The sequence below is a fragment of the Neolamprologus multifasciatus genome, chromosome 14, assembly GCF_963576455.1.
Source record: "Neolamprologus multifasciatus chromosome 14, fNeoMul1.2, whole genome shotgun sequence".
Taxonomy (NCBI): Eukaryota; Metazoa; Chordata; class Actinopteri; order Cichliformes; family Cichlidae; genus Neolamprologus; species Neolamprologus multifasciatus.
In genome coordinates this window covers 23,808,680-23,869,627 of record NC_140452.1, presented here as the reverse complement: position 1 = coordinate 23,869,627, position 60,948 = coordinate 23,808,680, and the positions used below count along the sequence as shown (strand labels likewise).

At 41.8% G+C, this 60,948-nt stretch overlaps 5 protein-coding genes and 1 long non-coding RNA gene across 11 annotated transcripts in view; 1 reads left to right on the top strand and 5 right to left on the bottom strand.

The window, feature by feature from the left end:
• Positions 1–2,108: 2,108 nt before the first annotated feature.
• LOC146504094 (zinc finger protein 862-like) lies at positions 2,109–8,185 on the bottom strand. Its single transcript, XM_085130383.1, has one exon. The coding sequence runs from the start codon at positions 3,419–3,421 to the stop codon at positions 2,240–2,242; it is 1,182 nt and encodes a 393-aa protein (XP_084986509.1). The 5' UTR covers positions 3,422–8,185; the 3' UTR covers positions 2,109–2,239.
• A 3,099-nt stretch (positions 8,186–11,284) lies between these two features.
• LOC146504093 (uncharacterized) lies at positions 11,285–16,204 on the top strand. Of its 4 annotated transcripts, XM_085130974.1 has the most exons (13): positions 11,294–11,664; positions 11,979–12,016; positions 12,316–12,400; positions 12,500–12,590; positions 12,726–12,814; positions 12,901–13,028; positions 13,123–13,174; positions 14,009–14,106; positions 14,208–14,344; positions 14,428–14,493; positions 14,681–14,727; positions 14,896–15,044; positions 15,761–16,204. In XM_085130974.1, exons 2-13 carry the CDS (start codon positions 11,992–11,994, stop codon positions 16,063–16,065), a joined length of 1,272 nt encoding a protein of 423 aa, XP_084987100.1. In that variant the 5' UTR covers positions 11,294–11,664; positions 11,979–11,991; the 3' UTR covers positions 16,066–16,204. The 4 variants fall into 4 exon arrangements, 3 of the variants coding, with proteins under 3 accessions (XP_084987100.1, XP_084987099.1, XP_084987101.1); XM_085130973.1 differs by having other exon boundaries at positions 11,294–12,016; XM_085130975.1 differs by having other exon boundaries at positions 11,296–12,016; positions 12,484–12,590.
• A 92-nt stretch (positions 16,205–16,296) lies between these two features.
• Positions 16,297–22,891, bottom strand: LOC146504092 (cyclin-dependent kinase 2 homolog). 3 transcript variants are annotated; one of them, XM_085130970.1, is made up of 14 exons: positions 21,024–22,891; positions 20,777–20,828; positions 20,390–20,452; positions 20,158–20,193; positions 19,953–20,062; positions 19,542–19,842; positions 19,423–19,458; positions 19,267–19,314; positions 19,089–19,132; positions 18,709–18,973; positions 18,323–18,515; positions 18,074–18,206; positions 17,298–17,405; positions 16,297–16,735 (listed from the first exon to the last, which is right to left on the bottom strand). In XM_085130970.1, exons 1-14 carry the CDS (start codon positions 21,024–21,026, stop codon positions 16,298–16,300), a joined length of 1,830 nt encoding a protein of 609 aa, XP_084987096.1. In that variant the 5' UTR covers positions 21,027–22,891; the 3' UTR covers position 16,297. The 3 variants fall into 3 exon arrangements, with proteins under 3 accessions (XP_084987096.1, XP_084987097.1, XP_084987098.1); XM_085130971.1 differs by lacking the exon at positions 21,024–22,891 and having other exon boundaries at positions 20,777–21,017; XM_085130972.1 differs by lacking the exons at positions 18,709–18,973; positions 19,089–19,132; positions 19,267–19,314; ... (4 more) ...; positions 20,390–20,452; positions 20,777–20,828.
• A 5,914-nt stretch (positions 22,892–28,805) lies between these two features.
• On the bottom strand, positions 28,806–45,089 carry LOC146504091 (sodium- and chloride-dependent GABA transporter 2-like). The gene is made up of 14 exons (XM_085130565.1): positions 43,015–45,089; positions 41,882–42,016; positions 37,870–38,010; positions 37,682–37,769; positions 37,384–37,516; positions 36,055–36,189; positions 35,880–35,983; positions 35,638–35,762; positions 34,061–34,173; positions 33,847–33,984; positions 33,590–33,692; positions 33,237–33,337; positions 32,990–33,160; positions 28,806–32,823 (listed from the first exon to the last, which is right to left on the bottom strand). Exons 1-14 carry the CDS (start codon positions 43,172–43,174, stop codon positions 32,731–32,733), a joined length of 1,740 nt encoding a protein of 579 aa, XP_084986691.1. The 5' UTR covers positions 43,175–45,089; the 3' UTR covers positions 28,806–32,730.
• Positions 45,090–50,326: 5,237 nt separating this feature from the next.
• LOC146504090 (uncharacterized) lies at positions 50,327–53,554 on the bottom strand. The gene has a single exon (XM_085130564.1). The coding sequence runs from the start codon at positions 52,373–52,375 to the stop codon at positions 50,327–50,329; it is 2,049 nt and encodes a 682-aa protein (XP_084986690.1). The 5' UTR covers positions 52,376–53,554.
• A 68-nt stretch (positions 53,555–53,622) lies between these two features.
• The window catches only part of LOC146504088 (uncharacterized), a 70,664-nt gene continuing 63,338 nt past the window's right edge, over positions 53,623–60,948 (bottom strand). Inside the window, exon 2 of the long non-coding RNA XR_014868777.1 lies at positions 53,623–55,472. This is a non-coding gene — a long non-coding RNA (uncharacterized LOC146504088). The remainder of the gene's footprint in view (positions 55,473–60,948) is intronic.

Here is a 60,948-nt window from a genome sequence, read left to right as displayed (position 1 = left end):
TTGTGTCGGATTTTATTTTCAGTCTGTGTTTGTCTCTCTAGTCTTGTTTTGGTCTCAAACTTCACCAGTCTACACTTCTGTACTTTCCCACTGTCTGGGTAGTAGACCATATAAGCTGGACTGTTCTTGTCATATCCAACAAAAATTCCTTTCTCACACATTGAGTCTAGTTTTCTCTTGTTCTGCCTGTAGGCATAACACACTGACCCAAATGTCTGCATCCTGGAAAGGTTTGGCCTTCTTCCTGTCAGCATTAAATATGGTGTCTGTTCTGTGCGTCGGTTAAAACATCTGTTCCTCACTACAGCTGCTGTTTGCACTGCGTAAGTCCACAACTCTTTAGGTAACTCTTTCTCTATTAGCATACACCTGGCCATATCAAAAAGAGTTTACATTGTACACATCTAATGTGAGCAACATTAGATGTGTACAATGTGGTCACGACTGCATCGCATCCATCGAAGTTACATGGTTTATAAAAAGAGCCAAATTACAGCATTTACATTTCTGTTAGAATACCTTTAATTAAGAGCTTTAGCCCATTTACAGAGAAGATTAGAAAAAAATTTTTTCAATGACCTGTGCACTATGTCAACGCTATTGGAAGTATGAATATTTAACTTTAACTATGGCAAAACATGAACTGCCAACCAAATCAAGCCTATTATAAACTCCAATTTTGAAACTTAATATTTTTTATTATAAAGCTCTGACTTGTGTTATGATGAGTATGAGCCAGTCTGTGAAGCTCCTGGTCCTCCGGTCCTACTGCGGTCTGGGAGACAGTCCTACTGTCCTGTAACTCTTTGTCTGCAAAATACAGTATATAATGACACAATTATTTGCATTTCTAATACTCATAAACTGGTGACAGTATTTAATGATCAATATCCATAAATGAAAACTCAATAAATGACACCAGATGAGTAGTAAACTTATTAAGAGCTTAAATTTCACCTTATTTTTCCCATCTGTCCTTCTCACGTCTCCAGTGGTTGTACACTAGTGATGGGATTTCCGGCTCTTTTTAGAGATCCGGCTCTTTCGGCTCGGCTCACTAAAAAGAGCTGGCTCTTTCGGCTCCGAACCGGCTCTTCAGGTTGTTTTGTTGCTTTAATTATTTAATCATTAACAATAATATAAAATTATGCAGAAAAGGAATTACTAATGTAAAAAAAAGTGGTTTTATTTATATATGTTTATATATGGCCCCTAGAGACAAAGCACGTACAAACTCTAAAGCATATACAAACTCCAAAACACATTTCTAGTGTTAACTGAACTTCCAAAACAGAGCTACCCAGATCACTTAAATTACACAATTGAAAGCATGTGCGTATTGTTTGTGTATTTATAGACAAGCACTCATATTTATTCAAATAATTTAAAAAAAAATTAATTTACCTGTTATTACCACACACCAAATCCGGTTGTTGATACTTCCTGGCTTGTGTAGCCACTAGGTAACAAACGCTCAACACTGCGCCCTAGCATCCTGGAGCACTTCTGTTGTCTTTTCTACGTGCTTCTTAGTTTTTACGTGTTTTGGAGTTTGTACGTGCTTCTGAGTTTTTACGTGTTTTGGAGTTTGTACGTGCTTCTGAGTTTTTACGTGTTTTGGAGTTTGTACATGCTTCGGGGTTTGTAAGTGCGTCTGAGTTTTTACGCGTTTTGGAGTTTTTATGTGTTTTGGAGTTTGTACATGTTTTGGAGTTTGTACTCCTTTGTCTCTAAGGGCCACCATAAATATACTTTATTTATTCACTCCACATAAAATGTAATAAATAAATCATATAATACAAAGAACAACTATTTACATTTAAACTTTTAACTATTTAAATTTTCAGCTTTTTCCTTTTAAACAAATTTAACGTGAAACAACACAAAAAAACACTGCAAACCACAACACAATTAAATATAAATTAAAATATTAAAACAAAAAGAAGATGCACATTCTCTGTCATATGGGCCTGTATGATTTCTGAATCCTTTATCATCTGCAACTAAAAATAGTGGATGATTACTATACCTTTCTAATATGACGTTGTTGTCCCTCGCTCTCTTTCTCTCTGGCTCTGTTCCTGTGCTACTGCAAGTGTAACTAACGCCCCTCCCCCCTCTGCCCAGCGCAAAGTACAGGCCGCGCATGCGGAGTTTAGCGAAAAAAGGGCGAGAGAGAGGGTGAGAGAAAGAAAAAAAAAAACCTCACGGCTCCCAATAAGGAGCCGGCTCGCGTCGTTCACTTCAAAGAGTCGGCTCTAAGAGCCATTTCGTTCGCGAACGACCCATCACTATTGTACACGTCGTCCAGGTTGACGGCCTCGTCTGCTTGCAGCTTTGACTTTATGCGCATCAGCTGGTCCAAGTGGTCCATCTCAAGACGATTTCTGGATGCTGTTTTGATACAATTCATTAAACTAAAGCCTCTTTCGCAATCTGCACTGGATGCTTGAAATGTAGCACAAATATCCACAAGCTGTGAGATGTGTTTTAGCTCTTCACATTTTAGCGTTGCAGCCACCATATCTGAGAATGTGCTGATTGACCCATGTTTAAGTTTGTGCCTCATTATGTACTTGAAATCAGAATATTCACTGTTTATGACCTCCACTGAATGTGGAGGGTGGAGAATGGCCTCGTACTTCTTTGCCAGTGTGGCAATGTCTCCTGCTCCATACTCAAAGCTGATGTCTGAGTTCAATGCTTCAATGTCAAATGCAGACCACTCCTTTAATTCATCCTCTGGAAAACAAGCATCCAAGTGATCACAAAGCTTACGAATAACACGAGTAATCTCACTGGTATTCCTGCCATCAGCAGATGAGGCCCTCATCGCCTCTTTGACACAGTCACTCCACTTAACATCCTTTTCCTCTGTCAAGTATTGGGAACGCAACTTCTCAATCTTTGCTCTTGCCAAGCAGTGCCCTTCCATCACAGTCAGGTTGCATCTTTGAAAAGAAAGACACAGGTGTGCCAGCTCACCCAAAACATCTCCCAGAGCGGTGAGAGTAACCTTGAAGTTTGAATCGGTTAGCTTTTTGTAACAGTAATTTGCCACTGGATCTCTGTTTTCACTGGATTCTCTCTTGCAGTATTCTTCCAGCTCAGTGTAGTTCCTCAGAACAGCATTCACAGCGTGGTGACGCGACAGCCATCGCACTTCACTCAGAGGCCTGAATGACAGTGCATCCTCATCAAGAACCTTTGCTAGGCCTTCCAATTTTCCCCTCTTTACAGTGGATCTAGAGAAAGTGGAGTAAACTGTTCTAAGAAGAGTTTCCACATCTCGCATCAAAGGTACATCTTTCCATGCAACATCAATGCCCAAGTCCTCTCTATGGGCTACACAGTGTTGTTCAGTTAAGTGTGGTATTTTCCGCTTTAATAAAGCTGCAACTCCGTTGTGCTTTCCTAGCATTACTGAGGCACCATCACCACCAGGTCAGCATCAACATTCTCTGCATGTCTAGTTCATGCTTGGTGTAAAACTGAGTTATTGCCTGCACAATATCCTGAGCCGTGCATGCGGTCAGCTGGATGATGCCACCAAACACAGTTTTATGGTTGACGTTATTTTCCTCCCTGTATTTAATATACAGGACTAGCATTTTGTGCACTGTTATGTCTGTGCTCTCATCTATGATCAGGGTGTGCCAAAGTGCATTTTTAACTTCACACATTGTCTCATTCTGCACTACTTCCAGCTTTCTGGTATACTCACATACTTTGCCATGTGATCGTGAATTTGTTGAACCGACAGCATAGAAGAATTAATTTTGATGGCTAGTAGAATATTGTCGATGAGAACTTTAATTTCTTCTGGGTTGGATTTCTTTATGAGTGACAGCTCGTTCCTCTTCTCTCGGTCTTTGGTGCTCTCTCCCAATAATGTACCGATCCCCATTCCCATCGTACATCTTCTCACAATTCCAACTGCTTTCAAATGACTTTTCTGTTGAATGTGGCGCTTGAGGTACTCCAGCTTCCATTCTGTCCACACTTTTCCCTCCGAAAACTCGCTTGCGATTTTAGCTCGAAAAAAAAATATCTCTCCCAGTTTCACTGTTTTTTCTTCCGTTTGCACATGTTCTGACAGCCATTCCATCTTAAAAGAGTCACATTTCTTTTCTACTTTGGCTTGATGAGAGGATGTGCCACTGCCCGTTCGTTTTGCCATTACAAAGGTTCAACATAAGCAGCACTCCACATCGGCTACACACCTTTGTTAGCTAAAACATTAGCGGTACTTAAGGACGCTGTCATAGCCTGTCAACGACGTTGATTAGCTGCGTATATACGAATGTGAATCGCATCATTGGCTGGACTATGGGATAAGGTGGCATCGTTCTAATCCCATACGGGAGCAGCCAGTCACTCACTGACTAACGCTGCAAAACAGAATTGTTAAAGTATTCATTTTAATTTCAATTCAGGTTAGATTTTTTTTTCTGTGCGCAACACAGATTTTCTGTGCGCAGAGACCGTGCCAGCAGTGCGCAATTGCGCACGTGCGCAGCTTAGAGGGAACATTGGTGGTGAGTATGGTGCTGAGGTCTCATGTCTGATTCCATTTTTGCTAAGGAGTGCCTGATACTCATTTCCCATAAACTCTGTTCCATTGTCAGACCTGATACATTTAACTTGCCCATATGGGGCCGTATCAGCCAAAAACCTCTGTGTTGCTTTTGCTGTGTCACTCTTATTTTTCAGAAAATACACAAACACTGCACTGGAATAGTCATCAGTGAATGATAGTGCAAATCTATATCCATCTCTGGACTCTGGGTCTACTAGACCAGCTAGATCTGTGTGTACCAGCTCTAAGGCGGTTTTGGCTCGTGCATCAGGGTCCTTGTTTCTAGTTTGAACAAACTTTCCCTGTGTGCACACTTCACAATGTAAGACAGATTTATCTGTTTTTCCTTTGATTGCCATACCATCAACAACACCCTGTAATTTCTGAATGTCATCATAATTACAGTGACCAAGAATTTCATGCCATGTTTGCATGTCATAGCAACCCTTACACTGGTCTTTACCTTCAGTGTTTACTGTTTGCAGGTAGTACAGTCTGTTGTACTCATATATTGGGAACCTTGTACCGTCTTTGTGTCGCAGGGTGTCTTTTCCTTGCTTGAAGATCACAGTTGCTCCATTGAGGTAGCTGCTTTCACAGAGAAGATGTCTTGTGTATACGATGGGATGTACAGTGCCTGTTTCAAGGTTGTTTTGTGGCACTGCCCCCTGCTGTCCATCAAGCAAAACTCTGCCTCCCCTCTTTGCTCTGCAACTCCAGTGCACTTGGTCCGTCAGCCAACTCTACGTATTGTGACTTGGGCTGGAAACTGTCGTCGAATCTTCTGAACTTTGTTCTATAACAATATGCGAAGTTGCCCCTGTGTCCACCATCAGACCCTTTTTGTTGATGCCATGCTCTGACTGGAACGCTGTATCCTCGCTGCTTACCCGGAATGCGTAGTCTTTACTACCCGACTCCTCTGAAACTTTCCGTGTGTTGTCCTGCTGCCGTTTCCGTCTGCAGGTGGAGTCCCGATGGGTGGTGCTTTTACACTCACTACACCACTGCTTGCGCTGACACGTCCTGGCTTTGTGTCCCTTTAGTCCGCATCTGAAACACACTATGTCTGCGTCCCACGGTCATGCGATTTTTCAAATGTGGGATTGTTGCTCGGTCGTGCACGTGCTTTCATAATGTTGTCATCTGACGCTGCGGTGCACATTTTCTCTGTGTCTTCATAGCTTCGCAGTTTAGTTTGAAATTCAGCAAAAGTCACTTCAACTTCACTTTGTGTGACATGGATAGCAAACGGTTTGAATGATTCTGGCAGTCCCTTCAAAACCATTGCTACCAATAGCCCATCACTCAATGTTTCTCCAGCATTCCTCAGGGCTGTGATTGTTGTCTCTGCTCGTATCACATACTCAGTCACACTCTCACTGCTGGACTTTTGGAGCGAAGTGAGTTCTGTATACAGGCTAATTATACGAGGCTTCCCTTTACCTGCATAATAGTTTCTTAGAATCCCCAGCGGCTTCCGTCCATCATCCGCTGCTTCTCGCATAACAAGAGAGAGACTTTTGTCATCCAGAAACTGGATCAGCTCCGCGTACGCCTCTGCATTCTTTGCTCTGTCTTCTTCTCCCTCCGCGTCGGTAGGCTGCTTCAAAATAATGTCTCTTAAACCTTGCAAACGAAGGTGGCCCAAAAATTTAGTCTCCCATAGTTCGTAATTCTTTTTGTCTCCATCAAAAACTAGCCGAGCCCAACGGCTATTTGACTCAGCGGCTCGTTGGCTCATGACGCTAGCATGGTATGCTAATCCTCACCGAGTGCGCAGTACATTGCGGCGTTTCTCTCGGTGGCAAAAACACATGGACTCTTATGGAAAACTTCTTAGCTCCCTGGGCCCATAACCTGTTGGCAGAGGTATGAAAATGCACAGGAAATCTGACGTGCATGGCAAACTTCACCGACGATACTTAGGGAGGAATAAACAGACATCAGCCTTCGGCCATTTTGATGAACGCATACGCCCCCTAGAGCGCGCCAACATATACCTTCACAAAACCTTAAGTACTTCTGAAATTTTTTTGTGTTTTTCTGGAAAGGCAGCTAATTTTGTGTTGCTTTTCAAGTGCCTTCATTATTTCAAATATTAATAAATAAAGACAGTATTTTGGCTGGTGTAGACTCACAACTTAGGAATGAACAAAATGCATACGGCATACATAAGTTTAATTTTTTTTTTTTTTTTTATTCAAAACCGACGTCGGGATTTGGGTTATGAGTGCGTCTGTGTTGAATGTAGAAGCCACGTCCTAAGTTCACTCTGACGCCTCTGTCTTTCTAAATGGAGGGACAGCAACTGCGTGTGACAGGGGATTTCTAAAAATCACCCCGCAGTTCTTCAGCTAAGACACCTGAGTTAGAAAACACAAACACTGCAGTTGTCTTTACTCGCGAGGGCAGTCATGGACGCAAGACCTGCGTCTCATCACTGTCTGCGTGCTTTATTTATACTTTTCTGTGTGTCTGTGTGTGTGTATAAATAAAACAGAGTTATTCTAAGAACTCTGAGCTGAGGTTCCCCTTTTTCTATATCTGTATGTTCTTACAGAAAGAGGAAGCTGTTAGTTGTTTATCACACAAGACTTCATGGCAAAAGTCACGTAGACATTTGCTTAGTGAGAAATAAAAGAATACATTTCATGTAGCTGATCACATATACACAATTTTCCTTTGACAGCATGTGTATATGTAAGCATGTAAAAACTGGAGATAGTAAGAATAACAGCATCAGTATTTTGTCTATCCACCATTGTACAAATTCATCTCATGTAAGCAATAACGTGGCGCACAGCGTGACGTCAAAAATGGCGCACACATTTGACTTTGGGTGAAAAATAAATGTTTTCCCTTGACCACACCTAAGCGCAAAATGGAGGTTTTGAAAATCTCCACACTGGCAGGAGTTTTTAAAAGTCTCAGTTTTAAGTGATCCAAAATGGTGTTTACGTGTGGACGAAAGGTGCAAAGGCATAGAAAAAGTTGCCATTTCAAAAAAAAAAAAAAAAATACCAGTGAACATGTGACTGCGGTCAAGTGAGCCCTCACATGAGAAGTCATAGTCAAGCTAGCCCCACCCCCAGCTGCACCTGCAATCTTGTTGCGTTTTCTTTGCATATTACTCCATTCTCAGCTCCTGTTGTGGGGGTTGATATTCAGCATCCCCCACGGGATTGTCAATGTCTGACAAATCTTCTGCCTCTGAGTTGTCTCCATCAATTAACCCCAGTAACCCCATTGCTCTTGTGAGAGAATAATGCTCTTGAAAATACATCATGAGAAAAATCAAATACAAAACTATAGAGATTTATTTATAAAACATGCTATATCTGCTTGTAGTTATCTGCAGTAGTAAACTATTGTTTTCTACCTAAATCATCCAAAAATACAATTTCATTATCACATTTTGTTTGCATATGTTGCTAATCTTAACCCACTTTTATACATATCTGAACAAGAATCAGCCATGAAATGTGAATGAATTTTTTACCTGGTCGAAGTTCGGCTCGGGAGTTGCCATGTGAACTTCTGGGTGTGTTGTCAGCCATCTTGAATCAAATGTGTAATGAGAAATACCCTTCTGCCACCACCAGGTGGCAGAAGGGTATTCCACCAGGTGGCAGTATAATGTCCTTGTAAGTGGATATCAGGCCCTTGTAGAGCAAAGTTTTGTGCTGTGTTCTAGACAACCCAAAATGTGATGTCTGTTTATCTATGTATGCATATACCAGGTCCTACGAGGTTAAACCTATTTACTGCATATTCTAGCATATAATTTTTTTTTCATTTTAAAATGTTTACACTCACTTTTAAATAGATGCAAGTAAAACACAGCAAAAATAAATGAAATCAGATTCAGTAGCGCAAAGTTCTGTCACTCTTAAATCTATTTTCACTTGTTTAGTAGGAGTAAGGCCATCTGAGTTTTGCCCGGTGCCACAGCGGTCATGTCAGTGTCTCTGTGAATTTCACATTACCATGCCGGCTTGCTTGGTGCTTGCTCAGATTTGAAGTTTAATGTTTTGCTGTAAAAAGTTTTCTTACCATGCAGAGTGTACAGCGTTACATAAATGTTTTCTTTACTTTTTACGGAATCAAACTTAAAGTAATGTCAGTAGTTCCAAGCTTTAAATGCTCCATGGTCACACTTTCTCCCGCACTCCATATTATCCATACTATCTGCTGTCCGCCTTCTCTTTCCTGGTGAACAGGGAATGACATACCTTCACAGAGCTTCTTAATTGACAGAGGCCATTTGACATTTTACGATATTTTCTCAAAATCGAGTTTTCTTGAAATAATTTTGACTTCCAACAGGATCTTAGTGGCCACTTGGTTATGGCGTTCCATGTATACCCTGAATGCTAGCATCTTGCACCCTGCTGTTATGTGCTGGATTGTCTCAGTGGCATCTTTACACAACCTGCACCAGGAGTCTTGCCTGGTGTAATAGACCTCAGCCTCTATGGATCTTGTTCTCAGAGCTTGTTTCTGTGCTGCCATGATTAGTGTCTCGGTGCTGTCTTTCAGCCCAGTTTTGTCCAGGACTGGTCGAATTTCTGGATATCAGCCACCTCTATCTACCGGTGGTACATACTGTGCAGGGGCCTGTCCTTCCATGATGGTTCCTTCTCTCTTCTTCCTCTTTTTTGAGTTTCTGCTACCTGAGGTATTCATAGAGCACGCTGTCAGTTGGGGCCATCTTCGTAATGTATTTGTGAATGTTCATTGTCTCATCCTGGACTGTGGTGCTGACACTCACCAGTCCCCGGCCTGCTTCCTTCTGCTTAGCATACAGCCTCGGGGTGCTGGACTTGGGGTGAAACCCTCCATGCATGGTAAGTAGCTTCCTTGTCTCGATGTCAGTGGCGTCTGTTGGGTCAGACCCCGCTGATCCCAGAACTTATTCCCGTGAAAGAAAAACAAGGCAACAGCGATCAATCTTTTCACTTGCAAGGGAGGCCTTGTCGGTATCTCAGCTCATCACAAATAACCTCGATGACGGCCCCCTCTCGCTCCCTTTTATTGACAACGTTCACACAATAAACAATAGTACCTTCTCCACGTGACCCCCCTTGGTTACAAAGACAAGGCACTGTGTGTGTGTGTTATGTGAGAATGTGTGTGTGTGTGTGTGTGTGTGTGTTATGCTGCTGATCAAAGGGTCATATAACATAAAAGCAGGAGGAACATCCTTGGTCATAAAGAGGGTAGTCTCCCCCACACCCTAGATAACACAGTGAAGCCATACAAAGGGGAGGAAGTTTACCAACATCAAACAGACCTTCACAAGGATGTTCCTGTGATTAAAACACTACTGCCCCCCATCCAGATTCTCGAGAATCTGGGGAGGGGAGGACAGAAAAAATTCCTTAAAACAATGTACAAATGGTAAACATAAAAATGACAAACATTTAACAATTCACTCAAACAGCATCTATCTCCTCCTTTGGCCAACTTATTATCCAAGAAGGGTACCTGATCACATGCAGAGCGTAGGTGTTGATAGCCCGGATCTTGCTCTTACCATTCAGCTGACTCCTCAGGACTTGCCTGACCCTCTCCAGGTACTTGGTGGTGACAGCTTTCCCAGTGGCCTCTTCATGGTTCCCATTTCCCTTTCCTGTGTTCATATATATATATATGAAGACAGGATATATATATATATATATATATATATATATATATATATACATATACATATACATATATATATATATATATATATATATATATATACATATATATATATATATATATATATATATACATATACATATACATATATATATATATATATATATATATATATATATATATATATATATATATATATATATATATTGAATTGTATATTGTATATTTTGTGAATTGTATATTGTAAAATGTTTTAATGTAATATAATATAATTTTATTGTACATTTGTGTTCACCTGTTCTACACTGTACCTGTGTACATTAAGAGGAGCAAAGTAAACATCAGTAAAGATGAACACTCGTGTCTCTCGTGTAGCTGGCTCTATTGAGTGATTTGTCACTCTGTGTCTGTTATTGCTCAAGACGAGGCTCTCCAAGGCTGTCCTATAAGGTTAGGGGACTGGAACAAAGTAAGACTGCCTCCAATGTGTGGCTTTCTCTTGTAAGCCTTTCTGTTGTTTTGTATATATTTCTCTTTTTTGTTATTATTCCTTTTGTCGTAGTATTTGTATTTTATTCCTGCACAGTTTGTGTAGAGCGCCCATAATTCCATTGTGCGTGTACAATGACAATAAAGATCTATTCTATTCTATTGTATTTGCACTGCAAATCATAGAACACTGAGAGTGGACTCGTGCAGCAGAGCAGGATGGTGTACATTTTAGGACATCGTCAGGTCTCAGGAAAAAAGTTGTCAAGTATCAGTCTCACACGAAAAAAATGTCAGGTCTCAGACTCACATGAAAAAACGTCAGGTCTCAGAGTCACACGAAAAAACGTCAGGTCTCAGAGTCACACGAAAAAATGTCAGGTCTCAGAGTCACACGAAAAAATGTCAGGTATCAGAGTCACACGAAAAAATGTCAGGTATCAGAGTCACACGAAAAAATGTCAGGTATCAGAGTCACACGAAAAAAACGTCAGGTATCAGAGTCACACGAAAAAATGTCAGGTATCAGAGTCACACGAAAAAATGTCAGGTATCAGAGTCACACGAAAAAACGTCAGGTCTCAGAGTCACACGAAAAAACGTCAGGTCTCAGAGTCACACGAAAAAACGTCAGGTCTCAGAGTCACACGAAAAAAATGTCAGGTCTCAGAGTCACACGAAAAAATGTCAGGTCTCAGAGTCACATGAAAAAATGTCAGGTCTCAGACTCACATGAAAAAATGTCAGGTATCAGAGTCACACGAAAAAATGTCAGGTCTCAGAACACGAGCGATCAGACAGAGAGAAAATCTTCCTGCAGGTGGCGCTGTTGTCACGTCCTACCCGAATTGCTTTCCAAATACGTCATCAACGTGTGACAGTGGGAGAGCGTAAGGTCATTGACCTCACCGGAGTTTTACCGCGGTTCAGGCTCCTAATGACACATGGTAAGTTTAACTTTTTCTCACTTTTGTTCATATTTTTGCCACAGCTGTGTTATATTAAGTTGCGGTTATGTTGTGAAAGTTACATCTCAAAGAAGGAAATCTATTCTTGTCTGGCCAATTGTTCTAGCTAGCGACAGTGGTGTGAAACGTGATTTAAATTTAAACTGTTCAGTAATTGTTTTGTATACGTTTCAGCAAATGGACAAGCTGAAAGCTTACGAGCAGCCTGCATCCTTTCTCTCGCTGTTTTCTATATTGCTACTGTTGAGATATTTTGTGATCCCGATATGTGTTTTTTCTGTTGTTGTTTTTAGACTTTGCTGCAATATGTCATCCGGTGATGATGAAAGGAGTATCCGACTCTGTCTGGTTCTTATGACTGTACCAAAAATACTTTTTTTTTTTTTTTTTTTAAAATAGAGCATTAAAAATAAATGACGAAAGTACAACTTATTAACTACTGTTCACCTCTTTCATATCAAAGAAGTGTATTTTTTGCTACACATATTTTATTTGTGGGCACTGAATAGACTGTGCTTTTAGTACAATTGCCACCTAAAAAGATTTAGTAATTTACTGGTTAATTACTTATGTTCAGTGTAAGAGGTGAGTGATTAATTAGACTGTTGTTGTTACACTTAACCTTTCAAGATACGATGATAATAACATTGTTCAACAAAGGCTTAAAACAAAGGGAAATCAGCTGTGTACTCAATTCATATGGGCATAAAATAAGGTAAGTCTGCATTTCAACAGTTTCCATGACAACTCACTAAAATTACAAACCATGCAGTTTTCCTTTAATATAACGTAAGTCAGTGTTGTCTTTTAACAGTGAGAGGCATCTGAGACGAGTTTTAAAACTTCTAGGGTTGAAGCGAAGATGCCCCCAACGACCTTTTACTGAAATCCACAAAGCAGTGGAGGTAAGCGTTAAAACATCAGTGCAAAAAATACATATTTTCCTGAAGTCTGTGTTATCAGCTATTGTAGAAACAATAAATGTTATTTTCTGTAGTTATTTAAAAAAACATTCAATTAATTGTTTGTTTGTTTTTTAGAGTGAGATGAAACAGTGGTCTCCTGAACAAGGAATCAGGGCAATGGTAAAGCGGGTAAGGGATGTCAGAGGAGTGCGGCCTTGTTACAGGTTGGTTTCCATAGTGTGTATTTAATATAATTAAGTATTCTCTTGTTTTACTGTTGAGCTCAGAGTAAAATCTATTGTTACTGTAGAGACGATGTTGCTAATATAATGAGGGATATGGATGCAAACGGTCTTCAGAGGAGATCTCCTGGAAAGAAGAAAATTCCCCGTCGGAATTACATCAGCCGTGGTCCAAATGACACCTGGCACATTGATGGTATTTATTTTATCTTTTCAATTAACCTTCCTGTCATGTTTTGATGGTACTTCTGTCGAAACAAATTGTAATTTTTATTTGTTGTTTCATATAGGCAATGATAAACTGAAGTTCTTTGGAATGTGGATACATTTGGGGATTGATGGGTAGGTCTGAATGTGGCATTCGCTACTTAATTTATTATATTCAGTGATGGTACAAAGTTGCTTCAAGATAAGGATGTGAGGTAAACTGAGGTGTTATCTCTCCTGAGTAGTCTAGGGCAGGGATGGGCAACTCCAGGCCACGAGGGCCGGTGTCCTGCAGGTTTTAGATGTGTCCTTGATCCACAGCTGATTCAAATGGCTAAATTACCCTCACAACATGTTTTGTAGTTCTCAAGATGCCTGGTAATGAACTAATCATTGTATTCAAGTGTGTTTACCCAGGGTGATATCTAAAACATGCAGGACACTGGCCCTCGAGGTCTGGAGTTGGCCAAGCCTGGTCTAAGGGACCAAGATAAAGTATGAATAGTGAAGGAGGATTCAAGATGGCAGTTTTTAAAAGGTTTATTTCCTGCTAGTCTTAAAGTTCCATTTCAGACTGGCAGTTAATTTCAGGGAGGGCCAAGACCAACACAACAAACAAAACATCCCTGATATAAAGTAAACATAATTTAACTCGAAAGAAAATAAAATGCACAGTTTACGATAACCTACCTAACCAACATATAAACAGGAGAATACAAGGGATTACAAAACAAAAGGCAGCTCTCGCGTCAGTCTGAACACAGTCAAGAGTCACATTCAATTCCAAAGGCATGTAAGCCTACACAACTATGGCAGTCAAAATGGCCGGAGGAACCAGAAACAACGCCTAGACAGAATACAATGGAAAACCACCATACTCTTGGGGAATGTAACAAAAACCAAACATAGTGCCAAAACATGATTAAATCATATGTACTAGTGGCCACTTTTCTGTTTCTTTCTTTTCAGATTTTCCAGGAAGGTTCAATGGCTAAAGGTGGGCACATCCAACCGCAAACAAAACTTTGTGGCCAGATACTTCTTTGAGGCTGTTCAAGAACAGGGTGGTATGCAATATACTAAAAAAAGGGGGGTTAAAAAAGATTGCATTTTGGTAATAAATTAATTTTTTCATCATTCACTAATTATCTTCAGTTTGTGTCTTTAGGCTGTCCTCAAATGATTCGGGGGGACAGAGGAAAGGAGAACCTTGTTGTGGGTCAAATGCAGATGGCATTTCACATGCGAGATCTTGGGAATCAGGCATGGAGGTGCTTCAGAATGGGGACATCAGTGCACAACCAGGTATGTCTTTAAGCTGGTAAATGACTATTTCTAAAGTAACAACCTGACAACAAAACTGATAATGTCATGTTTCTGTTGTTTAGAGAGCTGAATGTTTCAACAGTATTTTAAAGCGGACATGGATTAAGAAATGGCTGACAACATTTGAGGTAAAGCAAATCTTTCACCTGTAAAACCTATTAACAAAGACTAGCCATCAAAATTTCGCTAAACATACGATGGATTAGTTTATCTGAAAACACAAGGCCAGAATCTGTGTTTATGTACATCTGTACCTTTTCACTGATGAAATGCTCACCTTCACAACTTATGTCTTTTTCAAAACCACATGCTTAGGCCATGATGGAGTCTGGGATCCTTGAACTGGACAATCCTGTGCACATGTAAGTCAATTTTTTAGACATGAAAAATGATCAAGCAGCAGTATGAAAGTATGTGGTCTAGAAATGCCTTTGTTTTTTGAGTACTGATTAAAGTTTAGCTTTTACTTATTCTACCTCAAAGAAGCAGATGAACATATATAATCATATTTTAATTCTCCTTTTTCATAGCAACTGCTTGCAGTACTCACACTTGCCACTGCTTCAAAGAGACTTAAAAACGGAGCAAACAGTTTGGAACACCCATGACATCCGCAAGCAACGCAATGCACCAGGTCCATTTGGGAAACCCGACCTTCTGTTTACCTCACCACCTCCTGGTATGTCATTTGAAAGCCTGTGGGTCCTTTTTTTTTTTTTTTTTTTTAAACTTTCATTAGTTTACTTTTACTTTGATATAGCACTCTTCACGGGATAAAAACCACAAAGTGCCTTCACAATAATATAAAACAGATAAACATAAAACAGCACAATCGAACATACAGAATAAATACAATCAAGGAAACATAATGATGGAGGCAGAGCATTCCATGACCTGGGAGCCACCGCTCTGCAAGATCTATTGCCTCTGGTCTTCTGGTGGAACTACTAACAGCCATTGATTAGATGATCACAGGCTGGGAGAGGGAGCGTGGGGTTCTATAAGATCAGAAATTAAGGCAGGAGCTTCACAATTTGGAGCTTAGAAAGTCATTACTAAAATTTTAAAATGAATTTTCTAAAATATACTGGAAGCCAGTGTAATGAGCAAAAAACTGTTATAATGTGCTTTCTTTTCTGTCTTCCTAAGAAGCCTACTTGTAGTACAATAAGAGATTTCTGAATTTCTACTGTCAATACAAAAATGGCTTCATATTGGCACCTTTAACTAAAAATTAATCTAAATGTTTGAGTGATATTTCCATCTTTAAGTTTCTGCAATAACATCTGTAAACACTGACTGCTTATTATACAGGTTCTAGAACAGCTTTGTGATTATTCATTTATTTTTAACATTCAAAGTGAACATCTTTTCAATATTGTCTTTCATTCGCAGGATATGGCAATGTGCTGCACATAGTTGACCCAGACCTTTTAGACTACGCCAAGCAATTAATCTGTGAGAGGGAAGAGCCTTCACTGGTAGCAAACCAGGAATTCAGAGACATGTGCCAGAACATTTTACAAAACAGCCAGTTTCCCTGCACACCTGATGGTTGCCTTGCTGCATACCTCATGCTAGTCCAAGAGCTCACAACTGCAATGAACAGAAATTCAGTTCCTACACCTTCTACGTTTGCAGAGGCAAATGACATATACATCTTTCTGAAGAGAGAGAGAGGATGGAAGGTGTACCAGTAAACATTTCCAATGACCAATAAAATCATACAACATTGTTTGTTAACATTTTATTTTTCCTTGTTTAAAATCAACAGGTAATTTGAAAACTGTCTGACCAACAAAATGTACAATAAAATTGACAAGGTGCCATCTTTCATAATGATTCAGTGTTTCATTTACCACAACTTTTGTTAACAATAATGTAGAACATAATTAACATTGAAAGACTTTTGAACTGCAGACTGTAGCAACATTACCACTTGTAGCCATATCGGTTCGTAAGATCAAGGCCTGACTTGAGAAACTTAACAACATCAGATGCGGAAGGCCTTGAGTCTAGGTCATAGCTCACCAAACCACCAGGAAAACTGTTTTTGTCACTGAGATGTGATAGGGCATGTGGTGGGGTTTTGGTGGCCATTAGTGCAGCCAGTTCTCGTTGTTTTTTAATAATCCACGGAGCGGACCCCGTCAGGATCTCCAGATATGTGGCTCCGAGGGACCACATGTCTGTCTGGAACGAGGCCTCTTCAAACATCAGTATGCATTCTGGGGCCATGTAAAGATATGTGCCGCCAGCTGGACCAATAGCTTGGGCAGTGAACTTACTCCCTTGACGAAGCATCACAGTGTCTCTTATGTTTGCCATGCCCCAGTCTGTCAGGACTGCCTTCTTAGAGGGGTGGTGAACCTATAAGGTATACATTTGAGAATTTACCAGGTTGTCTAAAATCTCACTAATGTTATCAAAACTGTCATTCCAAAGACCACAGCTCATAATTGAAAAAGAAAAAAAAAAAAAAACCTCAAAGCTTTTAGCACCCAGATCACCCAATCACTGCAGATTTATTCTGAGATTGTTTATTATACACAACATTAAAATTAACAGATTGGTTAATGATCAAACACGGATTTATAGTCCTGTGCATTTTTTATCCCCATTCCAATTAAGAAAGTGGTACAGACTAATAAAATAATAGAAACTTTCAGTTTGTAAAGCCTAAACTTATTACAACATGTTTGGGAATTTTGTAGGTGTGCAACAACCAACATATTAAAGAAAAAATGTAAGGCTTCTTACTTTAAAAAAAAAAAATCCTTTATCCTTTATATGAATATGCCAGAACAGTTTCTCATTGTTCAAATGTAGTGTTTAATAGACTGAAGAGAATAAAGTAAAAGAAATAATATAGTATTTTTATTTTGATCTTCAAAAACAAAGTAAAGAAAAAGAAAAATACAGTATGGCTTACCATGACATTTGCTGGCTTTATATCCTGGTGAATGATTCTCTGTGCATGGATGTACTCTACTGCCATGGATAAGTCCAGTGATATGAAACCAGCATCATCCCCTTCAAGCTATCAAGACAATATATAATATTAATAAAACAATGGGTAGCCAGGTGTGACAATCTAACATGTCTACCACTGGAAATGTATTACTTCAAATAGGATTAGTATTCAAATGCAATTGCAATTGCAATTATAATAAATTACAATGGGACCTAAGACCAACAAAGTCAATGTTTGGAAGTGACCATCAAAAAGCCCTGATTGCAGTCCTCTTGCGAAACTGTAAGCAGAGGTGAATGGTGTGTGTGAGCAAGGTGGCCAACAAATCTGACTCAGTTACACCAGTCCTGTCTAGAGGACTGGACCAAAATTCCTGAAAAATATTGTAAGAATATTGTAGAAGAAAAACCTAAAATGTCTGAACTCATCCAAGTAAAAAAAGCAATTCTACCAAAACAGTAAGGAAGCTTATTATTAAAAAGTTAAGATTATTCTTTTACTAAGTTCATACTTTTCTGGCATTTGGCAATTAAAGATCATTTTGGTAATTCCAAATGGTTGAAAACATGAGAGAGAAAAAAGTAATCAGTCTTTTTATATGCTGTACACAAAGATGGTTTCAAGTACATATTTAAACAAATGCCAGCAATAAAAAGTTCATTTTTAATATGAGGGTATTAAGATTATTCACATCTACCTAAATGTATTAAACATAAAATTATGAGTATTGATACCTTCACCAAGCAGCTGTCTGTGTGAAGCACTTGCTGCAGGGTTGCGCCATGAATGTATTCAGCTGCCAACAAAAAGCAGGACTCAGTGCGGGCAACTGCCATGAGTCTGACGATGTTGGGGTGAGACAGTCTCCTAATAAAACAGAAACATGTCCGAATAAAAAAACAAAATAGAGGCATATTATGTTACAACTTGAGGAACAATCGATTTTGACAATGAAACAAACAAAAGTGTGTCAAAGTTCTTACAGTGAAACATTTATCTCATGATGAATGTCGCTGTCCTCCATCCCTTGTTGGCCATACATGATCCTTTTAACAGCTGCTGGAGTACCATGAAAAGAACCTCTATATACCTTGCCAAATGTTCCTTCTCCCAGTAGATTGTCCTCACTGTATGTAATTAAATCCTCTTCCACATATGGAACACGTGGAAGATACACTTGGGGATAAAAAACACAAAGTAACATACATTAACATACAGCTACTGCTAATCATTCTTTGATTAACTGCTGGATCAGTAATATCTAGGTTTACTCCAGGAACTTGAGTACCAAATAGTGAAGAATGAAAACCTTTATTTACAATTTTGTCTGATGATGTGATGTTAGCCCTAAATGGGAAAGAATGCTTACATGATGGCGATTTTGGAGTTGTGTTGAAAGACTCTGCAAAATCTATCAAAAGCCCACTATTTCCAGCACCTTCAGATAGCTCTTCAGCTCTTTCCATAGCTTCTTTTGCCTCAATAACTGCATGTGGTAACATGTCTTGGCTCACTGCTCCACCTGGACCTAGAGATGACCCTACATTTTCCTCCTTCCTTTGCTTGGACTGGCTTTTCTTTCTGACTCTCCCTGTTTCAAATTCAGCTGAGCTGGATGTTTCTGGATGGAAATCCTATGAACACATTCAGCCAAGATATACTTTTTGCAGGGTGCACTGTGAAAACATCCACATTTATGACAATGATAAGAAATTATTTGGTCTGTTCAAAAAGAAGATATGGTTTTACCTGTTCTGCAACATTTTGTCCTATGAGGGTTTCAGGAAGTTCATCTGCAGAATGCATATTACATACTGTAACTGTGCAATGACCAAGCATAGTAAACAAGTGTGTAAAGGTTGGAAATGTAATGCAAACAAAATAAGAAGTCAATTTTAATGATTTAGTTAGATGTCCAGGCATTCACCTAAACTGCAACTTTCATCACCACCCACTTTAGTTACAGGGTCTTCATCTGTAAAATAACACATTGATTGCAATATATCTGAATGCCCAACATAGTCAGTGTACCATGTTCAATCATAACATCAAAATATTCAATTTGGTTTGGGCAGGCACACACCTGAGATGGAACTTTGATCATCCAAACACACGATCTCTGTACAAAAAGTAAAATTATTTTATACCATACAAATTCGAGTGCTAGACAGTAGTTAGTAGCAATATTGATCACTTTATTACCCAGTTGTCTTCGCCCGATGTATAGGCTTCTTTTCCACAGATGTGTAATATCAGAAACAGTTCTGTATTCTTTGTGGAAATCCTCCTTACTCCACCTGGTCCCGTCAGAATGGCAAAGAGTGAACTCACTCCCCTCAGTACGCTCTGGCCAGAAGCGTTCTTTGCCAATGGTAATTAAATCATCATAGGTTTCATGGCCTTGCAGGATGATTCGAGGTGGAACTTCGTCCATTATTAACTTCTGGTACCGTCCACACTTTCTAAGAGTTCTTGGCTTCCACTCCATGGGAGCCATTCTGACCTAGCATCAAGGGAAAAAAAGCAAAGTTTATGAAAAAATATGCCTTTTTAGAAAGTTATTTTTTAATATATTGCTGATAGTCATACACATAGCTTCACTTTTTAACTAACCTTCAATAATGATTTGCCATGGTCCAAACGTTTATCATTCAATGGAAACTGCCTTTTCTTTACTTGAGGCTGTAGTAGTTTCTTGGCTTTACCAAAGGCCTCTGCTGCACCTGTAATGGATAAAGTTGAAAGTTAATCATACTGATCCACAGAAAGTTATATATTACAACTGATCTAAAAGCAAAAATAATTGGGGTTGTCTTACTGAGAAATTCATTGCCACTTGTTGAAGGAGTGTCATCTGCAATATAAATAGGGCAGTGATGTGAAACGTGGTTTACAGAATTCTACTACAATCACAGACTACTGCACACTCATCTGCTTTCAAAATGTATTGCATCTATAAATAAAGTGGTTAGTCAATCATAACCTGCTAAGCATATCATATTAAATAAAGGAGATTATTTTACATGTTGTTCAAAAGTATCAACACCTACCTGATTTTTCTGCTGTCAGGAGCCTTTTTACGTTGTTATCAAAGCCTTTTTGGGTAATCTCACCTTCAAATAAAATTTTAAAAGGCTAAGGAGTTATAGCTAGACTGTAGGAGCCAGATCCTACATGACTATCTAACTTTTAAATTGCAATAAAGTCTTTTAATTTTGTGAAAAATCCATCTTTTGTCAGTTTTTTAAATAGGGCACTCCGACAATATCATAAAGTAATAACTATATACGTCTTTTAACATGTATATTAATTAAGAGAAGTAAATAGGAATACCAAACAATGTTAAACCATTAAAGCACAAAATTGTCAGGGTTCTTGGCAGTTAAAAAAAGGAAATTGCAAGCATTACAAAAACATTTAATAAAGCGTTTGATTACCATTTTCAAGGTCTTTTTTCAGCTGCTCGTAAGCTTTCAGCTTGTCCATTTGCTGAAACGTATACAAAACAATTACTGAACAGTTTAAATTTAAATCACGTTTCACACCACTGTCGCTAGCTAGAACAATTGGCCAGACAAGAATAGATTTCCTTCTTTGAGATGTAACTTTCACAACATAACCGCAACTTAATATAACACAGCTGTGGCAAAAATATGAACAAAAGTGAGAAAAGGTTAAACTTACCATGTGTCATTAGGAGCCTGAACCGCGGTAAAACTCCGGTGAGGTCAATGACCTTACGCTCTCCCACTGTCACACGTTGATGACGTATTTGGAAAGCAATTCGGGTAGGACGTGACAACAGCGCCACCTGCAGGAAGATTTTCTCTCTGTCTGATCGCTCGTGTTCTGAGACCTGACATTTTTTCGTGTGACTCTGATACCTGACATTTTTTTCGTGTGACTCTGAGACCTGACATTTTTTCGTGTGACTCTGAGACCTGACATTTTTTTCGTGTGACTCTGAGACCTGACGTTTTTTCGTGTGACTCTGAGACCTGACATTTTTTCGTGTGACTCTGATACCTGACATTTTTTCGTGTGACTCTGATACCTGACATTTTTTCGTGTGACTCTGATACCTGACGTTTTTTCGTGTGACTCTGAGACCTGACATTTTTTCGTGTGACTCTGATACCTGACATTTTTTCGTGTGACTCTGATACCTGACATTTTTTCGTGTGACTCTGAGACCTGACATTTTTTTCGTGTGACTCTGAGACCTGACGTTTTTTTCGTGTGACTCTGAGACCTGACGTTTTTTCGTGTGACTCTGATACCTGACATTTTTTCGTGTGACTCTGATACCTGACATTTTTTCGTGTGACTCTGAGACCTGACATTTTTTCGTGTGACTCTGAGACCTGACATTTTTTTCGTGTGACTCTGAGACCTGACGTTTTTTCGTGTGACTCTGAGACCTGACGTTTTTTCATGTGAGTCTGAGACCTGACATTTTTTTCGTGTGAGACTGATACTTGACAACTTTTTTCCTGAGACCTGACGATGTCCTAAAATGTACACCGTAGATGTGTCTGAATGCTGTAAATAGAAAATGATCAGACACAAAAAAACAAAAAGTAAGAGAAATGTAGGCATAAAAAGCAAAATATCCTGCGGTTTCTTTTCTTGCTCACCCGAGGGCCACAGTCAATAAAGCCACTGCATAATTTGAGTCAGGAGAGACAAGATCCGTTAGTGTAAGCATAACCGCTGCCCCTGGCTGTGTTGTGGAAGAAATGTAGAGCTACACTTAGTCATGGAAAGACCCTTGTTCTGTTACAGGGAACCTAAAATGAAATGTAAAATGTACAAATATACACGTGTCCTCATGGAAAATTAAGCCACCGCCAATCAGGGCTTGGACAATTTGTATCTTTACATTGCAGCTCTGAGTGAAGATATAAGGATCCTGTAGGTTTGCTTTAAAAATCAATAGTGGCAGTAAAATTGTGGTTCATCACAGCAATAAATCCCCAGTTCACTTGTGAGGAAACAGATCATGTCTCAACTGTTCATGAAACCACAAGTTTGAGCCATTCCTCTTCACCATTAGGTGAGGTAGTTGTTATTTGACACTATTGCCATTCTTTACGTTTTATGTGCAGCCCTTGCAAAATACTAGTCACACTTTCTAGAGCTGCAAAGGTAACTTCAACAATGTTTAATCTAAGTTTACCATAATGTTACTTCTCTGCCATTGAGAAAAATGTTGTAAAGGTTCAAAAATCTGTCCTTACAAAAAAATGCTAAATAATAATGATTGTATTTCTGACAAACAAGTAATCACAATTATGGCTTCTTTAATTTTTTGGACATAATCAAGCAGTCGTAATACTTAGCACTTCATAAACTGTGATGTTGGAATTATTATTCTCTTTAAGATGCAACCAGTGAGTTATCAAAAAACATTCTGTTCCCTGCTGATCTCAGTGTTGTTTTGTATATATGTGTGTGAATGAGTGAGTAACATAACACCTTGGAGTAAAGCTAATAATTAAGTTATTTATTTATGAAATTTTAAGTCGACTTGCTGGGAATTAAATGTAACTCCCTGTTAGGGATGGGTATTGATAAGATTTTCACGATTCCGATTCCATTTTCGATTCTGTTTAACGATTCGATTCTTTATCGATTCTCTTATCGATTCTCTTATCGATTCTCTTATCAATTCTTTTTTTAAAAAAAGGAGAACATTAAGTTCGATTAGCTTAGAACTTTGTTTTATATCTTCTCTTTGAACAAGATAGAAATTTAGGAGTAACATGGCCTTACAAACCCAACAGTGAGATCTTAAGCGATCCACAGCCTACAGCTCTTCAATGGGGTGTCACTGGGTCCCCAGGAAAAAAAAATTGTAAATGTAAAATAATAAAATAAATATTCTTCTGTAGCAATAACAAAGTATAACATAAATTATTCAGTAGCAATTACACAAGAATATCCAGTAATGTCATCATGGTCACCTAAACGCACAGTAATGGCAGGTTTTGTAATAAGGCAGATCGCGCTAACATAATATGCACTGTTAGTTGATTATTTACCTGCCGCATTAATGGGAGAGGACGTGCAAACGTTACCGCTGCTGCTGGGTTGAGATCCACGAGTCCGGAGCGGAATTAAAAACACGACATTCATTTAAGGTTATCGCGTGTTTTGTGAGCAAATGCTTTTGCATATTCGTAGTGTTTCCTTCCTTAAATGAAATATCTACTTTGCAAGTATTGCAAGTTGCCCTGTTGTCATCCGTTCTCGTAAAGTATAACCAAAGTTTTGAGCGTTTGAGCCGCTTACGCGCCATGTTTCCTGCCAGGTAAATGGCGCTCCGCAACGTGGTGACGTCATTCGGGGCGACTGGAATCGATAAGGGAATCGTTTGCAAAAATGGCAAACAATTCCAAGGAATTGAAACAGTGGGAACCGGTTCTCAACAAGAACCGGTTTTCGATACCCATCCCTACTCCCTGTACCACAAAGTAACAGTGGGAGGTTTATCCTTAACCTTAATAAGAATACATTTCCGAGCTAACAGCAATAGTTTATCACATAGTTTACGCTGCAAGCAAGTTAATTTTAATTCTTTTGAAGGTAAACTAAGAAGAAAGTATCCAGAGTCCCTTTGGATCCGATTCTTAAAGATATTACTCAGTTCTTGAGCTATATAAAATCTTTTAATTAGTTTGCATTCCCAAAAGTGATGGAAAAAGGTACTAGTTTCCTTTTGACATTTGATACAGAAGGGGGAAACAGGAGGTGTACTCTTATGCAAAAGCTATATATGGGCAGTGTAAAATTTTGTATTGGATTTCTCGCAAGCGGTTGCAAGTAAAACTGTCATGGTCCTGGGTCGGTGACCCAGCGCTTTGAGTTTTGTTATTAGTATTTTCTAGTTTATTTCTGATCTTGTATTGGTTGTTGGTGTTTGGTTGTGTTTGTCTTCCCTACCTGCGTCTCCCTCGGTGCTCTGTTCATGTCCTCGTGTTATGTAAAACAGTCTGTGTGTTTCCTGTTTTACTTTGTAGGGTTGTGTCTCGTTATGTCCATTAGTTCCAGCTGTGTCCCCTCCTGTGTGCCATTTCCTGATTACCTGGTGTGTGTATTTATAGTGGGTGTCGGTCTGTGTTCGTTGTCGGCTCGTCTGTGTTTCATGGTGTCTGTTCCTCGTCTGTGTCTCTCTGCCTCCCACCCCATTTGTATGATCCGGTTTGTTATTTAGCTCACCCAGTTTAGGTTTATGTTCTGTCCTGCCCTCAGTTCTGTTATTTGTACATTGTAAATTAAACCCTCACTCTTATCCTCATATCGGCTGTCTGCATTTTGGGTCCTCCGTTTCCTCCACACCACACGGCTCACCCCGCCAGCCGTGACAGTACGAGCCGACCAAACATGGACCCAGCAGCATCCGCACCCTCCCAGGAGTTTCGGGAGGAATTGATTGACTCTGTTTCAAGGTTGGTTAACCTGTGGCTTGAGCATGAGGGGGAGGCATTTCACCGCGCTGTAGAAGCCAGGCTACAGCAGCTAATCCTTGCTCACTCCTGGCTACTGGACTCACTTCACCCGCTCGCACAGAACTTCATTCTGAACGAGCTCCGTCTTCACCCCCCGGCTGCTACCACCCACCCTGCAACTCATGCTTCACTTTCGACAGAGGATGTTCTGCCCGGCCCGTCAACCCAGCCTTCAAGGGGGAAAAGGCGCTCACGCCGCTGACGCTCCTCGCCACAGTCGGACCTGGGGATTTCTGAGCGGCCGGCTGTGGTGAGTGGACAAGACACTCTTTTGGTTTCACCAGAACTTGTGACGGTTTATACCGGGGCTGTGTTTTTTGAGCCTGCTGCACAGCCGCAAGCTCGTTTAGCTGCACAGCCGCAAGCTCGTTTAGCTGCACAGCAGCATTCAGCTCGGCCCCCGATATCCCCACTAGCCCAGTCATCTGCGCCAGCTCCGTCTTCACCGACTCCCTCTGTACGGGAGGCTGTGTCTGTGCCCCCCGTTTTGGACTCTTTTTCTAGTACATATTTTTTGCAGAGAGACAAACCACACAATCCTGAAAACACTCCTCAAGAGCTGGCCAGTTCTGAGATGCACTCCAGGGCCTCCCCAGAGGCTGGGTTTCAGCCCCCAGCAGACTCTGGACCCCTGGAGGTAAAGAAGCCAGCTGAGGACTGCACCCGGCTGTCGCTGCCTGAGCTGAGTCGATGCTCGGTGCAGTTGCAGTCAGCCTTGTGTTTGCCAGAGGCCCGTGCGCCTGCTGGTTCTGATCTGTTCCTGCCAGAGGCCCGTGCGCCTGCTGGTTCTGATTTGTCCCTGCCAGAGGCCTGTGCGCCTGCTGGTTCTGATTTGTTCCTGCCAGAGGCCCGTGCGCCTGCTGGTTCTGTTCTGTTCCTGCCAGAAGCCCGTGCGCCTGCTGGTTCTGATTTGTCCCTGCCAGAAGCCCGTGCGCCTGCTGGTTCTGATCCGTTCCTGCCAGAGGCCCGTGCGCCTGCTGGTTCTGATCCGTTCCTGCCAGAGGCCCGTGCGCCTGCTGGTTCTGATCCGTTCCTGCCAGAGGCCCGTGCGCCTGCTGGTTCTGATCTGTTCCTGCCAGAGGCCCGTGCGCCTGCTGGTTCTGTTCTGCGCCCGCCAGAGGCCCGTGCGCCTGCTGGTTCTGTTCTGCGCCCGCCAGAGGTCTCCGCGCCTGCTGGTTCTGTTCTGCGCCCGCCAGAGGTCTCCGCGCCTGCTGGTTCTGTTCTGCGCCTGCCAGAGGTCTCCGCGCCTGCTGGTTCTGTTCTGCGCCCGCCAGGGGCCCCTGTGCCCGCTGGTCCTGAGACTATTCTCGCTGGAGGGCCCGAGGAGCCCGTCCAGCCCCCTGTCCCGTCAGCTGGAGGGCCCGAGGAGCCCGTCCAGCCTCCTGTCCCGTCAGCTGGAGGGCCCGAGGAGCCCGTCCAGCCGCCTGTCTCGTCCGCTGGAGGGCCCGAGGAGCCCGTCCAGCCGCCTGTCTCGTCCGCTGGAGGGCCCGAGGAGCCCGTCCAGCCGCCTGTCTCGTCCGCTGGAGGGCCCGAGGAGCCCGTCCAGTCTTCTGCCTCGTCAGCTGGAGGGCCCGAGGAGCCCGTCCAGCCTCCTGCCTCGTCAGCTGGAGGGCCCGAGGAGCCCGTCCAGTCTTCTGCCTCGTCTGCTGGAGGGCCCGAGGAGCCCGTCCAGTCTTCTGCCTCGTCAGCTGGAGGGCCCGAGGAGCCCGTCCAGCCGCCAGCTGCAGCCTCATCATCCTCGCCGGCTGCCGCTTCATCCACGCCGCCGGCTGCAGCAGCCGCTTCATCCACACCACCGGCTGCAGCAGCCGTGTCTTCATCCTCACCAGCTGCAGCAGCCGTGTCTTCATCCTCGCCAGCTGCAGCAGCCGTGTCTTCATCCTCGCCAGCTGCAGCAGCCGTGTCTTCATCCTCGCCAGCTGCAGCAGCCGTGTCTTCATCCTCGCCAGCTGCAGCAGCCGTGTCTTCATCCTCGCCAGCTGCAGCAGCCGTGTCTTCATCCACGCCGTCGCCTGGTCCAGCTCCGGCTTCCTCCGCCTCGCCTGGTCCAGCTCCGGCTTCCTCCGCCTCGCCTGGTCCAGCTCCGGCGTCATCATCGTCTGGTCCAGCTCCGGCTTCCGTTTCGCCTGGTCCAGCTCCGGCTTCCGTTTCGCCTGGTCCAGCTCCGGCTTCCGTTTCGCCTGGTCCAGCCTCAGCTTCCGTTTCGCCTGGTCCAGCCTCAGCATCCTCCTCGTCTGGTCCAGCCTCAGCATCCTCCTCGTCTGGTCCAGCCTCTGCATCAGCCTCGTCTGGTCCAGCCTCTGCATCCGCCTCGCCTGGTCCAGCCTCTGCATCCGCCTCGCCTGGTCCAGCCTCTGCATCCGCCTCGCCTGGTCCAGCCTCTGCATCCGCCTCGCCTGGTCCAGCCTCTGCATCCGCCTCGCCTGGTCCAGCCTCTGCATCCGCCTCGCCTGGTCCAGCCTCTGCATCCGCCTCGCCTGGTCCAGCCTCTGCATCCGCCTCGCCTGGTCCAGCCTCTGCATCCGCCTCGCCTGGTCCAGCCTCAGCTTCCGCCTCGCCTGGTCCAGCCTCAGCTTCCGCCTCGCCTGGTCCAGCCTCAGCTTCCGCCTCGCCTGGTCCAGCCTCAGCTTCCGCCTCGCCTGGTCCAGCCTCAGCTTCCGCCTCACCTGGTGCTGCAGGGGCCACGCCACCTTCAGGTCCCGAACTGCCGCCTCGACATCGGTGGTCGTCTGCCAGGCCGCTTGTTGGGCGTCATCGTCGATATGGACGACCTCCCAAAGGCCGCCGCTACCTTCCATGCGGCCGGCCTCCGGACTTGTGTCGCCGCCGCCGTTGCTGTCCGCACGGTCGGCTGCCTGATCTGTTTCCCCGTCGCCGCCGTTGCTGTCCGCACGGTCGGCCGCCTGACCTGTTTCCCCGTCGCCGCCGCTGCCGCGTGCACGGTCGGCCTCCGGAACTGTTTTCTCGCCGCCGCCGCCGCCGCCGCCGCCGTCCGCACGGTCGGCCGCCTGAACTGTTTCCCCGTCATCGCCGCTGCCGTGTGCATGGCCGGCCTCCTGAACTGTTTCCCCGTCGTCGCCGCTGCCGTGTGCATGGCCGGCCTCCTGAACTGTTTCCCCGTCGTCGCCGCTGCCGTGTGCATGGCCGGCCTCCTGAACTGTTTCCCCATTGTCGCCGCTGCCGTGTGCATGGCCGGCCTCCTGAACTATGTTTTGGGACCCTGTTCAGGTACTCCAGTATGTGTTGTGTTTTGGACAATTCGTTTGGCCCGCTGGAGCTTGTTTTTTGTTTGGTTGTGGTCCCTCCGTCCTGGTCCCCCGCCACCCGCCCTGGTCGGGTCGTTTTTGGTTTTTGGGGGGGGGTTTTGTGTTTCTGTTGGGCTGTCTGGAGCCAGCCCTTGAGGGGGGGGTACTGTCATGGTCCTGGGTCGGTGACCCAGCGCTTTGAGTTTTGTTATTAGTATTTTCTAGTTTATTTCTGATCTTGTATTGGTTGTTGGTGTTTGGTTGTGTTTGTCTTCCCTACCTGCGTCTCCCTCGGTGCTCTGTTCATGTCCTCGTGTTATGTAAAACAGTCTGTGTGTTTCCTGTTTTACTTTGTAGGGTTGTGTCTCGTTATGTCCATTAGTTCCAGCTGTGTCCCCTCCTGTGTGCCATTTCCTGATTACCTGGTGTGTGTATTTGTAGTGGGTGTCGGTCTGTGTTCGTTGTCGGCTCGTCTGTGTTTCATGGTGTCTGTTCCTCGTCTGTGTCTCTCTGCCTCCCACCCCATTTGTATGATCCGGTTTGTTATTTAGCTCACCCAGTTTAGGTTTATGTTCTGTCCTGCCCTCAGTTCTGTTATTTGTACATTGTAAATTAAACCCTCACTCTTATCCTCATATCGGCTGTCTGCATTTTGGGTCCTCCGTTTCCTCCACACCACACGGCTCACCCCGCCAGCCGTGACAAAAACTTGATCTAGCTATGTAAATGGATTGTTTCCAGTCTTCCTCTGTATATTGATTATTAAGATCTCTCTCCCATTTTGAACATCAATGTGCTGCTACTATGAGCATATAGTAAAGAATAAAAGGCAGAAATAAAATGTGTTCTGTCTTTTTGCTTGATAAGAAATGTCTCCAAATCATCATACATACCTGTTTCTGCAGAATGTGAGATTTTGTAAAAAGAATAAATGGTCAAATGCCCAAAAAAAAAAGGTCTCTAGGAATATGAAAATTTGACTGCACTTGCTGAAAGTTCCTCAATGTGTTATTTTGATACAAGTCACCAGTTACCAATAGCCCATTGTTATGCCACATATAAAACAGACTGCAAGACATTCCTGGAAGTCTTTGTTTCTCAATGAAGGAGTCAAGAATGAAGTGCAGTCTTCTCTACCCAACCTTTTACACATTTCCCCCCAAACCCTTATTGCATTATAGATAATTGGATTATTCTTAATCTCTGTTTGTAATTACTTTTCGTCACAGACAACTAGGCTCTAAAGTGAAGAAGGTGAAACAGACCAAGAGTCTAGGTGGGAATAAGAATTGAGATAAGCATGTAACCACTCCCATAAAAAACAGACATGGCAATTATAGAGAATTAAATTTGGCAACCCTATGCCTTCCATATCTGTAGGGAGGTGTAAGATTCTAATTTCTTGCCATGCCAGATAAATTTTGAAAAAACTTTTTCTATATCAGAAGAAACCTTCTGGATGGAGGTAGCAAATGCATAGAGGTAGCATTTGTAGGAGATATAATAAATGAGGGAGAAAATTTAATTAGTCTCACATGCCCCAAAAGAGAAAGTAGCATTTTTTGCCCTCTATCCAAATCTTTTTTTAAATTTTTTATTAGAACTGAGGATGTCACGGCCCAGCGGCACGAGGAAACTGAGATGGACACAAGTGCAGAAACCAAACCGGAAGCGAGACAGTAAGTGAACAAAAGGTTTATTCCCCCCCCACAATTAAACACAATCGAAATCAAAACGACGCCACCACACTAGTGGCGCGCAGTAAAAACTAAGTCAACTAAGAGTGACCTAGACAACTCTAGGATGCAGCTGAACAGCTGAGGCAGTGGGGAGGTGGAAACTGGACTATGAAGTGGCCGGGGCACTGTAATGAGAGGAGAGCACAGACAACGGGATCCAGCAGACAATCAACGATCCTCCACAGTTAAACTAAGTTGCCTTACTTGGTTTCAGGTGGAGGGGACAGGTGGGGCGGAAGGCCCGGATGCGGTCGCGGCGTGGGGAGGCAGGCAAGTGAGTGGCGGGCCAGTTGGCAACGTCATACCAGCAGCAGGTGGCCCAGGTCCAGGAAAGCGGGGATGAGGGGGGCGAGACCCCCACTCCAGGAGCTACCTCTGAGGACAAGAAAAAACTGGTAAGCCTTCACATGGGTTCTGGACAAAGCAATCACACACCACTTGACTAACATGGGATAGCAGATACTCACGCGATGAACAGTTGAGTGCACAGGTCTTATATGCTGCCGGAATAATTGCCCACAGGTGGTCAGCCAGGGAGGAGCAACCGATCTCCGACTAAAAGAGGAGGAGCAGCTGTTGGAGACCTTCAGGTACCCACCCAGACCATGACAGAGGAAATGTCCTGTTTCCATAGGTCTTTACGATCTGGTGGATTCTTTAGCCTGAGGTATGCGATACAACTGGAGGACCATTGAAAGGGATTGCAAATATCTGGAGGAGAGTTAACCTGGTCACCCAGTGGCAAAACCTGATTTCCCAAAATTTATTCTGTAACCAGAGCATGAGCAAAACTCACATATAATAGACACAATGGCTGACATTGATAGTTCTGGTTTTGATAAAAAAACAAAAACAAAATATTATCAGCATACAATGCTATTTTATGATTTGTTCCACCTACTGTTATACCATGCACATCTTGGTGCTGCCAAATGGCTAGAAGTTCAAGTGCTAATGCGGAGGAGGAGATGAGAGAAAGGACAGCCTTGCCTTGAACCTCTTTGTAGTGGGAAGGCTGATGATTGTACATCACTTGTTATAACACAGGCTTCTGGAAGTTTGTTGATAGTTTTAATCCATGCAATAAAACCCTTAGCTAAGCCAAATCTTCCTACAACGGTAAATAAGTATGCCCACTCAATTCTATCAAATGTCTTTTTGGCAACTAAAGATGTAATATAAGCTTATAATTTGTCTGATTCAAATATTGGATAATATTTAATAATCGTCTAATATTTGTAAATGAGAAACAATTTTGAATAAAGCCTTTTTGATTAGGGTTTATAAGCAATGGGAGAATGTCCTCCAGTCTCATCGCTAATAGCTTAGAAAGTAAGACCTAATGATTTTGAACTGTACTTCCAGTTTTTGTATTGTGTTCTCTAAATCGAGTTGTGCTTTCATTGACGTCTTTTTCTGCGCTGTGATATATGAAATAATACTACTGCTAAGATAGGCTTTGGCAGTTTCCCACAGTAAAGATGGTTTTGTTTGTGGCCATAAAAACATTCCACTGTTTAGTGATATACTCAATAAATACAGGACTACTCATTAAGTATGGATTCATGCTCCATTGGCATGAATAAGGGTCAAAATAATTTGGGTGAATAGTTATACTTACTAATGAATGATCGGATAATGGACAAGTACTTATTGAGCACTCTTCCATCCTATCCAGCACCGTCCTGGATGACAGGAGCAAAACTATTCTTGAGAAAGTAACTGACAGAGAGGTAAAAGGAGAAGAAAAAGAAAAACCCAAAACGAAAATCCCCCTCCATATTCCCGCACGCAACAGGGAAAACAAGCCAACCTCATCATCGAATTTTAATTTGAACTCCTTTTACTTACTAAAGTCCATAACAAAAAAAACAAAAAACTTTAGACTTTAGACCATATTCCTATTCCAGAATTATTTTGGGATTTTATTGATATTGAACACAACTGAAGATTAGATAGACAATCCACACACAAGGACACATCTTGTGTTTTTTAAAGGTGTGGAGAGTGGGTTCCAGTGTTTCAGGATTTTAATCACACTTCAACATAGACCAGACACAATGAAAACTTCTCTCCCCATCTTTTCTCAGCAGTGTGCACACAGAGCAAGATTCATGTTTATTGTGTGTATTTTGTTTGATAGGTACCATGTCAGAATCCTCTGTCCACTTAGTGCTATGTTTAATATTTAATATCAAATTTAATATCAGATATCAAACAGCATTTTCTCTGTGTCATTCTGTAACACAAACATATGTGTATCATGTCTCCATCAGCCCATAACAGCAGTTGTGGCATCGGTTGCAAAAGGAGATCACATTATTGTGGAGAAATTTTAGTCCACTTTTCTTTACAAAATAGCCTCAGTTCGTAGACATTTGCAGACGTTTGTTTATGAACAATTGTCTTGAATTCTTGCTAGAGTAACTGGTGTTTGTGCTGCTATGCTGTTTGGTTTTCTCCAAATGTGCTGCTCAACACTGGTCTCATCTGTGCAAAGACAATGCTCAAGAAGTGTTGTAGATTTTTCAGATCCAACTTTGTAAACATTTCTTAGAGACTTGGTAACAACTCCAAACTAAGCAAACAAAAACTCACTGTTTTAGTAACTGAGCTGCATTTAACTTTACAATTGAATATGCTAACCAAGGCCTCATTATTTTTGCTATTTTTGCAAAATAATGAAGAAAGAACGAATGGCCAAATTAAGTGATATTTTTCTTTGCAGCTTCAGTATCCAGAATCACTATGATGCAGCTCAAATGGGTACAGAAGAGGAAAAAAAGAGAAAAAAATTTAATGGAAAACAGAGAAAGTGACATCACATTGAACTCCAAATCATAAGTGTTACAAAGACTTCGGGATGAGATGACCTTTTGTATCAGTTGAGTGTGAACTACTGCAGAAGTTCTCTGATGGTCTCTAGCTCAGTTTCCCTCTTTTGGTTCTCTAAATTTTCAAGATTAGGCTGGCACAGATGATGGAAACGCTACAAAATGGAGAAAAGTATTTGGTCTTAATTTAAACGGTTCATAACAATTCTAAAAAAGCTATTATTACCATGATTTCTATTATGATAAAAATCACCCAGTAAACATGAAAGTCTTACATTTTTGTTTAACTATATATTTAATATAATAACACAGTCATCCCACCTGACTTAGAGTCCCAGTCTCAGTGCCCAGCTTATACAGGGCCCATCCTGGAACAAGCAGGATGGAGGAGAGGGCCAGTATCCACCCCAGCACATATGCCCAGGATGGGTAGATGTACCACCGATTAAAGGTCAGAGGCTGGTACTCAATTAAAGAACATATAAAAGAGCCCTGAGAAATCAAAAGGAGATGGTTTAGTTGGTGGAGAATTGAGTGTTGGTATCCTAATACTTAAAGCTCAACTCACCAGTGAGACCAGTGGCGTGAGGTAGAGCCAGCAGAGTTTAAAGAAGTAGTTGGCTCGTGTCCCTGTCATGTCCTTTATTATGTCATATAACTTATCTACCCCTTAATAGAAGAAGAAACAAGATAAACAACGTATAAAGATCACACTTGGTGTCAATGGAATGCCATGGATGTATTTCTTTCACATAAAGGTCAAATGACAGCCAAAGGAGTCATAATCAGTCATGTAAAGACTCCATTATAATGTCCTCACAAGTGTCTGCAAGATTTGCTTCTATATATGAGAACATTTCCCTGATCATGTCATCATTACGACATCATTAGTGTGAGATATAAAAGGAAGAGCACACCTACCAAATATCCAACCCAGTGCCAGAGTTTCAAACACACATAAAAAGAGGATGCAGGCTCCATTACAAGCATAGTAGTCCAACAACTGGAACACAAACATCCCTCCCTAGAGACAATGACACAGATATTTATTTTGCATGCATTTAGTTTTGTTACTAAAATCAGGATTACAATTAGGATATATAATGTTTATTTTTTTCTTTTAGACCCCCACACACATTTCCAAAACATTTTCTGGCAGTGATACATTACATACAGACCTCAGTAACCATGACAAGCTGAGAGAAGAAACATATTAAGCAGAAGAGAAGGAGAAAAATCTCCCTTCGGCCGGCTCTACGCAACACTTTGGGAAACATATCAGTGAAGGATGTCATCACTACTTCCATGGCAACAAACTGTGCAGAAAATGGACAAAACACACTGAGTAAATTTCAAAGCATAAATGCAATGTTCCAAAGTTGTGAGTCTTACTTGTGTATCCAGACCCAAGAGAATGAGCATAACAAAAAAACAGATGGACCACAGTTGAGGCAGGGGCATCATGGCTACAGCCTGAGGGTATGCAATGAACGCCAGGCCTGGACCTGAAACACAACAGCATGATGCCAGAACATATCAAACATGCCAGCCAGTGGTAAATGTTCACGTTTTAGTTTGTACAGTTTGTGGTGTGTAAAGGCATAAATATGACAGCAGAAATGCAGAAAATTGAACAATCACCTGTGCCTGTTCATATTAAGAGGGAAAAATCAGATGGCATCAGGTTTTCACCATTACTCACGTGTTTGACTGTGATGGCACAATGGCACTGACTGATTTAGCCCACATAATATAGTCTGACTATTGGAACTCAAAGGATGCTGAGACCTGATTAGTATGGTAGTCAGTTTCCACAGCTGTAAAAATAATTTTTTGCCAATGAGACCTAAGTCTTAATTTCATGTTAAGCATCACAAAATATCAACTTCCTGACACAAACATTTAGCAAAGCATTCTGTTTTCCTATAGAAATGTGAATACCACAGAAAAACCAATTCTTCTGTTCCACATTCCTCCTTTTCCTATAATCAAGATAACAAGGAAACTTTCACACAATGTTTGGATGCCAATTTTCTTATTGAGATATCGTAAATTTTGAATTTTCAGTGGCAAAAGTACTTTGTTGTTTTTCTTCCAGTGCTGGAAACAAGTTCCCATAGATTAGGTATAAACTCACTACTGAGAAATTAAGCTTTTGTAAACAAAAAATGTTGAAATCTGTCACGGTTCTGGGTCACTTTGACCCAGTATTTTGAGTTGTTATTTTTTGGTGTGTTTTTGCATTATGGATTGTTTTTTTATTCTCTTGTAGTGCTTGTGGTGGTGGTGGTGATGATTATTAGAGTTTCATGTTTCTGTTTATCCGTGTTTAAGGATTTGTTGTTTCATGTATTGTTTGAGTTACATGTGTTATATTCTGTCTGCCTCTCTGTCTGCGTCTTTGTTTAGTGGTTTCTTGTTTCCTGTTTTATTGTGAAGGTCTGTGCCTCATGTGAGTGTGTTCAGTTCTACTGCTCCCCTGTCTCGTTAGTCCAATTTCTCCCAGCTGTGTCTCCCTCCTGTTGCCCATTCCCTGATTACCACCCTGTGTATATTAGCCCTGTGTTTTCGTGTGCTCAGTGTTGTTTCGTACCCCCAGATCCTGCCTGTGTGTTCCAGTTTGCGTTTTTATGGTTTGATTTCTGTTTTTGTTTGGTGCCAGCAATAAAGCTGTGGTCTTCAGTTACATTTCCATCTCAGAGTCCTTCATTTGGATCCACATCTACACCTGCCCGCACAATGAGCCCTGACAGAAATCATTCCAAAAAATAATATTCCCCCAAATCAAGCTTAACAATTAAAACAGAGCCCTGAAAATTTTAAAGTCTTTCTCGTTCTGTTACCAAGTCTGTGACCAGTTGAGACATGCTCCCATAATATTGTTATGTAAGATTGAGTCCATTTATGGATCATTGTTATGTCATATTTATGGGTCCAGGAGAATATGGTCGCATGTTTGTGATATATACCTGACTCGGCCACTTCTGCAATGGGAACACCTTGCTCATGAGCCATGAATCCCAGCACTGAGAACACAGCAAAACCAGCTACAACACTGGTACCACTGTTCAGCAAACACAGCATCAGAGAGTCTCTGCAAATCACAAAAACAAAGTGCAAAGTGCAGTCACTGCATGTGAAAAAATATGAGGTTGTTAATATTTAAATATCTATTTAAAATTAAGGTAAATAACTACTGATCATCATGTACTTATAGCAGTTGTTGTTGTATTTGTTGTAGCTTCCCAGCACAGTTAGGGTACCCACACCGATACTGTAGGAGAAGAAGATCTGACTCACAGCCTCCATCCACACCTGTTCCAAAAAAGCAACAGTATTACACTTGTCCACCTGTGTCAGACACTGTTAGAGATTTGAGCTCTTACCTGAGGGTCTATCAGTCGTGAGGGTTCAGGCAGAAGATAAAACACGATTCCTTCGAATGCTCCAGGAAGAGAGAGGCCACGAATTAAAAGTATTAACAACATCACATAGGGAAAGGTAGCTGTGACATATACCACCTGTGGGAAAAAGCAACATTTCAGAGCATTTAAGTGTTTACTCAATATGTACTATGTATACATACTGTATATAGAGCTACAGTGAGGAAAAATAATTATTTGATCTCCAGCTGATTATGTAAGTTTGATTGCTTATAAAGAAGTGAACAGTCTCTAATGTTTGTGGTAATTTAATTTTAATGGAGAACACATTAAATAAAAGTTATAAACTGATTTCCATGTCATTGAACAAAATAAGTTCAGTGACATGGAAAATAAGTATTTGAGCCCTTACAACCTAGCCAGAACTCTGGTTACAGACGCTCCTGTCACAGTTCTGGATCTTAGATCCAGCTTTTGAGTTTATTGTGGGGGGGTGGGGGGGGGGGGGGGTTTGAGTGTTTTGTGTTATCATTATGACTTAAGTTTCAACAGGCAGTCCTGAATTTATTCTTATTATTATCAGAGTTTTCTTGTGATCTCAGTTTAATTCCTTGTTTATTAAGTCCCTTTGTTCCTCCCTTTGTCGTGTGTCCCTCGCTCCCTAGGTGCATGTTGGTGTGTGTGCGTCTCTGCATCTTGTTTCACTTTTCTTTTTACATGTTCCCCTCCTTGTTTTTCATTCCAAATTCCTCCTGTCTCTCGTGTGCATTCATGTCTGTTCTCCACAGCCCATTTTGCCTCTTGTTTCAACAAAAACGAAAACAAACAAATAAAAACATAGCAACACAGTTTCCCCTGTGTTGTTATGTCTATTTGTCCTGTGTGTTGCCCTGCGTTTAGTTTCTCACATTTTTGATTAGTTATTGGCTTTTGGTTTTTCTTATTTTTGTACCTTTGTGTTTTTGCTCCTAAATAAAATGCTAGCCTTTTGTTATTAAGTTCCTTTTTCCCACTGCCATCTTCACAGGGGTCCTCCCATTGCCACACACAATCTGTATCCACAGATCGTTTACAACAGTTTTCTATATTTTGTCCACAAAATATGGGAAATCTGTGGAGGTAGCTAACACCTCAAGTTAAATACTTATTTCATTCAATGACATACAAATCAATTCATTATATAACTTTTATGTCACATTCTGCCTTACTCCATTGAAATGAATATACCATTTAAATTAGTGAGTCATTAGAGAGTCATGTAAGTGGGCAAACGTACAACTTCTGCAGGGGATCAAATAACTATTCCCCCACTGCATTTACCAGCAAAACTACCTTTCCTGTAGATCTGAGTCCTTTCCAGATACAAAAGTAGCAGACGATCCACATAGCAATGAGGCACAACAGCACCTCCCACTGGATGCTGCCTATTTCCTCAATGCCCCCTGAGATCATCAGCACTCGTCGTCTAGAAGTCAATTAAATGCAGAAGGTAAAAAAGAACAATAGACAGACAGACAGATCGATAGGTAGAAGGATATAGATATATATAGCTGGAAAAGGTACAAAATGTTTTATTGGGCTTTAAATAACTTGGTATGTAGGCTTTTTCAGTCCATCTACATAGACATACTCCCAAAATTCAGTGGCTGCAGAGGTTGAGTTTGTCTGGTTGGTCCAGTGGACGGTGTTATTTTTTGTTGAAAAGTCTACACAGCCCTCTGAGTGGAGAATGTGAAAAGTGTCAGAACAAAAGTTTAAATACCTAAACATACTTTGACAATTTTTTATTGGAAATTGGAAATAATCTTTGCATTTTACCTGTGTTCCAGTTGTTGTTGCAGGAGGCCCAGGGGAGCTGAGAGCTGAAGGAGAACACGAGGTAGAACAAAGCCCAGGACAGAATAATGATGTAGGTCATACAGGTGTAGAAGACGATTAGTTGTCCACCAAATCCAATCCCTGAAAGGCATTTACAGATAATATTACAAAAATCTCCATTATCAATTACTCAGACTTCTTGTTGTTTTAGGGTTACTCAGCAGTTTTGGCTTGAGGTCTGTGACTGTGGTGGCCATTTGAATGAACTCATTGTCATATTCAAGAAACCAGTTTAAGATGATTTTGTGATATAACAGGATAATATGACATTATCCTGCTCAAAGTAGCCATCAGAAGATGGCTACACTCTGGTCATAAAGTGATGGACAAGGTCAGCAGCAATACTTAAGTAGGCTCTGGCATTTAAACGATGTGCAGCTGGTACTAAAGGGCACATGGTGTACCAAGAAAATATCCACCACATTATTACATCAGCACCACCACCACCAGCCTGAACCACTGATCCAAGGCAGTGTGGACTCATGCTTCTATGCCAAACCTACCATCAGAAAAAAAGTTTGCTCTCTTCTCCAGTTTTGGTGAGCTTCTGTGAATCACAGTCTCAGTTTACTGTTTCTTATCTGAGTGGCACTTGGTGTGATTACAGCTGAAGCCCATCTGCTTCAAGGTTGTTGTGCATTGAGAGATCTTAATTTTCCCAGGATATATTGGATGTCTCTATGTGTGTGTGTGTGAGTGTTTCATTTTGCATGTGCATATTTGATTTGTGTGTGGGTACTTGAAATCCATGTGTGCGTATTCAGGTTTTTGCTACAATAATATGTCAAGATACTGTAGCAGGTTACATGTGAAAAGGAAGCCTAGTGAAAAGTTGGGTGAGCTGTAATTGTTACTTGCCTGTATTTTCAATGCTTATTCACGGTCAAAAGAATCCTTTAAAAAAAATAAATAATGAGCGCCACAAACACTGTTTTAGCCATTAGCAGGGTAGCAGGGTCTGAATTAAAGGGGACACATACATGTCAGTACTTAATAAAATTGAGTATTTCGCATTTGACCATCATGGGAAATATTTGAGAAAATGTAGAAAAGACCAAATGACACATTGGTGTCAGAAGTGGGATAGCTCACTCTCGCCGGAATGGAGAAAGAGATTCAGAGGCTGGAGCAAGCCGTCGAGGAGAGCACTCGCTGCTTGGGGAGCTGGCGATTGATGTGAGAGGAAGCGACCGGCCATGTAAGTCCCCTGACAAGTCCAGACGGAGCGAGCACACTGCGGCAACGTCAGCCCTACACGCCTGCTGTTTCCTCCTGCTCGCTGACCATGCGTCTGTCACTTGGCTCCTGAACTTCAAACACCCAGAAGGTCAGGTGGCCTGCTGGCTGGAGGTTCTTCAGTGCTACGACTTAAAGACCCAGCATTGGGCAGGTCGGCAGCATGGCAACGCTGATCCGGCGGCGCAACCCCTGGACTGTACGGGGGTGTCAGGACAGGGGCCCAAAGTGAAGGCCTATCACTCTCAGTACAACAATCTGGAGACCCACAACGGCCTCCTATACCGGAGATGGCGGACCCCCGGTCAGGGCAAAGATCTCCCGCAGCTGTTGGTGCCTCAGTCGCTGCGGTCGCAGGTGCTCGAGCTTGTCCACGGCTCGGTGGGGGCCGGCCACTATGGGAATCCCAAAACTCTCTGCCATCTCAGGGGACGGTTCTGGTTGTCTATGAGATGTGTAACTTCATGTGCACTGCTGTGACACCTGCATGGCACAGAAGAGCCCAACTCAACGCTCCCCTGCTCCCCTGCAGCAGTACTTGGTGGGGGCCCCGATGGAGCGAGTGGGAGTAGGGCCTTTCCCCATCATCGAGTTAGGGAACCAGTATGTGTTGGTGGCTATGGACTATTTCACGAAGGTGGGCCAGAGATGGACTACTATAGGAGGCTGAGGGAGCAGCTGCATGTGGTTAATGACTACACCCGCCAGGCCCAGGCCAGCGCCGGAGTACGACAGAAAAGAGTGTACGACACCAGATAACGAGGGGCTGCTTTCGTGCCTGGCGACAAGGTTAGGGTGTACTGCCCTGTTCGTAAGAAAGGAGTGTCCCCCAAGCTGTGCAGTCACTGGCAGGGGCCGGCAGAGGTCGTAGAGCCATTAAGTGACTGGCTGCTCCCGTATGGGATAGTATTTCTTCCTGAATACTATCGTTGTTTATATTTACTGCGGGAAGAAACGGTAAAAACTGAGTTTTATGAGGAAAGCAAAACCAAAAAAACCCCACCCTTTCCTATTAGTTGAAAAAAGTACCATGTCGACCAATCAAGAAATGATATGGCAAGTTGTTTAGGAAAGGGGGAAGTTTTAGGAGTGACGGCGGTGTTTTGAGATGTGAGAGATTTGCAACGTTTAGCGCAAATCTTGTGTAGTTAGTGTGTAGTGTAGTCAATAGTTTTGTTGTGTGCGTCAGAACAATGAGACGACTACTGAATGTTACAGGTGTTACAGGAGTGATACATCTCCTGTTGTCAGGCCTGCAGGTATCAGGCTGTTGTTCTCCTTTATCTCATAGTGGACAGAAATTATTTTTTGGAGTGGCACAAATAATCTGTGTGACATCAAATGTAAAGCAGAACAGCTGATTGTTCTGTAAATAGTTTTAAATGTTTATTTTAAAAAAACGCCTTGGCTGCATTTTTAGAAAAAAAACTTTGTTGTTTGCATAACTCAATTACTTTTTTAAAGAAGTAACTATAATAATAATTGCCCAACATTGGTCATTGTTGTTCCTGTCTCTTCTCTCTGTCTGTATTTTGCAGACAGAGAGTTACAGGACTCTTTCCCAGACCACAGACTCATACTCATAATACAAGTCAGAGCTTTGTGTTGTCCTCGGGTCAAAAATGACCCGTAGGTGAATGGCAAACAAATATATAGAAATCCCGGGGACAACGCAAGGGTTAAAAAAAGAAGAAGAAAGTTATCATTTTCAAAATTGGAGTTCAAGTTATTTTTACTTCCAATAGTGTTAACATACTACGCAAGTCATGAACAAGATTTATTTAAATTTTCATTGTAAGTGGGCTAAAGCAGTTAATCAAAAGTAACATAACATAAATGTAAATGCTGTAATTTGATTATTTTAATAAACTATGTAACTTGGATGGATTCGATGCTGGCGTGACCACAGTGCACACGTCTGCTGTTGCTCACAGTGGTCCAAGGGATCGCTCAGGGAGTTTGTGTGTTCGCTCAGACACATGAAAAATTAGAGGGAACATTGGGTGTACCGGATCCGCATACTAGGCCAGGGGCGCATGGTGGTGTTGCATCAGGACAGACTGTCACCGTACTGATCGCTCGCTCTAGCAGCCGCCGGGGCAGGGGATGCTGGTGGCACCCCATGTTCGGATCTGAGTGACTCTCCCCCCGCCGGTCGAGATCGGCCTGTGCGCCAAAATGAAGACACCTGGACATTTGCAGGACTTTGTGTTGGGTAATAGGGTTGTCGGGGACGACTGACCCCTTAGATGGGGGCTATGTAGCGGATCAGGGCTGTTTTGGGCTTTGACAGTTATGTTCTGTTGTTCCAGGCGGCAGCGTTATGTTGCCATGGTTACAGTGTGATGCGTTCTCTCTGTGCGACTGTGTGTTTTCTGGGTGGAGAGAGCACCTTTGTTGTTATTATGCTAAGCTACGCCGAGCAGTTGGACACTGTGTTCAGTGTTGAGAAAACAAACAACTGTGCTTCCTGGCAATTCGGGGAAGCAAGACCAAACAACACCTCTGTCTCCTCCTTGTCTGAGCTCACCACAGTATGTTCTCAGTTAAGGCTTGAACTTTTAACTTCAGGATTGTGATAAGTACAGAATTGGCTTTAAATACTTATTAACTTGTTCACTACAGTTTAAGACACAGTTGTGCAAGACTGTGATGGCCATTGAAGAGAAGGATAACATGATGTTTTCTTGTTATTATTGATCCCTGAACAGCTTACCTTCTGCTAGTGGGCACAGCTTCCTCCAGCAGGTAATGCCACCCTCCTGGGTGAATTGCCCTATAGTTGTCTCCAGCAGGAACACGGGTACACCACAGGTTACCACAAATACCAGATATGGCACCAGGAATGCACCTGAATTAAAAACATACACAGCAAACATACCTGTTGTGCAGCTTCTGAGTAACAAGCTTACTCAATTACCGACGGACCAGGTATATACTTTTAAAACAAAACATATATCAGTTGTTTAAACATACTACCAGAATTAAGACAACATATTGGGAAGTTATCAAATGAAATTTTTACTAATTAATTATTTAATTGGTATGTTTACTACTACTGCTACAACTACTTTTTACTAGAACTTTACTTCATTTGTGAAAGTTGATTTCACAAGTAAAATTACAAGAGTCAAATTTTTATAAACTAATGATATTTGTTTCCTCTTTTTTTATTATAATTATCCTGTTGCAAGTAATCAAGCTGCCTGAGGACTGGATACTATTGAATTCAATGGAGCAGAGTCTCCACTTTGAATGCTAGCATCAGATTTGAGGGAATCAACCTGCTGACAAATCCAAAATGCTTCAAACAGATAGAGGGCCTTGCTTGGCTTCACCTACAATTGTCATGTGAGCTACCTCAAGTGATAAAATTAACATTCCCTAGCGTACCAATGGAGTTTGAAGTCACACTTTCAGTCCCATTTCAGTGACTGTGAACTAGTAATAATAGACCTTGAACAAGCAATTAATTTTGCTCATGCTTTACCAATCAATATAATCCTACAAGATTAATACACCTTTTGGTTAGTTAATGTAAAATAAATATATTAAATAATAATAATGGATTGCATTTATATAGCGCTTTTTCAAGGCACCCAAAGCACTTTACAATTCCACTATTCATTCACACACTGCTGGAGGCAAGCTACAGTTTAGCCACAGCTGCCCTGGGGCAGACTGACAGAAGCGAGGCTGTCATATCGTGCCATCGGCCCCTCTGGCCAACACCAGTAGGCGGTAGGGTAAAGTGTCTTGCCCAAAGACACAACGACTAGGACAGAGAGCCCGGGGATCGAACCGGCGACCTTCTGGTTACAGACGCGTTTCCCAACCCCATTTGCTTACCCCCTCCATTTTTGTAACAGAGGTAGGGAAACCTCCACACGTTCCCCAGGCCGACAACATTTCCCGCCACAGCAAGGAGAAATTCCACCTTATTTCCCCATTGTCCTCGCTCCTCCACCTCTGGCTGTGTGTCTCTCTGCATAGATTTTCTTTTCATCATTTCCAAAGGTTCAGGGTGCGGACAATGATGGCACTGCGCTTGGTGCTCTAATCGTCACTGCCTTTATATTCTCTGCCAATTCTGTGTTGAGGAATGAGTTAATAAGTTTTCAGTAGAAACATTAACCCTTTAAAACTGGTCAGAGTGGGCATGCTCCGTTTTGCGCAACTACTTTTAAATCCTTGTAGAACTGCAACCACGTAAGCTAGCGCAATCATTTTTTTTTTTGCATATGAAAGTGGAGGAGTTGTACTTACATCTTATGCCATCAGCTTGTCCTAGGTCACGGTTTCCTTCCTATAGCTTTGCAAAAACGGCATAAAAAGCGCTTGCAGGAACACAAACATAATATTCCAGAAACACGCTTTGCCAATCCGATCAGCTGTTCATAACACTTCCTACGTTAGAATAGACGTCAGCGTGAACTATCGCATGTCCGCCATTATCTGCCCGAAAGCGGAAGTGACGTCATTTTCGCGGAAATGTAGTTTTTTACCATCAGGGCCTCATGAGCCTATACTGGTGTTTTTAAAAGTTATGTTTGACTTTATGACTTTCTGTGTCGTTTCTGGGATGCTTAGAACTAAAATTGCACAGCTGGAAAAAGTTTATTTTGATGCATATGCTGCTTTTTTGCAAATTTGCACTATAATATTTATTTTCGTTTTTCCTGCAGTATATAAAAATTGGTGTATTTCAAAAATAAAACTATGAAGACACTCAAAATAAATTTCCTGTGGTGGGAAACTATTTTGTGCAACTTTTTTGTATTTACAGTTTTGAGGGATAAGCCTCTTAAATTTCTCTAACTAGAAATATATGTTAAAAAAACAAAAACGATTTTCAATTTTTTTGTAGTTTATTGCACTTTCTTGCAATTTATGTAATTTCTATTTACTTAATGCATACATATTATTAAAATTTGGGCTATAATGATTGTATTGATGTATATCAACTTGAAACGCTCCCAAAAATGGCACTACATGTAAAAATATAAGCTCTGGCGGACTTGGTTCTATGGTAGGTCTTAAAGGGTAATTAACTCCATTAGATTAACTGGGTGGAAAAAAAAATGTTTCAAGATTTTAAAGCTTTCACTTTTAACTTGTTGGGGTCTATGTTTTTCAAGATGCATCTCAGATATAGGAGGGGTTAAAATTTAATTGTGCTGCATCACTATGTTACAACTGCCGTTCGTTAAGCTATACTTGCCAGTCTTTTGTGTTGGTCAAAGTAAAAGTTTGAAGGAAACCATCATGAGAAGATTGCGAGTAAAAATCTTGGGGTTGGAGCAAAAGAGGAGGTGCACTTAAAAGTGGGGTCTCCTGTCTCTAATTTGACTTTGGATTTGTGTTGGTGGTTGCAGTAGCTTCTGTTGGTTCTCTAAGGCTGGCCCAGAAGGTGGGGAGAGCCGAATTTCAAATGAATAGCTGAGTAACAGGATTTAGCAAGGGTCGTAGGAAAGTAGTTAAATATTTAATTTTAGTTTAAATATTTAAGTTAAAGTCCTACAGCTGAAGCACAAAGGAAGGTTTCTCAGTACATTTGTGTGATGTGTGATTTTTCAGTTAAATATAAACAAGGTGCATGACTCTGCATAGTTCTTTGTTTCCAACTTTCTTACCTTTGCCAGATTGTATTTAAGGTCTAAAGACACTTAGAGTTTTCTATACTTTCTTTTTCTAGATAAATGGACGTCAGAGAAGAAAAGTGAAGACCCATCAGTCAATTATGGGATACTCTTTAAAATTACTCTGAATAGTGGTGTACATACACTGCTTCCTAAACTTGTCAGGTGTCTGTATGATATCATTGTAAAACAACATTTTAAAAATCTGTTAAGAAATGCTTTTCTCATCTTTCCCATTAAATGATAATGGTTTGTGAACACAGTACAGACTTATTTACCAATACTTTGTTTCTACTGTAGCTCTCTTCACGACAACACAGACACAGGTCGGTTCTTTGAAACGGGCGTTTATTACTTGGGGCTTCTCTCCTCAGCTTCACCATCACCAGTACGCCGATACGCCAGTACGCCAGTACGCCAATTAACGCCAACAAACCAATTAGCAACTTTACAGTACACATATTAAGTCCAAACACAAATTAAAAAACATTTCTCAAATGACAAATACCTCATTGGCTGCTTGTCCTGAAAAGAGGTCCTTAAGTCCTTGTATTGTCTTTTCTTTTAGCAAACCTTTAGCTTAAAATCGCTTCATGAGAGACATCTGCTCCCTCACAGTCCATGCAAAGTCTCGTGTACTCTCGTTAAGGGTATTCTCACGAGACACTAGCTCTTACACTTTACACATGTACATTTCAAATAAAGACATTTCAACACAAACTATATATTCATGAAATTATATTATAAATCAGTCATCTACATCATGAAAACTACACAGAACATTTTAACAGCATTTACACTCCCACCAAAATCACTCATTGACTTAAAATGAGAGATTTTCCTCAATGAAAATTATAAGAAAGTGATGTGTGAGTGTACATTTAAGTGTAGGTCATTTAGCTTTACGTGTGTTTTAGGTGGCCTCAAGTAATGTAACTACTTTGTGAACAGGCCTCTCAAGGTAAACTGACTTAGTGATTGGTTTTCCCTTATCAAAGGTAGTGTCACTGAGCAGAAGCTTTAGCTTTCGCACCTTGCCATCTGCGCTGGGCAGGGCTTCCACAACCCTTGCAAGCTTCCACTGGTTTCTTGGTGCACTGTCATCCTTTAATATTACAATGTCACCCGCTTGCAAGTTTCGTGACACCTTCTGCCATTTCTGTCGTTGTTGGAGGTTTAGCAGGTATTCTCGTTTCCATCGTTGCCAAAATTCATTGGCCAAAAACTGCACTCTTCTCCACCTTTTGTGCAGATAGAGGTCTTCTTTGCAGAATTGTCCAGGGGGTGGCAGAATTACAGATGATTTCATGGTTAGAATGTGATTGGGAGTGAGGGGTTCTGGACCAGTAGGATCGTGAAGATGCTCGACACTTAGTGGCCTGCTGTTGATTATGGTCATTGTTTTATACAGAAACGTTCTTAGAGTTGTGGTGTCAAGTCTGCTGGCGGACTTGTCGAGCATAGCTATCAGGATGCTTCGGATTGTTCGAATCTGGCATTCCCAAACTCCTCCCATATGACTAGCTGATGGGACATTCAGCACAAATTCACAACCAAGCGCCCTTGTACGGTATTGATCCATTCCTTCAAGCAATTCAGAAAGCTCCTTTCTAGCACCAACAAAGTTTGTCCCTCTATCACATCTTTGCTGGCGCACGGGTCCTCGAATAGCTATGAATGATCGAAGTGCATTCATGAATGCGTCTGTTGTCAAATCGTCAAGGGTTTCTATGTGAACTGCTCTAGAACATAGGCAGGTGAATAACAATCCGTATCGTTTCAACTCTCTCCTTCCTTCCTTCACAATAAAGGGGCCAAAACAATCAAGCCCACAATAAGTAAAGGGGGGAGATGTCTCAATTCTCTCTCCTGGTAGATTTGCCATTTGTTGAACCTCAGTTGTTCTTCTGTATTCAATTCAATTCAATTTTATTTATATAGCGCCAAATCACAACAAAAGTCGCCTCAAGGCGCTTCATAGATACAGAGAAAAACCCAACAATCATATGACCCCCTATGAGCAAGCACTTTGGCGACAGTGGGAAGGAAAAACTCCCTTTTAACAGGAAGAAACCTCCGGCAGAACCAGGCTCAGGGAGGGGCGGCCATCTGCTGCGACCGGTTGGGGTGAGAGAAGGAAGACAGGATAAAAGACATGCTGTGGAAGAGAGACAGAGGTTAATAACAGATATGATTCAACACAGAGAGGTCTGTTAATACATAGAGAGCGAGAAAGGTGACTGGAAAGGAAAAACTCAATGCATCATGGGAATCCCCCGGCAGCCTACATCTATTGCAGCATAACTAAGGGAGGATTCAGGGTCACCTGGTCCAGCCCTAACTATATGCTTTAGCAAAAAGGAAAGTTTTAAGCCTAATCTTAAAAGTAGAGATAGTGTCTGTCTCCCGAATCCAAACTGGAAGCTGGTTCCACAGAAGAGGGGCCTGAAAACTGAAGGCTCTCCCTCCAATTCTACTTTTAAATACTCTAGGAACAACAAGTAGGCCTGCAGAGCGAGAGCGAAGTGCTCTAATAGGGTGATATGGTACCACAAGGTCATTGTATCGTCTACATTTTACACACTTGTAAATGTGTGAGGAGACCACACTTCCACATCCTAGGACCCATATTCCGTTTGCGCGCAACTCATTCATGGTCATGCCCCTTCCTTGATGGTGTATGCGCTCATGATGATGTTTGACCAGCAGAGTTGTTTGACTTTTTCGGAAGAATCGCAGGATGCTTTACATCATGGTGTAAGGCTGACTGAGACAGCCGTCCTCCGACCCTAAGAACATTGGTTTCGTCCAGGAAAGCATTCAGCTGGCGTAGCCTGTTGTGCCTGCTCAAAGTGTGTTCCTTCTTGCCTCTTATTTTCTTTATGTCTTCAGCAAACGTGTCTTCTTGTACGAGTTTGATGATGAACATCTCTGCTTCTCTTCGTTCTTCAAGATTAGTCGACTCATTAGTTCTCGACTGAAATCCCTTAAACTCTCTGACAAATCTCTTGAGCCTGGCAATGGCTCTCACCACTCTGGACCAGTCAGAAAATTTAGTTAAACGGTTTACCATTGGATTCTGTTCTCTTGCTTTAACTGCATGAACATGTGCTCTCCAAAGTTCAGGATCAGTAGCCTCAACTTCTCCCACCATTCCCACTTCATGTGGGAGATTTTGCTGCCAAAGGAAGTTGGGTCCTTTCAGCCAGTTAGATTCTTTAATTTGAACTGCAGTCAATCCTCTTGAGGCTCCATCAGCTGGGTTGTCTTCAGAGTTGACATTTCGCCATTGTTCAGGTTTTGTGCTAGATCTTATTCGCTGGATGCGGTTGGCCACAAATGTTTGGAACCTTTTAGCATCATTGTTCACATAGCCAAGGACCACCTTTGAGTCAGTCCAGTAATACTCTTGCACATTTTCAATCTCCAGCTCGCCTCTAATGATATCACCAATGCGGACTGAGGCCACAGCTGAAGATAACTCAAGCCTTGGGATGGTTGTTAGTTTGGTAGGGGCTACTCTTGCTTTCACCAAGACAAGTGAACAACTTATCTGTCCTGTTTCACTCACTGCTCTAAGGTATGAGCATGCACCATACCCTTTGAAGCTTGCATCAGAAAAGTTGTGAAGCTCATATAGTGAGACTTCACCAAAGTTTGATGGAAGGTAGCTTCTTGGAATCTTTAGAACTGCCAAATGAGGCAGATCTTTGAGCCATGACTCCCATTGTGGCTGGATGTGCTCGGGGAGAGGTTCGTCCCAGCTTACCTTGTCTCTACACAGCGTTTGAAGAATCTGTTTGCCGACAAGTAGGAATGGAGCCACGAAACCTAGTGGATCATAGACTGAGGCAACAGTTGAGAGAACCCCTCTCCTTGTCAGTGGGTTTTCTTTTACCACCACCCTGAACTGAAATTCATCCGCCTCAACACACCACTGAACTCCAAGTGCTCGCTCGATATGAAGTTCTCCTAGAGCCATGTTTAGATCTTTGGTCTGAACACATTCTTGTGGTGGAATTTTTGCAATCACACACTCATCGTTGGATACAAACTTATGTAGCCGTAGATTTCCTGTTTTGCACAGAGCTCTTGATTCCTTTACCAGGCGTATAGCTTCAACAGTCGACCTTACACTTGTCAGGCCATCATCTACATAGAAGCTTCTTTGGATGAACTTGATGGCTTCTTTGCTGAACTTGCCTTGGCCTTGTGAAGCTAGGTATTTCAGTCCAAAGTTGGAGCAACCGGGGGATGAAGCTGCCCCAAAGAGGTGTACCATCATCCTGTACACCGAGGGTTCAGAATCCAAATCACCTCCATCCCACCAGAGGAACCTGAGATAGTCTTGATGTTCCCTTGCAACGTGGAACTGGTGAAACATTTTTTCGATGTCACACATTATGGCTATAGGACCCTTTCTAAATCGACACAACACACCAACTAATGTGTTAGTCAGGTCTGGACCTGTCAAGAGATGGTCATTTAGAGAAGTTTCTTGGTAGCGTGCCGAACAATCGAAAACCACACGGATCTTCCCGGGCTTGTGGGGATGGTAGACACCATGGTGTGGTATGTACCATGCTGGCTGGTTGTCTAATTCAGACTGTGGCACCTTCTCAGCATCTCTTCTACTTATGATTTCATTCATGAAGTTGACATAGTCCGTGTAATATTGTTCATTTCTCCTCAGTCGACGCTCTAATGAGCTGAGCCTGTGAACTGCACACTGTTTATTGTCTGGAAGATTAGGTTTGTCTGTCTTGAAAGGAAGCGGAAGTTCATAGTGGCCATCTTCCTTCTGTCTTATTCCAGCTTTCACTTTAGACAGAAAGAGTAGGTCCTCCTGAGAAACTGGATCATCATCTGTTGAGTGATCTGTGAAATCTGATTCAAAAGTCTTAATTATGTCAAGTGGGTTGATCTCTTTGACTTGAGTCCTGCACGCAAAGTGCACTTCCTTCTTTAGCTGAACTGATGGATGCACGGTCGGTGTCACTTGCCGTACTATGATTCTATGACTGAATCCTATTGGATCGCTGTTGTCGCTTGCTGAATGTGAGCAACCAACAATGCTCCAGCCCAGATCAGTCCGCTGCGCATATGGATGATTTTCGTCACTAGACAGGATCTCTCTTGGGAGGAGGGCTCGTTGACAGTTGTAGCCTATAAGAAGGCCTACTTCGCAATCCAACTGTGGTGGAATCTTTTCTGACAGTTGCTCTAGATGTGGCCATTTTAGAGCTGTTTCAGAGGTTGGAATGTGCAGCCTGTTAACTGGGATAAATTCTCTTGTGAAAACAGGTGGTAGTGGGATCCTTTTCTCTGAGTTGTATCCTCTCACTTGTAGACCTGTCAGTTTCTGACATGGAATAACTGTCAACTTGGCAGACATTGTGGACAGTCGCAGACTGACATTCTCTCTGTTTGTGTTCAGGCCTTGAGCTATTTCATCTAGTATGAAGGTGGTATCGCTCTGTGTGTCTAAGAGTGCATAAACTAGCAGTTCTTGTTCTGGCTGCTTAATAGATGACACCCAGACTGGCAAGACCCTCTTGAATAACTCTGTTGGAAGTGGCTGTTGCGGTCCTTTCTGTGGTTTCTGCCTTGTCCTTTGAAATTTCACTTCCATTTAGGTGGATTGGCCTTTGACGTTCCTTGAACTTATCGTCATGCAAACATGTTGGGTGTCTCTTTTGGCATTTCTCACACGTGCTTTTGTTATCACATTTTCTTGAGTGATGACCGGTCTTCAAACATCCAAAGCAAAGCTTCTCTGTGTGTACAAACTTAACACGATCCTGAACTGTCTTTTCTGTGAAACTTCGGCATTTGTCTAGGATGTGTCCTGTCCTTTTGCAGAAAACACATGATGTAATACTGCTCTGTGTTGTACTTGTGGTCAGAGTCTTTGCTTGAACTATTTGGCTTCGTAGATGCCTTGGTTTCTCGCTTTCAACACTCTTAAGTGCTTGTATTGAGGAAATTGGATCGCAAGCAAGATCTGCTTCCTTTGATAGGAAGTCAACAAACACCTTGAATGGTGGGTACTCAGCTTTTACTTGTCTGACTTCCATCACTTTGCGATTCCAGCTGGAAACCAACCAATCTGGCAATTTCAGCAGAATCCTCTGACTCTCAACGCAGTCATTCAAGACCTCCAGCATCTTGACATGAGACATGGCAGCCTCACAGCTCTTGAGAAAGTCTGCAAATTCTCTTAGCTCGCAAGCATCCTTAGAACCTATCTTTGGCCATGCATGCAGCTTGTCTCTGAGTGACTTCCCAATTAGGAATGGGTCTCCGAAACGTTTCTCTAAAAGCTTCCAGGCTGAGTCATATGCTGCTTCTGTGCCCAATAGAAGAAATCCTTCCACGGCCTTCTTTGCTGTGCCACCTAAGTACTTTCTTAGGTAATATAGTTTTTCATTCTTTGGGATGTTCTTCCTTTCTATTAATGTTTCAAAGGACAGTTGCCAGTCTTTGAACTTCAAGGGATCTCCTGTAAACACTGCAGGCTCTGGTGTTGGGAGCCGGTTTGCACTCATAGCTTCTACTAGTACATTGACCAGATCTAAGCTATTCCGCTCTTGAGGCCTCAACACTGAGGCTGGAGGAGACTGAGGTAGCTGTTGTGGACAAGGAGCTTGAATTGTGACTGCTAGGGATTGAGGAATGAATGGGGGACTTGATGCATTGAGAGAATGGGTTGTGACTGGAAGTACTGTGGAGTCAGCGACTCTAAGCTCTGGCAGTACTTCACTACCATACAACAAATCAGTTGCTTCTATGTTTTCTTCAGCTTCATCATAGACCCTCACTCGAGCTCTAGCAGCATTTAGCTTCTTTACTTCTTCTAGGCGTGCAAGTTTTCTACGTTTATCTTGGATTGCTTGCTGTCTGGCTAGGTTCTCAGCCTCTAACATTTGAAGTTCTGTTTCTTCCTTTTCTTGCTCCTCCAACACTGCCAAGACTTCCTGAGTTGCAGCAGCTTCAGCTACAGCCTCTATTCTTTTGACAGAGTGGCTGCTAGAGTGGGTAGAACTACATCCTTGACGAGACAGTGGTCTAGAAACAGAACCTGTTGAGCCTAGAACAGATCCAGCATCAGGCCAAGACTCTTCATCTTTATCTGCTTCATGACCTTTAAGCTGTCTCTCTGCTCTTTGAATAATAAATTCTGAGAATGACATACATGTATCAACCCTGCGCCGCAGGTCTGGTTCAGGGGTTTGCGCTTGACGCAGCTCCTCATAAACTACCTTTACATCAGAACAGGTGCTTTTGATGTTCTCAATAAGCTCAGTTAACTCATCCTTAGAAGCATCACCACTTAATAACTCTTTGCCTATTCGTGCATGACACCTCCACTTCTCATAGATGATTTTGTATTTGCGTTGAATGTGCTTCAGTCTCTCATCTTGGTATGCTCTTCCCCTTTCTGTTAGGGTACGTGCCCTCTCACTTCTTCGAAGCTCCTCTAGTTCTGCTGCAGATTCAGTGCCAGTAGCTTCAGCTTGAGCGGATTGTTCAGCATCTTTATGGCAGGTCTCTCTGCTTATGTTAGACATGTTGAGATTATAGCAGTGTGATTGTGCAGCTATTAAACTTCAACTAGATTTCTTCTGGACTATGTGTAAGTGAAAGTTGCAATAGACTTAATTTGAATAGCCAGTAAGGTTCATAAATGTATGTATGAGTCTTCCAACACACTGTTGACTTCAATACTGAACTTAAGTTTCAAACAGATAAGAACAACAAAATTACCTTATCACAAATATACATTAACAGTGTAAATGTACTTAGAAAGACCTTAAATCCTTATCATTTACATTACTAAAGGTTTTCAAGTTTTCACATCAGTATAGTACCCCTTTAAAATTCACATAAGGTGCCCTTTAAAACTCAGCAAATTTTGTAAACTCAAAATTACTCATAACCTGTGAGCTTGTTAAATATTTACTTGTTTGTTCTTTAAACCTTATGATGTACACCAACTATAAATGCAAACACATTGGATTAATCTCTACATTAAGCAAGCAAGGATAACAGATGAGTCTCTTAGTTGCAATTTCCACATTTAACCACTTCTCACACCACCTTAACTTCACTTTTGTGGTAGAGCTTCTCCTGATTTTAAACGTGAAAATTAGCGCTTTAACTCAGTCTAACCACCGTTGCTTGTTAACGCTGTGCCAATATGCGTTATGCACTCTGCTTATCTGACGTGATGCACCGGATCCGCGTCGTTTCGTCATCTGCGGCGATCCTGTCCTCTCCTACCTGTGTTGAGCAGGCGAGTTCTCACTGTAGCTCTCTTCACGACAACACAGACACAGGTTGGTTCTTTGAAACGGGCGTTTATTACTTGGGGCTTCTCTCCTCAGCTTCACCATCACCAGTACGCCGATATGCCAGTACGCCGTGAGAACTGGTCACAAGCGAACAGTACAAACCAATTAGCAACTTTACAGTACACATATTAAGTCCAAACACAAATAAAAAATATTTCTCAAATGACAAATACCTCGTTGGCTGCTTGTCCTGAAAAGAGGTCCTTAAGTCCTTGTATTGTCTTTTCTTTTAGCAAACCTTTAGCTTAAAATCGCTTCATGAGAGACATCTGCTCCCTCGCAGTCCATGCAAAGTCTCGTGTACTCTCGTTAAGGGTATTCTCACGAGACACTAGCTCTTACACTTTACACATGTACATTTCAAATAAAGACATTTCAACACAAACTATATATTTATGAAATTATATTATAAATCAGTCATCTACATCATGAAAACTACACAGAACATTTTAACAGCATTTACATCTACTTTTTTCTTTTATTTAAGATTGAGAAATAAAAATTGCAAAGATGTGTACGTGAATAATAAGTGAGTATTAATCTGTGTTGCATTTTGCCTTTGTTTGTGTTGATACTGTAATATGTTCACTTTTTAGGAGCCAATGTATGGGCTGTGGGGCAGGGGCAGTGTTTTGGAAATGACAGTCTTCACTAGTGGGGATAGTTACAAAGCTTTCTTCGTTATGGATTAGCATACATGTTTTTATTGAACATCTGAAGAACTAGCAAAAAAAACCCCAGAAACTCTTGGACATAAAGTCCGAGATAGAAACAACAAGGAGCAGGTGCATCTAGTACAAGTAGAGCTGCTGCAAAAACCCACAGAGTTCAGCAACCAGCGCAACAAATTCTGGATCCTTGGCTTTTAGTCAGCATTAGCAGCACATCCTGCGTCCGATGTGAAAGGACCTTTATGCTGCGCACTGTGACTCATGGCAATGGTTCTGGGTCAGCCCTGACTTTGTGTTAAACTTAATCCTAAAGTAATAATGGTATTTCTAACCACTGATATACCACAACTTTATCCTTTCAACAGCTGCTGAAAGTTAGGGGACCTAGCTTCTATCGGATATTTATATAGAGATCCTCCAGCTTCAAACTGTATCACCCTTCAAGGACCTGCAGTTCAAAAAAGCGCCCCTCCGACAGCCAAACCCATCTGTTCTCTGATTGGATAGTTACATTTGTGATTGACATGACATTGGCCAATCAGACCCAACTGTATATACAGTTGGGTTATTGCACATGGAACTGGTATTGCACAGTGGTGGTCCATAGAGGAAGTGGGAAGAAAAAAAGGGGGGGGGGCTGTGTTATCGGTGCATGTGTGAGTTCAGGGTGGTTATGGCTGTTAGGGTGTGGACCCTCTCCACACACTCCCCGTTGATGTAAAGGGGGGCCAAGTCAGTGCTGTGTCTCCTGAAGTCAACAATGAGCTCTTTGGTTTTCTTAGTGTTCAGTGCCAGGTTGTTTTCTGAACACCAGGCTGCCAGCTTCAGAACTTCCTCTCTGTAGTCTGCCTCGTCTCCCTTTGAGATGAGTCCGACTACCGTGGTGTCATCAGCAAACTTGATTATGAGATTGTTGTTGTGGGTCGGACTGCAGTCGTGGGTGTAGAGAGAATACAGGAGGGGGCTCAGCACACAGCCCTGTGGGGAGCCGGTGCTCAGTGTGCGAGTGGAGGAGAGATGACGGCCGAGTTTTAGAGTCTGGGGCCGTTTTTTGAGAAAGTCCTTTATACAGGCACATGTGAGAGGAGGGAGGCCAAGAGTGACCAGTTTGGTGATGAGGATGTCCGGGATGATTGTATTAAAGGCTGAGCTGTAATCCACAAAGAGCATTCAGACGTAGCTCTGCCGCTGCTCTAGGTGACTCAGCACAGCGTGGAGGGCTGTGGCAATGGCGTCTTCTGTGGATCTGTTTGTGCGGTATGCAAATAGGGCTGCGTATCATCACTGATTTCTAGAGTCGATTCAATTCCGATTCACAAGGTCCCGAATCGATTCGATCCACGATTCGATTTAATTCGATTTGATTCGATTCACTTCGATTTGAATCTGGGAAATTTTGACAGTCAGAAATATTATAATTCAGATCAGTACATCTACATATTTTTGTATCTATAAAAAGGAAGCTGACACAAGCAAGACTTTATCAAAGGTGTAAGCATCACAGCAGATGCCTTTGTGTCAAAGTAGCTGAGGATAAAACACAGAAAAACATGAAGGCGATTTTCCTGGCCTGGGATTTTATAAAAATATTCTGCAGTACATCAAAAATGAAAGAAAACCAATAATCAACACATGAACATTACCTCTGAATTAGGTTTTCTTTTCAGAAGTATATAAAAAAAAAAAAAAAACGTCGGCCGACAGCGCTGTAAACAACGGTAGACTTGTGTGTAACAAGCAAAACATGCAGAAAACAGTACAGAGAGAGAGGGGGGAAGAGAGAGAGGGAGAGAGAGAGAGCGCGAGAGAGAGCTGTGCATTGTGGTCGAAGCAAAACAATAAAAGTAAGAGTGAATACATGACGATGTTTATGTGATGCGTAGTTTGGATCTTCTTTTGCTGCTGGTTCGGTCAATATTGTTTGGAGAGACATTAAACTAACAGCTTTAGAATCAGCGCATAAAGGGCGTGAACACAAAGCGCGGACCCGCCGACAAAGAGCAAAGAGAAAGAAAAGCAAAGAGGCTCTATCTTGACAAATGGTTTTGAGTCGATCAGCGTTAGCCCCGCCCCCTGAGTTTGATGGGTGAGGCTGACAGATGAAATTATTTCATGGTGAGACCTGAAGGAGTCAACTGTGCAATAATTAATTAAAATGTGAAATAAAGAAATAATTAATTAAATGTGTCAATAATTAATTAATTACATGTGTCATAAATATTTATGTAACTAATTATTTTTATTAATTATTGCCAAATTTAATGAATTATTTAATGGTGTATTTAATTAATTCATTATGGCAGTCCTGGCGTTCCATACTGGTCACTCTGTATGTAGTTTCCTGCATTAGCAGCCTGAGATCTACTTTTGACTTTTTTATGACAAAGGAAATCTTTTAGCTGCTGTGCACCCTTACAAACCTGCACAGGAGGCGAAGGTGTGAGGATTGGAGGATTATAGATGAAGTAGAGATAAAGCCTACACCAGAATAAACCAATACATAGCATGTTGGATGACAACACTGGAAGTGCTCAGGAAGTAAAAAAAGGCATGGGGTTCAGACTCCAACTGACGAAGGAGCTCCGAGGACAACGTCTTTCCTTCGGGCACCTTGGCAGAGGAACCCCTCAGATGAAAACTGGCACAGGGGAAACAACCCAGAGCTTCCTCCCCAGCTCCTCCAGTTGCAACAGACGAAGATTTTGTTGTCTGTCTTTGGCTTCACCAAAACTACCACAGCAATATCCCACATGCCAAAGCAACGGAGGAATGTGCTTCTTTTGACAGCAACACTCAAGGAACCAGCAGTCAGTGATGGGGAATAAAGGATGTGTGAAAGCAAGAAGCAATCCTGGACTGCAATAGGCACAAATATTGCTTGGATAACTTAGAGAGGGTGTTGGCACCTCGAGTTGTTGAAGGATAACTAACTGATGGCTGTTGGCTCTTTTCTCCAATTTCCTGGATGTCTTGGGATACGATGCCTTTGTTCCGCCGGAAACAACTTCACTGAAGTGGGGGAGTCTTCTACAACCTACAAATGAAGAGTGATCCTGGGAGAGCTGGGACACATGCTGGTGACCTCAACAACTGCAAGACACCCTTGTCCCTGATTCTCAGCCACTTCTGCAATTGATCTCAAGATACAGTAGTCTGAACCAGAGTGTGACCCACACCCCACCAACGAAATGAGAAGAAGGTGCAAAAGGTGCACCTCCAGGATTGGAACAGCAGCCCCTTGCACCAGGTGTAGAAAGTGTGCCTACAAAAACCACTCTAATGTGGTTAGTACATCTTGCTGCTAATGAGGATGCACACAGAAGTATACACTGGGATATAAATTTTGATCATTTTATTGGTGATTTCAGGGATTATTTGGTTATTAAATTGCCTTTCTGGCCACTAACACACCATTTGTGATTTTCTTTTTGGCCATTCCTCCCCCCCCCAAGAAAAAATAAATAAATAAATAAATAAAGTACAAATAAATCATTGTTACAGTTACTGTTACTGACCTGCAATGATGATAAAAAAAAAAATATTAGGTTTCACCATTCATACGCTAAGAAATGTGAACTTTATTACTATTTCTGAATAGTAAATTCTGAATTTGAATAAAATTTTGATTTTCATGAACAGCACTGATGCTAATCTAAAAAATCATGTCAAAAAAAGTGGACATTTTTCTTAATATATATGAATTTTATAGCATTTTGTAAACATAAACAAGGGGTGGCCATTTTTGGCCACGAACAAGCTGAGAGGAAGTTTTTATGTTTTTGCTCTCCCAGCAGAAAAATAACAATGCATTATAATCAATGTTGATGTGAATCAATTACATGCGCCAGACTCTACTATTAACAATACAAGAAATTTCAGTAGCAATGCAATTATATAAAATTGCGAGATTTGAGGTTGTCTTCCAGCTAGTGCAGTGGACAAACAAACTGGTGTTTAAAGGGTTAAAAATTTAAAAAGTAATAATTATTTTATATTTATGAAAAGAACTGAAGTTACTTAAAAGCTTTATGCAGAAAAAATGGCAAAAAAACATAAAAATAATAAAAATTACAGATCTAATCTGTTGGTGGCCACTTTTGGCCACGAACAAGCTGAAAGGGTAGTGATTTTGAACAAACCCAGAGGGCTAATTTGTAATATATATATATATATATATATATATATATATACACACACACACACACACACGTAGAAAAACATTTAGTTCAGTAATGCATATACTATTATATATTGTACATATATTTATTAGTTTCAGATTTAGCCATTCTTATATTTTGCTTGTTTTACGTTATTGTATTTTTGCACAACTCTGTTGCTTGTGAAGCTCGCACACAAGAATTTCACTCACATGTACTGTACCAGTGTACCTGCACATGTGATGTGACAATAAAAGTGATTTGATTTGATTTGATTTAACATGTCCAAAATGTCAGGAGTAGTTAGTCATTACAACAAGTGTTTGTGAACTAAAAATCAAGAATGTGGGATACTGTTTGTCCGTGATTTTAAGAGCCCAGCCCGTGCTCCCAACGAAGGGAAAACCAATTCTGCACGGGAGACCTACCTTGGCACTTGTGCAGGTGAAACCAAAGGGAAGATATGCTTCACCATATTTTCTAGTCTTTGGCTTAGAATGAAGTTGGTTTGGAAACATATTCAGCGATGCTTCATCTCCTGCTTTGCGTTTCTGTGGGCGCCCCGTGCTAGCAGTGTCCAAGCGTTTTGTTTTTTTCCTTTTCTTACCACTCCCCCTGCCTTGGCTCTGCGCCCCCCCTAGGGGGTGGGCCCCACACTTTGGGAAGGTCTGTGCTATTTGATCTTAGTTAGCTTATCTTGATTTAGCTTTAGTTGTACAGTCTCTCATATGTCAACAGTGTTGGGCAAGTTACTTTGAAAAAAGTAATTAATTATAGTTACTAGTTACTTCTTCAAAAAAGTAACTGAGTTAGTAACTGAGTTACAATATTCTAAAAGTAATTAATTATTTGAAAAGTAACTATTGCGTTACTTTAAAAAAAACGTTTAACCCTCTGGGGTCCAGGGTATAATTGGCCATTTCTAACTACTTTTGATTTTCCCTCCACATTTTACCTTTAAAAACTATTTACTTTGCCTTGTTTGGTATCATTCTTTTCAGCACAACCTCACGTGCCTGAATTTACAGTCATGTTTTCATTTTGACGTACTGTATTAACACAATTGATCTTAAATCAGACAAAAAACATAAATTCAGAGTAGAAAAGGTTATATTTTTTACTGTAACAACCACAAACATGTTTAATGAATCATATTTCATAACTTTAAATGCAAATATAAATTGTCAATTTTAAAATCATATGCACAAGTTATTTGCATCCATTTACCTTTTACCTTGATTTTTTAAATAACCATTTCAAACTATTTACAGAACAATCAGCTGTTCTGCATTCAATAAGATGCCACATAAATTATTTGTGCCACTCCAAAAAAAAAAAGACCTGCAGGTCTGACAGCAGCAGGTGTATCACTCCTTTTTCTACCTGGAGACAGCAGTCGCCTCATTGTTTTGACACACAACACAAAACTATCCCCAACACTACACACTAACTACACAAGACAACACATTAACTACACACTCCAAAAATGCTGAACGTCACAAATCTCACATCTCAAAACTCTCTCTCTCTCTCTTTTTCTGCTGGCTGTCTTTCTCTCTCTCTCTCTCTCTCTCTCTCTCTCTCTGTCTCCGTCACTCCTAAAACTTCCCCTGTTTTGTTTTGGTTTTATTGCTCATAAGCAGAGAGTGCTTGCTAGCGCTGTCCTCAGACAGTAAACGTGACTAAATGGTTTTACGTGGCCTATCAACACAATTTAAAAACTGGTATATATCACCTTGTTGCTTTGTCTTTAAGTGGTCATGTGATTGGCTTACCATGACTACTTTATTCTTCCTCACTGTTTTGCCCCCTTAGCTCCAGGTGTTGTGCTAGACAGTGATTGTGATTACCATCCGCGGGAGCGCGCGGCTGCTTAAAGCTGTAGCGTCCAGATTACTTACGCAGTCAGCTACTTCCGTGCAACTGATATAAGATGCGGTCTGTTTGTTGAAAAATAGTAACGGACCGCATTTTCTTGTTAGTAACTGTAACAGCGTTGAAACAATAGGAATAGTAATTAGTTAGATTACTCGTTACTGAAAAAAGTAATGTCGTTACTTGTAATGCCGTTATTCCCATCACTATATGTCAATAACTTCATTCCTGTGTTATTAAAGGTTCTCTGTATGTATGTGGTGCCCGTGATTGTTTACTTTATAATACAGAGTTTGTAGCGGACAATTTGTTATGAGGATCGTTAAAATGCAGATCGTAGTTGACCGGAAGTATCACGTTCCCGCTTGCATTACGGCAGATTATAATATAGAAGCCTTTATTTTGTACAACTACCGGAAGTAGTTCCTATGTACTGATGGTTGCTTAACCTCGCAGTAATGCCGTTCAGTTTAAGTAGAAGTGTACTACATTGCTCTGATCTTTATATATAGTTATGTTAACAATATTGTATTATGTCTATATCTGATTATGTCACTTATCTATTCTCTTTATTTATCATTTATTTGTATTGTGTATTTCCCTTGTAGGAAACCACACACACACAGCCACCTGTGTTTACAGCCACAGGAATTGAATTGTGAAAATAAAGTGCCTCAAACCAAACCTCAAGCTCCTTCTTCCATACTCTGGGACAATTTGGCCTCAAGTGGTGTTCTGGCCAACACACCAGGGTGACCGTAGTGCTAAAGACTGAATCAGTGCCACAATCATGCCTATGCCTGATATCTCCACTACAATGAGCAAGTGCTTCAGTGACAGTGGGAAGGAAAAACTCCCATTTAAGAGGAAAAAACTCCAGCAGAACCAGGCTCAGAGAGGGGCAACAATCTGGCACGACCGGTAGGGGGTGAGGGTAGAAGGACAGGACAAAGACATGGTGTGGAATAGAGGGCTGATCTGATATCGTCGTGTTGGTGTTGTTCCCAGATCATCATAAAAATGTTGTTCCAGGTTTAACATTGCAAGTGACCAATCACATTGTTGTGACGTTATTCTTTTGCGTGCC

Excerpts from the sequence above, each read along its gene's own strand:
- LOC146504094 (XM_085130383.1), bottom strand. The coding sequence starts at position 3,421 with ATGCTAGGAAAGCACAACGGAGTTGCAGCTTTATTAAAGCGGAAAATA.
- LOC146504093 (XM_085130973.1), top strand. The coding sequence starts at position 11,662 with ATGGTAAGTTTAACTTTTTCTCACTTTTGTTCATATTTTTGCCACAGC. Across the intron at positions 12,401-12,499 it reads TCATATGGGCATAAAATAAG|TGAGAGGCATCTGAGACGAG; the intron begins GTAAGTCTGCAT and ends GTCTTTTAACAG. Across the intron at positions 12,815-12,900 it reads GGAGTGCGGCCTTGTTACAG|AGACGATGTTGCTAATATAA; the intron begins GTTGGTTTCCAT and ends TTGTTACTGTAG.
- LOC146504092 (XM_085130970.1), bottom strand. Across the intron at positions 20,194-20,389 it reads CCTGACAGCAGAAAAATCAG|ATGACACTCCTTCAACAAGT; the intron begins GTAGGTGTTGAT and ends TTTATATTGCAG. Across the intron at positions 19,133-19,266 it reads TGATGAAAGTTGCAGTTTAG|ATGAACTTCCTGAAACCCTC; the intron begins GTGAATGCCTGG and ends TGCATTCTGCAG.
- LOC146504091 (XM_085130565.1), bottom strand. The coding sequence starts at position 43,174 with ATGATGAAAAGAAAATCTATGCAGAGAGACACACAGCCAGAGGTGGAG. Across the intron at positions 38,011-41,881 it reads GCTGTGCCCACTAGCAGAAG|GGATTGGATTTGGTGGACAA; the intron begins GTAAGCTGTTCA and ends AATGCCTTTCAG. Across the intron at positions 32,824-32,989 it reads AGACTGGGACTCTAAGTCAG|CGTTTCCATCATCTGTGCCA; the intron begins GTGGGATGACTG and ends TCCATTTTGTAG.
- LOC146504090 (XM_085130564.1), bottom strand. The coding sequence starts at position 52,375 with ATGTCTAACATAAGCAGAGAGACCTGCCATAAAGATGCTGAACAATCC.